The 69,284-nt window shown below is 41.4% G+C and overlaps 2 protein-coding genes across 2 annotated transcripts; one reads left to right on the top strand and one right to left on the bottom strand.

Moving 5' to 3' along the window:
• The first annotated feature begins 20,723 nt into the window (after positions 1-20,723).
• On the top strand, positions 20,724-38,328 carry LOC139455757 (matrix metalloproteinase-19-like). Its single transcript, XM_071237300.1, has 11 exons — positions 20,724-21,045; positions 22,529-22,611; positions 22,826-22,992; positions 23,178-23,253; positions 28,576-28,721; positions 29,451-29,708; positions 30,629-30,769; positions 32,645-32,815; positions 33,260-33,384; positions 36,456-36,607; positions 37,657-38,328. Exons 1-11 carry the CDS (start codon positions 20,926-20,928, stop codon positions 37,754-37,756), a joined length of 1,539 nt encoding a protein of 512 aa, XP_071093401.1. The 5' UTR covers positions 20,724-20,925; the 3' UTR covers positions 37,757-38,328.
• A 4,406-nt stretch (positions 38,329-42,734) lies between these two features.
• Positions 42,735-60,208, bottom strand: LOC139455758 (acyl-coenzyme A thioesterase 1-like). Its single transcript, XM_071237301.1, has 7 exons — positions 59,956-60,208; positions 56,855-57,024; positions 55,657-55,770; positions 53,791-53,879; positions 51,361-51,445; positions 45,200-45,401; positions 42,735-42,934 (listed from the first exon to the last, which is right to left on the bottom strand). Exons 1-7 carry the CDS (start codon positions 60,206-60,208, stop codon positions 42,807-42,809), a joined length of 1,041 nt encoding a protein of 346 aa, XP_071093402.1. The 3' UTR covers positions 42,735-42,806.
• Positions 60,209-69,284: the final 9,076 nt, after the last annotated feature.

Here is a 69,284-nt window from a genome sequence, read left to right on the forward strand (position 1 = left end):
CGCGCAATGGAGGCATTGAATATGGTTATTGTCCGCCTTGTCAGAAAATATGCTTATTAAAGTGTGTCGAGTATTTACGTATGCAGGACACCAGACAATCAAACACTTACCTGTCAAATCATTTATCTGGATATTGTCGGAGGAATGGTCCGGATCGCGTGGTCAAAGTAACTGTTATTTGAGTAACGTGAGCGTATGATGGTCAAAGATGTAGATGCAGGTATTGGTACGTGACAAATGATACCAGTGCATCGCATCACCTATGCAAATGTTTATTTAATTGTAAATGAGACTAAGAGCTGAGTATTAAACCATGTGCATCCTATAAACCTCGCCTCATCATTTCATTCATGTAGTCAATATGCCCCATTGTTTCGAACAAAAACTTCTCTAATGTTTTAACCCACAGAATTTCTTTTTTGCGGACATTCTACAAATAAACTAAAGAAACAAAGAAAAACAACTCCTGAGCAAACAATGTGACTTCGAACATCAGCGACCTCACAGCATTCTACGTCATGGGCCAGCAGTTCACAGAGTTCTAGTTAAGTCGGGGACATGCTCACAGAGGCACACCCTGCCTTCATGCTAATTACAGACACTCCTGTACCCGATCCTTCCTTCCACAATATGTCAAATTTCGTACATTTCCTGTGAAATGTGACACGCAAAAATTGTTGTCAAGGATCAAATACGCAATGTACTTATTCAAAGCACATTGGCATTTAATTGGAATACATGAGCAAGAATAAAACCTTTGAGTTCCAGTGTGTCTTGTATAATCTGGGAGGGTGATCTTGCGAATGTATTTAATATTGTTGCGTTCATGTATGTTTGCATTTTTAACTGACGGAGACACAAGGAGGATTAGCGTCATGTACCATCGTAGCTTTCTCAGCTTTTTGTCTCAACAATGATACATATTCTTCCGTAGGATTAGTTTTAGAATTATTGACGATCTCTAATTTCTGGGGATATATTCAGAAAAAGGAACACGTTTACAGCTTCATAAAATTTATTGTTTAAACTGGTGTACGGAGGCTGCTGAACAAAATACAGTAGTGTACGTGTCTCATGTGTATGTCTATTTCATCTTATATGACTGAGCAGGTTCAGTAAAATCCCTGTTGGCTGAATGTGGAGATATATACAGCCACAGGCACTATATACACCTATAGTCCATCACCATGGGGAATACTTGGCGTGATGGTTGTACATGTCTCCGTTATAGTGATATCCCGGTGCACATAATGCAAACAACAGCCCGTCAGTTCTACAGATTGTGTGACAATGTTAAGTAGGCATGTTTTAGTACATAAAACGGCGTTCGCGAGGTACTATATCTTTAAGTTGTATATCACGCTTGTTGTAATAATCAATTTACTGTTAAAACAGAAATCGGAACTGCATACATGTGACATATACTACCGCTTTGTAATAAATATTTCAGAAAAAATATCGTCTTGAAAAATTTAAAACTACACTACGGCGGCCTTTGGGACCTACTATATACAAGCTGGGTGGGAGAATGGGAGTAATATTTTTGACTATTTTTGAACTATATGTTCCGGTAAATACTCAAAATATAATTGTGCCTAAGGTGTTATCCACATTATTTGTTTTACGCTGGTGGTTGGATCTTTAAAAAAATGTTCCCGAAAAATGCTTTTGCCTCAGGTTTTACAAAAGACATTGTTGGTTTTACTTATATATTTAGGCAAAGTGTAAAGACATCTTGAAGTAGCGTAGCAGTAAATTATTATAACGGTTTAAACGGCGCTCCTCACATAGTGACTTTTCTGTCTAGTAAAAATACAACGTCGTAATAATACAATTTTGATAATCAAAAGAATCATATGTTAAATTCAATTCTTTTTAGCTGCATATACATCTAACAATTATTTAGATTAAATCAGACTTCTATTCATTTTAGATCAGTGGATTATAAGCACGTAATATGACTATTATCAGTCTTCAGAATAAGCATACATTATGAGACTTCAAAGCAAATTATTTATGTGGGTATTGTCTTACTGACTGATGTCTAACCAACCTTCAACACTGCCCCAGGAAGCACCCAAATATAAAAAACGCCAAAGCACGTATTTACATTATTTATGGTGACTCCTTGGACAGTTATTGACATGGAAAGTGTATTTCGTGCAATAAAAAGTTACATTTTTCCACAACTGGTGGGTTTTGGAATGACTCATGCTCTAATTCAATAGGACGAAACTAAAATATTTGCTAATGATAAAATAACGTAATAAATCACTGAGTGAATTTTCCCTAAATTCCTTCGCTCGATCGCTTGATTGATTCACGTGCATAATTCTACCAGGAGTATTTAACGCTTGGAAGCGTACACAAGTTATCCTAGCGATACAGGGTGTAGCCAACGATGGTATTTTATGATATTTCTCAATGTAGAATATTTTGATGTGAAAACTGCTTATGACAGAAGCGGATGGAACGTAAATTTAGTAACCCATTTGCCCGTTCCACTCTATTAGGGGCTTTTCATGAAGCAAATTAGATATCTAGATACGGAAATCGATAATTAAACCATAATTTCAGAGAAAGTCTTATAATTAATCATTTTGATATTTATTAATTCCGTACGCCGTGTGTAATCCTGGAATTCTATCTGTCCTCTTTGTTTGAGTTTGTGAATTTATAGCAATATTTTTTTATATATTTATTAATCATCTAAGTAACGCATCTCTGAAAAAATATCGCGTCAAAGTTAAATCCCATATAACAAATACGTGTCGAATGTATATTTGTATTGCCTTGGTAATCTGTATATTCTCGATATTATTCATTGCCTTCCAATCGCCTTCTCTGTATCTGTGTTCTGGTGTTCATCAACGTTTGTAAGCCACCATATCCCTTGACATTTATTGATGCAGTTTATCATTTAGCCTGGTGATAAATCCTTGGAGATTAATTTGCTGCAATTACAAAAGCCAAGGCAATGGTATTTTATATACGTGCATTAGTCATGGAGTTAAACTTAAATCAATACCTAAAAAGACTGATGCATGGAAGCTGCCAAGGCAAAGACAAGTGAATCTACCTTGAGGACGTTTCAGTGGACGTGTTAGTGAGTGAGTGGTTGTGTGAGTACTTTTATAAGCATCTGTTGACAATATTCCAGCCTTATTACGTCAGTGGGCACGTCAGTTGGGGGGGTCGGATAGCCTAGTGGTTAAAGTGTTCGCTCGTCACGTCGAAGACCCAGGTTCGAATCCTGACATGGGTACAATGTGTGAAGCCCATTTCTGGTGTCCCCCGCCGTGATATTGCTGGAATATTGCTAATAGCGGCGTAAAACCATACTCACTCACTACAAGTGTTGGGAAAAACACCGAGCATAATTGACATGTATGACGAGTGTCTATAGAAGTCTATAGCCGAAACTTGAAGACAATCATTTCTTGAACTTTACTAGGATGTCAAAATACAGGCAGTGTTCTGGTGTTATTTCGTACTCTAAAAAACATTTTCATCAGTTCATAAATATATGTCGTTAGCTTCACCTTTTACCTTATTTCATTCGGGTGATAGGGTTAAAGCGGCGGTTAAAGCGTTCGCTCATCACGCAGAAGACCCGGGTTCGATTCCTCACATGGGTTCAATGCGTGAAGCCCATTTCTGGTGTCCCCTGCCATGATATTGGAATATGGCTAACGCGGCGTAAAATCATACTCACTCAACATAATTTAATTACATATTTCACGAACAAGAAAATTAACGCAGCTTCATGATGGGGCGCTTGGTGCAACAGAAGATGTCAATGTGTAGATGCCAGTGCTGTATGCATGTACCTATTGTAGTCAAAGATATATCACCGCTTAGTTTTTCTAAAGGGTTAATATAATCACCTTGTCCTAGACACTCAATGGATAGTATGCCTTTGTCCTTCTCAAAAGTACACGGATATGTTCATTGCATGTATAAAATAAATTCAAAATATCTCTCGAGCGATGAACTCAAAATCATAAAGTTTGGATACAGGCACAGTTATGTTATACCTTCTGTCCTTTATGTTCAATGTACGAGCAAATAAGATCACGTCAGATAAAGCATATTTCTAAAATATCTGCCTTTTATTCAATCGAAATATACTTATATTATTGAAAGTCAGATAAATCATCCAACACTCGCCAGAGACTAAAGGAGTGGCGTCCGCCCGGAGAGCGGAAGGTCCGGGGTTCGATCCCCGGCCACGTCATACCAAAAGACGTTAAAAGATGGTACTTGTTGTTACCCTGTCTGGCGCTCGGCATTAAGGGGCTAAAACAAGGACTGGTCGGCTCGGAGTCAGTATACTGTGTCTGAGTGGTGTATTCATGTTAAACTGCGGCATGGTATCTGAGTGAGCTAGCACTATAAGTGACCAAGCCACACACACACACGTGCATGCTCGTCGCTATATAAGTGCAATAATCTTGGACGCGACGTTAAACCCAATTTCACCTCACCGTAATTCCATCCGGGTGCTATACGGGTAGCAGGGTTCCGTCAGCCATCCTAGTTTGGTTGATGGCGATCTATAGCCAGAGCTTTATATTGTGCTGGGTTTATGTATAGTTAAACATTTCAGTAATCTTCATAATAAATAGTCACACTGTCTGTCATAATGCCGATGTGACTTTAATTTTAACTCGCTCTCTTACAAACTTTATGTCCAAGGTTATGTTATAAACGGGAAAGGGTGGTTTGGGGGTATTTATAAGTAGAATAGACCGCTTCTGTGGTCAGTTGATCGAGCTTCTGCTCGGAGAGCGGACGGTTGGTGGTTCTATCACCTAGCCGCGTTGTACCAAAAGATGTTGAAAGATGGTACTTATTACCCTGCATGGCGCTCGCCATTTAGTGAAAAAACAAGGCCTGATAGACTCGAAGGCAGTATACTGTGTATAATTTATTCAACAAGATCAATCTCATTTTCCCTGGCTCGGCTAACAATTTGTACTGAACACTTCACACAGTTCAATCTGGTTAACTCCGCTTTTACCATCGCAGTGACAAACAACAATCTTGAATGAAAAAACAATATTATTCTCACTGGTGAAATAGCAGATCCAGGTAGCAAACCTTTTAATTATTCAGTGACATCAGCATAACGCTATGCGTCAATATCATGACGTTATTGAACAGACACGTGACACTGCCAAGATTCCAATTGGAGATTCTGCATAGACGTGTTATGAACGTAATATTATGGATAATAAATGTTCAGGCTAATCATGAAAAATAATGTGCTTATTTCATCTCGTGGCCATACAATAAATGCAACCGATTTGTGTCAAAGGCGATTTCTATATCGTGTTCATGACGGTGTGTTTCCATTGTTTAAAAGACAGCTTAATGATGTACGTGTCATTATGTCCTTAAGTCAAAATTTCTAATCTAACTAATACACACTGTATGTCAGAGAACACTGCCTGTATGTTAAAAACACAAAACTTTAAAATAATTATTGGATTTGACCGAAAAATTGCAAACGTTGACAAAACAATACCAGGTTGACAACAATCACAGAAACTCTGCCACCTCTGATACGAAAGGATGCACGGGAATCACGCATGCACGAATACGGTGTTAGCGTTGGGCGTCTCAACGTGCATGATTCCCGTGCACCCCTTCGAGTTGAGTTGATTGGTTCAAGTGTGTCATTTGGCCCTGTGACGCAGGTGTAGCAATATGCAGATGGCTGTTTCAATGAATGCTCGTTCCACCCGTGACGAACAGGTCTGGTTGTTGATGAAATATAATGATAGCTAAATAGACAGATTTGTTATTAATGCACCGATTGTCTTTAAATGTAACATCCAGTTATGTATGACTGTTTAATAATCTCATACCAACTTTGACTGGAGTAGGTCCGATAGTTTTTCAGATATTGTAGTAAACGTCGGTACCTTAAATTACCTTCCAGACTTAAAGATTCAACCAAAGTAATTAAGGCTTTCATACAAAAAGACTTATGTTCGATCCCAGTTTGCGACCTTGTTATGCCATTACCTCCTTAACTATACTTAGGATAGAAGGTTGCAGAAGAGACAATATCACTATATTTCGTCTGATTTCAAGACCAGTTAAGCATGGAAAGTGGCCACATGTTACTCACAGACACAGCTGATGACATTTAGTTATTTACGTCACTTTTTTCTGTTTCTTTGGCAAGGTAAATATGATAATGGCATAGGGGCAACTAATGCTTGTACGTTTATTAGATGAAGAATATGAATGAATTACAAGTCACAGAATAATAACGCACTCGGTGTTAGTCTGTGTTGAAAATAGAAAATAAAATAATGAAGGCAGAAACTCGTATATTCTTCAGACGATATATGGTTCCATCTAAGTTTGGCATGGTAATTCTACAACGAATGACAATGACGAATGACAATGACGAATCTGAACTCGTATCTATCAATTGACAATACTTTCTCACCATGCCAGTACAATCGTGTGTGAAAGCTAAAAGCATGTAAGTTCCCTGAAGAATATGTGCTTATAATGTACTTTACGAATCGGCGACGTTCCTCAAAAGTCTTTTCCTCCATCGAGTCCTTATACTTTAACAATGAAGAATCAGCCCTGTAGATGCCTATGTGACAAGGGAAGTGGCGCTTTGATTTGTCATACAATGAATTACACAAGAAGGACATTTTAACATTTCAAAATAACTTCCCTCCATCAGGGCTATTTTGAAAAAACAATTTCATTATCAGTTTCATTTTAATGTAATGTCGACAAAAACACCAAACGTTAGCATTGCCCAACGCAACTCAATATGAATCCCATACGGGAATAAACACAATGCAATATAATGTCAGTTAAAGAACAACGGTACCTGGTAAATAAATACGTATTGGTATATCACTCAACCTGCAATACTTCCTGAATTAGCATACAGACATTCAGTGCGTTCAAATACATACGAGTGGTCAAATCATACGTTGATGTGATATTTACATATTCGTTTGGCTTTTAGAGTGTATTCTTTGTTTTCTTTAAAAGTTGCTTTATGTTTCTACTTTTTGTCCATTTAAATGAACATTTTACTCGGAGTATTAAATACGATATACTTCTATCAGTGGACATATCAATAAGGTTGGGATCGCTCAACCATCAGACCTCATCGCTGTGATTCATATACCTCACATACCTTCATATGGACCTACACTACTGCCTAAAAGTTCATTCCCCTAACACGCGTTGAGAACGCGTGTAACACGCATGTGACACGGGTACTCAACGGGTTGCACACGGGGTGAGCACCCGTTGGACACGGGTGTGCAACGGGTGTGCGTCGCGTGTGCAACCCGTTGCACACGCGTGTGCCACGCGTGTAACACGGGACCGGGTTCCAGTTGAAGTTGACAAATTTATCAAATGAATAGTGAGATAAAACAAAACAGTGAGATGTGAAATTTGAGTTAATGAGCGGCCATTGAGCTGTGCTCACCAGACCGTAAATACAAGGTCGGCCCATCTTAATTAGTGTTCGGTTGCTAGACTTTTATGGCATGAACCATTCCACTAGGGTCCAGTCTAGCCATTGTGGCTAGCCGACAGTAGAACAGTAGTGAATTTAGATGCGAGTTTATTGCTAGGGGAACCCCCGTGTTGACACGATTGTCGCGGGTTGGTAAATGTTCGCCATTAATAAAATGATTGTTTGTGGATTGCGAACATATTCATTTGCCCACACGAGTCATTCCATTTGATTGCAAATATAACGTTTTTCGTTCGCCAAATTTATGCTTTAGACAGTACAATTATGATATAGCCGTCACCACTACTAATGTCTCATTATTTCACGTAGGAATATGTCCCATTTTCCCACACCCCACTTTCTGTGTTGTATTTTGAAAGAATAAATAAAAGAAGGTTTTGTGTGGGACACTTTTATACTAATTATAAGAGGATGTTGTAAATGAATATGAACAGCCATGCTGTCTGACAGTTGATAGAATTTGAGATCTTCACAATCACCGGGTGTGGCCATGTTGACAGAATCTCGTTAGGGTTTGTGATTTTTACATTTGCCCAATGACCATGGTGAGTATTGCTGGGGATACCAAACGTAACAGTTTATTATTAGAGGTTGTGAGTACCTATACCACATAGATAGGATATCTTTAGGATTTTAATCCTTCTTTGAGAGGCATTTAGAAGTTGGAGTACTACGTTAGGAGAAGATTTATGGGTGACTTTAATCCTTTCTTTCTCTGTGGGTAATCCTTTCATGTTGATTGGAGGAAGTCACTCCATGACAGGTCGTGAGTTTACTCACTAACTACTGTGAGCGTTTTTGGCATGACATCTTTTCTTGTATAAACATAGAAACGATGCTCACTCACTCACTGTTAATCTTCTGCAGTTTGCTGGCAAAGTGGGGATAAACCTCAGTGTCAAAGACAATCAAATTTAGTTCGAATCCTTGTTTATATGTGACATCTCCCAAATGGGGACATTTTCATAAACTTGGCAAGTGATGATGAATTTTAATATTAATATTATTATAGTTTATGAAATTGTTAATAAAACTTTAATACAATTGTGCTTCACGCTCACGAAAAATATATTGTCTGTGAGTAAATTTATATGTCACGTTACATCGGCATTTTTCAGTGATATTGGGACTACATGAAACATGGCTGGTTTTACATTTCTGATACAGGTGCTTGACTGACTGAGTAGTTCATGATCAATAAGATATGTTTAAATCAGTCAAGTTTGCAACAATAGATGAATAAGTTGATACATTTGGACCGCAGTTACCGATTAACAACTTAAGACATAGAGACAGGGAGGAGATATATAACCAAACCTATGGTCCTGTTGAGACAGTTGACAGTTAGAACGTTGGATTAAATGACAGTAACTAATTTGAACATTCCCCAGTTATATCATAAAATACATCATAACTCATAACAGTCCGAGAGACAGCTTCCAGACTTATACTAGTATTGAAGGGACAATAGCTTTTGACAGTTTAAAAGTAAACTCACCTCAAAACTTACCTCCCTGTATATGTTTTTTAGGTTTGACAGCAACTATGCTTGTAGATTTCATAGATAGACATGATTGGTTAGCTAGATGTTATTACAATAAGCGAAAATGTCTTAAAAGTCCACAGTTTGTTTAAAAGTACAAAAAATGTGTTATAGATCTATCAACGTTTTCTTTTATTGAACATAATATTTGCACTATATTGCTGTAAGCTGTAAATAATCTAGCCTCCCCATGTACGTAACTTACATATATTTATGTATGACCAGAACAGCAAATAAAGTTCTGGTAGATAGGTACCTCGGAGATTTAACGTGCGCTTTCCGACTTTAGCCTATCTCGCACACGGGGAAGCACTTATACTATTAGGGTAAAAAAGCGTAATGATTAAATAAAGAAGTGCAAACTACCCCCCCCCCCCCCCCCCCCCCCCCAAAAAAAAATATATAAAAAAATATAAAAAATTAAGTTTAGTCCTTGTAGTAGTCTCTTGGTCAGCTTCTCATCCTGGGGGTCGGGATTCTGGTAGAGACTCTTGGCAAGGAGGGCGGCGGTATTGGCGACGAAGTGGTTTGAGGTCGGTATGCCACTACTCTGGAAGAAGTGGTACAAGTCTGTGTAGTTTGTGATGTCGTACTCGATGTCCTGTCCCCCCTTCTTGTGCACCATGACGAAAGGGACTCCTTGTTTGGCGTAGAGATATTCCTTTGGGGTGTTGATCTGGTCAACCTTGAGATCCGGCCGGGGCTTGTAGTGGTTGATCGGAATGTCTGATTTTTTCACTAGTAAATAAAGTTCTTTGGTATGACCTCTTTTATCCCTGCTGACGTTATCCTAATGTTCAATTTCAGTCTGCCTCACCAAGCGTAAGAAAGCATTGTACATGATAAACCACACTGATGCAATTTTCTATATATATATTTGTAGATATGAAGCATTCTAGTTAATTGTGGATACACTGGGCAGACAGAATTGTGTTTATTTCCAGGCCATCCTGATCGTCGTTTACTACTATAAGATGTATGGTTGGAGGCAAGATCAAAGGCGCCGCACAGCATTTATTAGATAACAGACGGGGTCGTCCGTTTCGCTTTGAACAACCACCCCACCTGTCTGTAGGAGTTATATAATCAGTGCGCAAATAACTGTGTCAAGTCCACTGCCGGGCTGATGCGGTGTCAGTGTCAGCGATGAACATGAATGCCCAAATCATAGACCTGTAGCACTCACAAGTTGCTTAGCCAAAATATTTGAAAAGTGTATATTCAATTCTCTGATAACAGCAAATATAACCTTAGAAAAAGATTCAACATACAAACAATCAAATGTAAAACACAGACCTATGCTTACACATTTCTTCTGGATATGATCAAAATGCGGAACCCTCTATACGATGAAGTAACTAATGCTCGCTCATTAAAAGAAATCAAATCCTCAATTAATCGTTCTGATGCAATTATTAATAATTTTGACTTCAAATATTTTCATAGATCATGCCAAATTGTCCACTGTCGCCTTAGGCTCGGCTGCAGTGACTTAAACGCTGATAAGTTTAGACGACATGTATCAGACATACCAGACTGCACTTGTGGATATCACCTTGAAGATGCAATTCACTTTTTCTATAACTGTTAAAAAATACGATAATATCAGAAACACTGTGTATTTCTACACACATGGGTATGGTCTAAACATGATATTACATGGCAGTAGTTAAGCAGTTCTACAAACATGACTCTTCTTAAATCAGTTCATGACATCATTGTCAAAAGCAAAAGGTCTGAGTAGCTTAATTTTATGCATGTAGTAAAGGAAAACTGCATTACCTTATTTCACAGACACCACTTGCTTCAGTGTACTGGCTTCGTGTATTTCATTTGTGCATTTTGTATGTTTATGTTCATCACTCTCTTATATATATATATCCAGCTGTTGTTAAGTTGTTACCTGGAGAGGTATTACATAAGCAAGTTTTGCTTGTTTACCCATCCAGATTTCTTTTGAAATAAAAATACGTTTAAGCCAACACAGCTAACCCTAAAACACATGATTGTAAACTATTCAAAAAGGAGCACTAATCTCTGGCTTCTTCTCGGGTGTCGAACTCAAACTCAAACTCATTTATTCTTAGAATAACATGACATACAATTATCTACAATTTTTATTATGTACAATTTAACAAAAATAATAAAAATAGGATACGTGGATACTAATACAATTTACCAATTGTATTGTACACATTGTTAAGGAATTTAGATAGGCCTTTTAGATTTCTTACACTGTTAGTGGTCATAATTTTCTTAAATGTTTGGAAACTTAAGATATTGCTTATTTAAGAGTTCATACCGCCGTTGGTGTAAAGCTTCACATCGGAATGAATAATGCAATTCATCTCCCACAGCGATAGAATCACAGAGTGGACACTGGCTGTCTTCCCTGGGAATGTTCAGCCATCGACCAGTTTCAACTGGTAATCCTTGGTTAGAAAGTTCTGAATTTTAGTATTGGGAGAACTATTGATTTTAAGAGCAGTAGATATTTCGCAAATGAAGGTTGATTCTTCAGGTAATACGACATTTGGATTTCCGCTTGGGCTTACTAGCTGCCGTGAGTCAATTTGCTCGTTAACGCAACCGAGCGTGACAAGAGACTGGGCTACCAGTCTGCAAGGACAGCTAAATAAACTTACGCATTTTTGAAAACTGATTGGTTACCCGTGATCTATGAAGATTTCAACAAAGGGCGCATGGTAATTAATTTCTTCAGCCTAAACAAACAGACAAATAACGGCGAAAGCTCATCGGATGTCGTTATTTGGAAATACCCCTGATTGTTACAGTTTGATAATAAAAAAAGTATCGCTGAGTGAAAGCATTTGCGGATTTCGGATTGCGTGGATGATACAATTACTACTCCCTTGTTGTCATCCACATTTTCTGGTATAACCCTACACTTCTGTATTTGTCGTAATTCACATGCTGCTCAGTTAATGAATTTATATTATGTATACTCAGTTGTAGCACCACTCAGATTACCGGATAAAGGTTCAAATTTGGTCTTTCTTGTACCTGGGGTAATTATTTAATCTAAATCCAGGTTTGAAGTGAGGTGGAATGTGAATTATGCACGTGGCAGCCCAGCAAGAGATGTATGATCAGTTGATTTACTTTTTTTGTTAATCAACTGATCATTCCCAGACATCAAAGGATCAACAGGAAATACGTTGATTGATTAATTACTGTTATCTTGCACAGTGGATATGTCAAAAGTAAGTGTTTACATGTGAAGGTAGGGTTACTAAACCTAGGGAATACACTCATATCATGGCGTGAAGTACAGATGTAAAAACAACATACTTTGTTCAAAGGGTAACCGATAATACACTGACTGGTTGTTCATTGTTATCTAACTCAATGTATGTTTTTAGGAACCGTGGACATTATAAAAATAGTTGTCACGTGGGCTTTCTCAGCTAACTTGGCACCTATGTGAAACAATTGAAACAAACTAAGTGATCAGTTAAGAAACAGACACGGGTTATAATATTCGATACATTTAAATAACGTTTAAAAACGATATATTTCAATATTTTAATATATTTCATATATATTCCAAATATTGTTTCCAAATCATTATTATTAAAGTATTTGATTCTCACATAGGCATTTGACATCGAATAAGTATTTTTGTACAGCTGCAGACGCAATGGATATTGTTCCTTTATGTTGATATTCCCGGATACATTATAACTTTGGTAGGTTGTAATAATGATATTTGCATTTTGTTTTCATTCATTCGCTGCAGCTTTGAACAGAATCATTCTTGTTCCTTTCCGTTTGGTTGGGAAGTTTTTCGATGCGCGATAGACGTTGTTTTCACAAGTATTTTCTTTTGTAAGCGTGTATATGTTACAGTCAATGTGTAAAATATGATTCACTCAGGCAATTTATTAAATATCTAAATATTTCAGTCATTTTACAAATTGACTGAATAATCCATTCATTTATTTAACCGACTGACTAAAAATGATAAAGACGACCAAAAGAGCTTAAACACATCACAATATATTAATTATGCTAAGAAAAGAAGCCAAACATTACAGAACTGTACTTGGTGATGATATTAAACATAAACACATATTTGGAATTCGTTATCATATTAATAAAGATGGACATATTTTTCAGTTAATTTGTAAAATAAACTGAATAATTAGGCGTTTAATACATTTCCTTAGTGAAATCTGTTTACATTTTGAATGTAAACATATACACACGGTAAAATAAGCAATGTGCAGATGAAATATTTTCTTTGTGTTGCAAGTCCAAATAGTGTACACGAAGATCGCACAATTACCAATCAAGTGACTTATCAAAACTGCATCACCATTACCGATGCTCCCCACAAATATACCTACATTTCAAAAACTGTATTTCATTTTTGTTGATCAGTGTGACCATATGTCCTTCTACTTTCAATAAAAATGCGCTTACGAATGGCGAGCACAGGTCGCGAACAAGTCTAGATTTCTGCTATATCATCCGGGTACTCAATGAGAAAATACAGTAATGCACAGGTAACAACTACTCCCGCGGTATTGCTTTAGATCAGTGCTCTTTTGTACGTTGAAATACTATATATTGTGAATGCCAAAATGATGTATCAAGGATCAAGTAGAAGATACATTGACCGTTGCACTGGGAGTTTATTCAACAGACCGTGAAAATAACACTGCTGTATCTTATTATTTATTTTAGATGACGCAGTCAAAGCTCACTTCTCCTGGCGGCCATTATCGAACGGCCAGCTAAAACACAACCCCGCGCTTACGTCTACAGGTCTCTTCCTGTAGTACGGTAATTAGTATTCTCTCCCTCAAGTGTATCCTCAATGATATAACCCACCCTCATTAATTACATGCTGCTCTTTTCCAGCCTCACGGCTATGGAGCTGTGATAAAGAGTCCAAGTCATCACAAAGTAATTAGGGTCCAATAAAAACAATGCGCCGCCAAACCTCATACATATTATCACTGAAAGTCGTACTACAGACGGTTAATGTCAAATCACAATAAAAGCATTTCAATTGCAATAACATGTTCCAGGACCATGTATTCTCTTAACACCATCTGATTTAGAAGCAATGGTCATATAAAACAAAACACATCTATTTGATCACAACAGTATTCATGTTATTCCCACAAAATCACATAAAGAAAGGAGACATTAGGAAATGCATGTGCATTATCATTTTTCGTCAGGATAACAAAATTTTCTCTCCTTGTCACCACCTCCAGGTTCAGCTTAAGACGGGTCCTCCTTTGGTCAAAAGTTTGTTCCCCCTCTAATGAGTGTGTCACGCGTTGCACACGAGTGGCGGACGGGGTGCACACCCGTGTGCAACGCGTTGCACACGGGTATCACACGCGTGACCAACCCGATGCACACTGGTTGCGTAACGCGTTGCCCATGCGTGTAAGGGGAATGAACTTCTAGGCAGTAGTGTACATGTACGATAGTCCTACCATGAGATCACTTGGCCTCAATCATTTAGTTTAGAGGAGGCAATCATTTTGCTATTGATGTTATCCAAACTTTCAACTGAGCATTACACGAACCCTTTATTTTTATGGTGCAATTATCTAGACGTTATGATACAACATATATGCAAAACGATATGCTTAAAACCTACGGAAGCGTAATGGAGCCACTGTGAAAACTTTTTTTGTTTAAGTATTCCCTACGCGCCACATATACTTATGTACAAAAATAAGGGAACGATAAAGAGTTCCGTGTACCGGGTGCATGGGTGACCCAGTCGTCTCAGGCACCGCAATTCCACGTGCACGGTAGCGTTCCTACAACATGTCAGAAACCTATGATCGTGGGTGCGAATCCTGGTTTGCTCTGCTTATGTTTCTGGGTTTGTCAGCACCATACCCATGGAATTCGTAGGTTTCTCCAAACAGTAAACGCACAAGACCTCACTTCAGCCTTTCCTCACACATCAAGCTGACAAACCGTGGTGTACCTGGTATACTGTTAGCGGGGTTAGACTCACTCACTCACTCATAATGTACCCTGGACATGCATGGAGGTATGCCGGGATGGTTGAGAACACAGCAGATAATGTTAAGCATACTGTTATGGAACTCAGATGTAAACATTCTTCATCTATGCGTTTTCTCAGTGTGTGTGTGTGTGTGTGTGTGTGTGTCTATGTGTGTGTGTGTGTGTGTGTGTGTGTGTGTGTGTGTTGTTTTATGCGGTCTTATAAAGTTTTACAAATCTTTATCCACTCATGGTAAATCCATCACCCACAAAACAATTGAGAAACGCGTCTCGTTTTCTTTCATAATTTCAAGCTACCCTGGAAATATATGGTCGTTCCAAGCCTTATATATCGATTGTTAGGAATGGAGAATTTTGCATCACAGGGACTGTGTGCGCCAAACACCAAGTGACCATTTCATACGCTAGGTTCGGAGGAGTTGCCTCCCTTATCAATTCATACACTCGGCACCCAACCCAGATCATTAGCAAGATGTTTATTACACAAGACAATGTCAGATTGACACCTGACCCTAATTACAGTTTAGACTTAAACTGAAAATGGGTTCCGAACTAAAAATCATCTTAAAAAATAATTAAAAAACAAAATTAGTCCACAAATAAATAAAATCCTTCACTAGATCTATACTGTCATTGCGTTTTCACGGAACGGTACTTGTGTCCAAGGTATCACGAGTTACTTCCCTTCCATTACTGTCTGTGAGGAATGAACAACATTCCCTAAATGCGAGGGATTAATTTGAATTTAATGCCGCTTTGAACAATATTTTCTGTCATAGTGCTGAGGACAAGACCACATTGATGCAGGTCATTGTTTTTGGTTTGTTTGTTGTTTAATGCCGCACTCAGCAGTATCCCAGGTATATGATGGCGGTCTGTAAATAATCGAGTGTGGACCAGACAATCCAGTGAATGATAACATGAGCATTGATCCACGCAGTTGGGATACGACACGCATCATCCAAGTCAGCGAGTCGGATTAGACCCGATCCCGTTAGTCGCCTCTGACGACAAGCATAGTCGCATTTTACGGCATGGGTTGGCATGGGTTGCTGAAGACCTATTCTCGCCCGGATCTTCAATGGTCTTGTCGCACTTCTACAGGTACAGCCTGCCTGGAGATTGTCTCATCCGGAAACTTCTAGAACGATCAAGCCTGCCATGTTCTTGTATACAACAAAGACAGATAACTCTAATTCTAGTACAACCCCATTCTGGAAAGCTCTACCCGTTGCTATCGACTGCTGTTTAAATCCGGCCATGACAACAGTTGATATTTATTATTTGGTAGTGCAATCATTTCCTGCCACTGACAATTACCACAAATCTATTTACAACAGTTTCTACCGCCACTCACCCCACTTACACATAACAATATGTTCTTGTCTCGAGGAGAGACTACAGCTGGATGCAGACAAGACATGTACCTCGGCTACACGTGTCATCATTTCCCTAATCTCAATCATATCATCCCGAGGCAAGGGAGTTCACTGACTATAAAAGTCCAGGCTGGAATTAGGCTGGAATCATGGAGTTACATTTTGGCTGGACTAACGGGACTATGCATAGTCCAGTCAAAATCTCTGAACGAAATCGACATCCGGTTCGTACACTTCCGTGCACATTTCGGACTATTGCAGGATTGCAAAGCATGTGGTTCGCCAACTCAGCGTCAACAGATATTTTACAAATCCTTTCATGTTTTTAAACAAGGTGCTGACGTGCTTTGATGCAATTCGTGAAGTAAGTCCCGTTTTATCACAATATAGATCTTGATTATCGATCTGATCGTCTTAACGAGGGGCCGCCATTTTGTTTGAAGTAAATGCAAGCAATATGAGAGGTGGAATCCGATTGGTCAATAGGTAGGGGCATGGACGTGACAACGATCGTAATGGCCACTGGTGGCACTACGATCGAGCCCAGAAATTCCAGCCTTGTTCGCCAAGGTGGAAAATTGACGTTTACAGTCAGTTAACTCCCTGGCCTCGAGAAGATGGAATCAAGAGGCTACAAAAAGGTTATTTCACTGAAATGGCATATGCTATAAATGTGTTATTTCCATATAACCATATAACAAAAAGTTGCCGTTGGATGAAGGTAGATATCAAGGGTCAGGTGTTAGACAAACTTCTACCTGACCAGCAAGTCCACTGTTCAAAACTTGTGTCCTACTCTCTGTGTGTGCGTGCGTGAGTGCGTATGTGTGTGTGCGTGCGCGCACGCGTTTAGAGAGGAGCGGCCAACTGCACTACCCAGCGCCCAGTACCGTAATATCATACGCAGGGCCATCGCACACGAAGTGTTTACTATACGAACCACGTCCTTATAGGACCAATAACACAATTCCTGGGTCTGTGCAGGACAATTTAAACATTTGAATTGTAACGAAACAATTATGTCACAGCAAAAGCTCCAGCGCCTTTAAGAGTTGCATCCTACGGGACCTGCAGAGAAAGTTTGTCAACTCCCTTATCAAGCTGACATGACGTGATAGAACTCAATACTGTTCAACACGGCGCAGCAAAACTACCTCATCAACATGCAACTGACAGAAAAGCGGCTGCGAGCACACTGTCTGTGTTTTTTTCATGGACCTATGTCATAATTGCACTGTACAAAATTTAATATCATAGAAGGGACACCGAGTGATAGACTGGTGTTTTATGGCGCATTCAGTAATATATTTTGACTAACGCTTAGTCTCTTAAAATATATAATTTTGACAAAAACAAGCAACTATATTTAAATTTAAAAAAAAAGCCCCAGTGAGACGGCAGTTCCAGGACCTTACCCCGCGGAAAATCTAGACTTGCTTCATTTAGGGCTACATCAAATAAAGGGCTTGGCGGAAGGAAAAATAATATGGTTCAGGGACTGTGAGATAGACTACACCTATATTTATGTTGCTCTGTACGAGCATGGGTCTAAGCCGCGAGAGTACGTTAACGGGACACTATGTCCACGGTCAAGGTCTAGTCGTCGTTGGGGGCACGGGTAGCCAAGTCATCGAGCTAAGACCCTGCAATTCGCTGGAGACGCCAGTAACCTTTGATCGTGGGTTCGAATGCTGCTTCACCCGATTATGTTTGTACGTTCGTCGGCATTACACCCGTGTTCGTGGGTTTCACCAAGTTGGTGAGATCTGCATCACTTCAGGCTGACATGCCGTGATATAACTGGAATACTACTCAAAGCGGCGTAAAACCCAACTCATTCATTTATGGTTGAGAAAGAAGTACCTTCCTACGGCTTTCTTTTAATTTAAGCTTCAGTGGTTTTGCGGTCGTGAAATCAGCAATTGAGAGGTTGTTATTGTGATTTGAAACTTCTGACAAAATGAAATTTCACTGTTGACGCACTGTCTAACCATGTGATAAATCATCTACCGGACCTTACCAGAGCAAATATACAAGGTCAGACGGGTGTTGGAAGAGACGTACTTGAAGCTCTTATCTAACACGTCGTTGAATGATGTGGATAAATAATTTCCCACGATCAACGCCTTTGTTGATTAAGCTGTAAATATTCGTCAGCAGGGAGTGAATGTGTTTACGTGAAGGTCCGCATGTGTTGCAGAGTACATTCAGAGTAAGCGCCGACCTCCTTGGTTTTGACCTCCGCAGGGAAGTGAAGCCGAGGTCAGCGTTCACGATGATCGGGCGTGTGACGTCACGGCGTTCCAGATTGTTGGACAGTATTTCATTATCACGTACCCCTTACATCCGTCCTGTGACCGACCCCTCATACCGCGAGGTTCTATCTCCATGGTGTAGTCTTGATAATGGCTGAAACACGGATAAAGATAACAATGACATGGATTTTAATTCTGTTTTATGAGATTGTTTTCTCAATCATGACAATACTAAATATTGCTTTTGCAATTCAGGTTTAAGTCTACAAAAAACTGTCTGCCGTGTAAAAACAGTTAGACTGTATCTGTAGTATCCGCGACAAACGGCTGTGTGAGATTGTAATAAATACCCCTGAAGCTGTAGTAGTAGCGACAACAGTTGTGTAGGCTTGTAATGTTAACAGCTGAAGCTGTAGAAACCGCGAAAAGACATCTGTGTGGGATTGTAATGGTAATAGCTCAAGCTGTCTTGGCCGAGACAAACAGCTGTGTTGGGTTGTGATGTCAACAGCTATATCTGTACTATCCGCGACAAACAGCTGTGTTGGGTTGAAATGTTAACAGCTGAAGCAGTAGTGTCCGCGACAAACAGGTGTGTGGGGTTGAAATGTTTACGGATAAAACACTAGTGTTCGCGAAAAATAGCTGTGTTGGGTTGAAATGTTAACAGCTGTGTTGGGTTGAAATGTTAACAGCTGAAGCAGTAGTGTCCGCGACAAACAGCTGTGCTGGGTTGAAATGTTAACGGATGAAACAGTAGTGTTCGCAAAAAATAGCTGTGTAAGATTGAAATATTAACAGCTGTGTTGGGTTGAAATGTTAACAGCTGAAGCAGTAGTGTCCGCGACAAACAGCTGTATTGGGTTGAAATGTTAACGGATGAAACAGTAGTGTTCGCGAAAAATAGCTGTGTAGGATTGAAATATTTACAGCTGAAGCAGTAGTGTTCGCGACAAACAGCTGTGTTGGGTTGAAATGTTAACAGCTGAAGCAGTAGTGTCCGCGACAAACAGCTGTGTTGGGTTGAAATGTTAACAGTTGAAGCAGTTGTGTTCGCGACAAACAGCTGTGTTGGGTTGAAATGTTAACAGCTGAAGCAGTAGTGTCGGCGACAAACAGCTGTGTTGGGTTGAAATGTTAACAGCTGAAGCAGAAGTGTCCGCGACAAACAGCTGTGTAGGGTTGAAATGTTAACAGCTAAATCTGTACTATCTGCGACAACGTTGTTGTGTTGTAATGTTTAGAGCCTAATATGTAGTATCCGCGACAAATAACTTTGCAATGTTGTAATGATAACATCAAAATATGTCGTGGCCTCTATTTGACTGTGATAGAACCTGAATTGCTAGGGGCAAAGAAACAGGCGACGGATCAGCACGGGTGGCCGATTCGTCTAAGACGCCGCGATTCACTTGATTGTGGGTTCGAATCCCGTTTCGTCCCGATTATGTTTCTAGGTTTGGCATCACCATACTCGTGCTCGTGGGTTTCACCGAAGTGGTAAACGTCTGAGACCTGCATCAATTCGGGCTTTCGTCTCACATTAAGCTGACACGCGGCGATATAACTGGAATACTGTTAACAGTGGCGTTAAACCCAACTCACTCACTCACTCACAAACCCAACTCACTCACTCACTCACTCACTGATAACAGTAATACACAGTAGTAGCAGTATTAGTAACACTAGTAGTGATGGTAGTAGATGTAGTATTAGTACTTGTAGTGGAGGTAGTAGCGTGAGGAGTATAACCCCTGACTTCCTCGTTCAGCTTTTCTATACTCAGCAATTAAAGTTGAAGGGTCACAGCGTGAGACTTGACTCTGTTTGACGTACATTCAATATATCGGAAGATTGATGGGGGTGTAGACACTACCGTCTCCTACACAGAGACAGGGGGGGAATGTCGGCCGCATTTGCGCGTATCCGGGCACTTTCAGTTATGTATAAGACTGGGGACACGAGTGTCAAGAAGACGCAAAGAGCTTGATGTTAACAATAGTTACGCAGCAGTTATCTCCCTTGGTACACCCGCCAAGGTGTGATAACAGATAGCGAGCCACTCATACAGGTTAATCATTCATTTTGTCTTTGCTGGGATTCATGTAAACTCCACACCTATTTGGAGTTTATGTTTGCAAAGAAGATACAAAAGGAGCACAGTGGTAATTAGATTTCCCTGTTGACATTATGCTGGATTCATGCAGAAGAGCTATGTCTCTGTTCACCCTTGTTCTCTGCATCGTGGTGGCCTCGGCGCTCCCGACCGACCACAGCAGAGATGCCGCTAACAGAGACTTCGATTCAACCGTAAGTATCACATAGAATTATTGCTAGACAACTTTAATAAAAATGGAAGCCAGAGCACATGAGGTACAGGAGCTCACCAGCACAAAACAAATTGACTGTGTGTTTTGATTCCAATGGGGTACATCCGTCACAGAGCTTGAATATTGCTGAGTGCGGCGTTAAACAACAAACAAACAATAGGGTACGCAGACTTTCATTTACCATAAAATGGGTAGGTTTCTCGGCAGGATAAAGCCAACGGATAAAAACGATATCAGTTGGAGTCATATGCGGATTGAGATGCAAATATCAAAGGTCAAGTTGGAACTACTTTCAGTGTTTATAAACAAACATGGCGTCGCCCTTGTCATTCGGCGATCGAGTCAGAATTAACCATCGGGATTCTAGAGAAACTAATGCTATAAATGCTACTATTATCAAAGGAATAGTCCAACATACTCAAATCAGTGTCTACATGTGACAAAGCTAAGCCATTTTACAAGTTTGGCACTTTTGGCGATATCAATTGCGAAACAATTTTGCGAGAGCAATAGCCAAGAGTGATCGGTTTCCATATATCTGTGCTTGTAGACCTCTGCAGCTTGGAATCTTTTCAACAAACTAAAACTGTTGGATTTGGCCGAAATATGTGCGAATTGTTACCTTGATTTGTTTTGTCGTGTGTGTACGTACATCTGACTGCACCTCGTAACGTTATGACAGGACAGGCTGACTGTCAACAACGTCTGACTGTGGCCGTGACATAGACTAGGGTTAGAATAGCTTTCATGTGATAAAGGGCAGTTACTCTATCGTGCACACCGATGGATTGCCGCGAAAGGCCAGTAAAAATAATTTGTGTAGGCAATTGTTGTTTTGCATATATATAATTAAACCTCTGTATAAGAAAAAGGTTTCAGTTGAAACTATATTGGCTACTGTCACTGTCCGACAGACACGTCACTTACTCTCTGACGTAGTATATATTAATGCGCGCATTCCAGGAAAACTTGCAATGTTTGTGAGAGATGGAAAGATACTTTCGAGCACAGATTTGAAGAATGACATTATATGCTAAACAGGTTATCACACTTGTGTGTTTGGGGATGGTAAATATCCTATATAAGGAATAAACACTAATAGTATGTATTTAGCTCACCAAGACTCGCTGAAAACAATGTTTATTCCTAATACAGGATATTTATCATCTCCAAACAAAAACGTAATAAAATTGCATGTGCATCTGCGCCATTTGATTGGTTAACAAAGCATTTTTTTTGGCGTTTGTGTTACCATAAACGTATTAAAAAGACATGGGCAACGCCCACTAACGAACTACACCTTACTGATTGGTTGATAGAGTTTGCCTTATTGGACTAAACGATGTCACTGATTACGCTTTAGGCTATAAACTTGAGAACTATAAACGACAAACATATGAAAGTCAATTCTTAAGTACTCACCATTACGTAATCACTAATGTACATCTTGTTGCATTCTCCAGACATTCATGGAGAAGTTTGGTTACCTGGACAACCTTGCCGGACGTGGTCAACATGACCCACAGACGACTTCAATGGGAATCAGGTAAGTTGTTTGCGGGTCCCATTCCGCCGGGAACGGGGTGGTCGTTGTTAGAAAGATAATAACTGAATGCTACCTTTGTTTCTCTCTTCGACTCACTTTATGTCAGTCTTCAACGAAGATACACAGAAAAAAAGACATCCAAACCTTTACATAATACACACTATACCAAGTTTATGAGTCATCAGGCTACAGATGGACTGTTTATGCTTGTTAGGGAGTTCCAGAGGTTCAACGGTCTGCAAGAGACTGGGCGCCTGGATCCGGCCACTGTTCAAAAGATGCAATCCCCGAGATGCGGTCTACCCGATCTGGTCAGACCGTCAGAGAGAGCAGCGCAGCTCCGGAGTGACCCCGAAACACCACTGGCCTTCTATGCCCCAGGTTGAAATGATGACCTTAGTTATGATGAAAATATTTAACAATATTAATAATGTAAAGATTAATAAATATAAAAATAATGTCAAATTTCCCCAATTGTACAGTTAAATGGAATATGAATTCACAAAAAGCTGAATGGAAGACCTTCGTGTTTATTTCAGCTGGCAATATTTAAAACTGTGTTGCAGGATATAAATGGAGAAAGAACAATATCGATTACAAGATCGTTGGATATACCCGTCAACTGGGAGGTTCAGATCAGAGGTAGGTGTTGTAAAGTAACGTGTAACTGTCAACTGGGAGGTTCAGATCAGAAGTAGGTGTTGTAAAATAACGTGTAACCGTCAGTTGGGAGGTTCAGATCAGAGGTAGGTGTTGTAAAGTAACGTGTAACTGTCAGTTGGGAGGTTCAGATCAGAGGTAGGTGTTGTAAAGTAACGTGTAACCGTCAGTTGGGAGGTTCAGATCAGAAGTAGGTGTTGTAAAGTATCATGTAACCGTCAGTTGGGAGGTTCAGATCAGAGGAAGGTGTTGTAAAGTAACGTGTAACTGTCAACTGGGAGGTTCAGATCAGAGGTAGGTGTTGTAAAGTAACGTGTAACCGTCAGTTGGGAGGTTCAGATCAGAAGTAGGTGTTGTTAAGTAACGTGTAACCGTCAGTTGGGAGGTTCAGATCAGAAGTAGGTGTTGTTAAGTAACGTGTAACCGTCAGTTGGGAGGTTCAGATCAGAAGTAGGTGTTGTAAAGTAACGTGTAACTGTCAACTGGGAGGTTCAGATCAGAAGTAGGTGTTGTTAAGTAACGTGTAACCGTCAGTTGGGAGGTTCAGATCAGAGGTAGGTGTTGTAAAGTAACGTGTAACCGTCAGTTGGGAGGTTCAGATCAGAAGTAGGTGTTGTAAAGTGACGTGTAACTGTCAACTGGGAGGTTCAGATCAGAAGTAGGTGTTGTAAAATAACGTGTAACCGTCAGTTGGGAGGTTCAGATCAGAGGTAGGTGTTGTAAGGCAACGTGTAACCGTCAGTTGGGAGGTTCAGATCAGAGGTAGGTGTTGTAAAGTAACGTGTAACCGTCAGTTGGGAGGTTCAGATCAGAGGTAGGTGTTGTAAGGTAACGTGTAACCGTCAGTTGGGAGGTTCAGATCAGAGGTAGGTGTTGTAAAGTATCATGTAACCGTCAGTTGGGAGGTGCAGATCAGAGGTAGGTGTTGTAAAGTAACGTGTAACCGTCAGTTGGGAGGTTCAGATCAGAAGTAGGTGTTGTAAAGTATCATGTAACCGTCAGTTGGGAGGTTCAGATCAGAGGTAGGTGTTGTAAAGTAACGTGTAACCGTCAGTTGGGAGGTTCAAATCAGAAGTAGGTGTTGTAAAGTAACGTGTAACCGTCAGTTGGGAGGTTCAGATCAGAGGTAGGTGTTGTAAAGTAACGTGTAACCGTCAGTTGGGAGGTGCAGATCAGAAGTAGGTGTTGTAAAGTATCATGTAACCGTCAGTTGGGAGGTTCAGATCAGAGGTAGGTGTTGTAAAGTGACGTGTAACTGTCAACTGGGAGGTTCAGATCAGAGGTAGGTGTTGTAAAGTGACGTGTAACCGTCAGTTGGGAGGTTCAGATCAGAGGAAGGTGTTGTAAAGTAACGTGTAACCGTCAGTTGGGAGGTGCAGATCAGAAGTAGGTGTTGTAAAGTAACGTGTAACCGTCAGTTGGGAGGTTCAGATCAGAGGTAGGTGTTGTAAAGTGACGTGTAACTGTCAACTGGGAGGTTCAGATCAGAAGTAGGTGTTGTAAAGTATCATGTAACCGTCAACTGGGAGGTTCAGATCAGAAGTAGGTGTTGTTAAGTAACGTGTAACCGTCAGTTGGGAGGTTCAGATCAGAGGAAGGTGTTGTAAAGTGACGTGTAACTGTCAACTGGGAGGTTCAGATCAGAAGTAGGTGTTGTAAAATAACGTGTAACCGTCAGTTGGGAGGTTCAGATCAGAGGTAGGTGTTGTAAGGCAACGTGTAACCGTCAGTTGGGAGGTTCAGATCAGAGGAAGGTGTTGTAAAGTAACGTGTAACCGTCAGTTGGGAGGTGCAGATCAGAAGTAGGTGTTGTAAAGTAACGTGTAACTGTCAACTGGGAGGTTCAGATCAGAAGTAGGTGTTGTAAAGTAACGTGTAACCGTCAGTTGGGAGGTGCAGATCAGAGGTAGGTGTTGTAAAGTAACGTGTAACCGTCAGTTGGGAGGTGCAGATCAGAGGTAGGTGTTGTAAGGCAACGTGTAACTGTCAACTGGGAGGTTCAGATCAGAAGTAGGTGTTGTAAAGTGACGTGTAACCGTCAACTGGGAGGTTCAGATCAGAAGTAGGTGTTGTAAAATAACGTGTAACCGTCAGTTGGGAGGTTCAGATCAGAGGTAGGTGTTGTAAGGCAACGTGTAACCGTCAGTTGGGAGGTTCAGATCAGAGGAAGGTGTTGTAAAGTAACGTGTAACCGTCAGTTGGGAGGTGCAGATCAGAAGTAGGTGTTGTAAAGTAACGTGTAACTGTCAACTGGGAGGTTCAGATCAGAAGTAGGTGTTGTAAAGTAACGTGTAACTGTCAACTGGGAGGTTCAGATCAGAAGTAGGTGTTGTAAGGCAACGTGTAACTGTCAACTGGGAGGTTCAGATCAGAAGTAGGTGTTGTAAAGTGACGTGTAACCGTCAACTGGGAGGTGCAGATCAGAAGTAGGTGTTGTAAAGTAACGTGTAACCGTCAGTTGGGAGGTGCAGATCAGAAGTAGGTGTTGTAAAGTGACGTGTAACCGTCAGTTGGGAGGTGCAGATCAGAAGTAGGTGTTGTAAAGTAACGTGTAACCGTCAGTTGGGAGGTGCAGATCAGAAGTAGGTGTTGTAAAATAACGTGTAACCGTCAGTTGGGAGGTTCAGATCAGAGGTAGGTGTTGTAAAGTAACGTGTAACCGTCAGTTGGGAGGTGCAGATCAGAGGTAGGTGTTGTAAAGTATCATGTAACCGTCAGTTGGGAGGTGCAGATCAGAGGTAGGTGTTGTAAAGTAACGTGTAACCGTCAGTTGGGAGGTTCAGATCAGAGGTAGGTGTTGTAAAGTATCATGTAACCGTCAGTTGGGAGGTGCAGATCAGAGGTAGGTGTTGTAAAGTAACGTGTAACCGTCAACTGGGAGGTGCAGATCAGAGGTAGGTGTTGTAAGGCAACGTGTAACCGTCAGTTGGGAGGTTCAGATCAGAGGTAGGTGTTGTAAAGTATCATGTAACCGTCATTTGGGAGGTGCAGATCAGAGGTAGGTGTTGTAAAATAACGTGTAACCGTCAGTTGGGAGGTTCAGATCAGAGGTAGGTGTTGTAAAGTAACGTGTAACTGTCAGTTGGGAGGTTCAGATCAGAGGTAGGTGTTGTAAAGTAACGTGTAACCGTCAGTTGGGAGGTTCAGATCAGAAGTAGGTGTTGTAAAGTATCATGTAACCGTCAGTTGGGAGGTTCAGATCAGAGGTAGGTGTTGTAAAGTAACGTGTAACCGTCAGTTGGGAGGTTCAGATCAGAAGTAGGTGTTGTAAAGTAACGTGTAACCGTCAGTTGGGAGGTGCAGATCAGAAGTAGGTGTTGTAAAGTATCATGTAACCGTCAGTTGGGAGGTTCAGATCAGAGGTAGGTGTTGTAAAGTGACGTGTAACTGTCAACTGGGAGGTTCAGATCAGAGGTAGGTGTTGTAAAGTATCATGTTATCGTCAGTTGGGAGGTTCAGATCAGAAGTAGGTGTTGTAAAGTATCATGTAATCGTCAGTTGGGAAGTTCAGATCAGAGGTAGGTGTTGTAAAGTAACGTGTAACCGTCAGTTGGGAAGTTCAGATGAGATGCAGATGGGAAACAGTAGAATACAGCTGTTAGATCAGATGCAAGCGTGGTGCTGTAACATATACCCGTCATTAGCGAGGGTGTAAATTTACAATCAAAACCGTGAAGTGTGTTCCACTCTATAAAGTCAAGTCGAATCCATTTATTGTTTTTCTTTAAAAAATTATATATAATAAAATTATCTGAATTATAATTACAATACTCACGTAATGTTTATTGTAGCTGTCACGTTTTGTAATTGCTTCAAATATTCAGATGCTTATATGATGGACAATTACGCTCTTTAGAAAAATGAAAAATGAAAACTATATCATGAAAGCTGAACTGAAGAAGATCTAATCAATTCGATAATGTCGGACAGGGTTGTCCCCCACAATTGCTAAAAGCGGCATTAACCAATACTCACTCACTCCCTGATGTGTGAAGCCCATTTCTGTTGTTTCCCTCCGTGATATTACTGGAATATTGCTACAAGCGGCGTAAAACCATACTCACTCACTCCCAAATATGTGAAACCCGTTTCTGTTGTTTCCCTCCGTGATATTGCTGGAATATTGTTAAAAGTGGCGTAAAACCATACTCACTCACTCCCCAGTGTGTGAAATCCATTTCTATTGTTTCCCTCCGTGATATTGCTGGAATATTGTTAAAAGCGGCGTAAAACCATACTCACTCACTCCTCAATGTGTGAAACCCATGTTTGTTGTTTCCCTCCGTGATATTGCTGGAATATTGCTAAAAGTGGCTTAAAACCATACTCACTCACTCCCCAATGTGTGAAACCCATTTCTATTGTTTCCCTCCGTGATATTGCTGGAATATTGCCCAAAGCGGCGTAAAACCATACTCACTCACTCCTCAATGTGTGAAACCCATGTTTGTTGTTTCCCTCCGTGATATTGCTGGAATATTGTAAAAAGCGGCGTAAAACCAAACTCACTCACTCCTCAATGTGTGAAACCCATGTTTGTTGTTTCCCTCCGTGATATTGCTGGAATATTGTTAAAAGCGGCGTAAAACCAATCTCACTCACTCCTCAATGTGTGAAACCCATGTTTGTTGTTTCCCTCCGTGATATTGCTGGAATATTGTTAAAAGCGGCGTAAAACCATACTCACTCACTCCTCAATGTGTGAAACCCATGTTTGTTGTTTCCCTCCGTGATATTGCTGGAATATTGCTAAAAGCGCGGCATAAACCCATATTCACTCACTCCCCAAAGTGAGAAGTCCATTTCTGTTATTTCCCTATGTGATATGGTCAATCATGCTTGATTGAAAGGTTGAGTATTTCAAAAACATTCTCAGTTGCCACGCGCATGTCGCCTAAGTTAAGAACACGTTGTTATACAAACGCCAAACAGGGTTTTATTATCGTACTGGGGTACTTGGGCTTTGGCGGTTTTCTAACATAATCTGATTCAACCTCATTCTTAGTATGCTAAACAGAACTGAAACAAAAATACCCAATACTGCCAATGGAAGTCTATATTAGTTTGCAAATCTAGATTATTTCATCTTCAAAATAAATCAGAATAAGACTCTGTGATCCTTTTAATTATATTTTTTTCTGTTCTTCTGTGGAATATTTTCCTTTCAGAGACTAGATGTTAGTCTACTAATTCCGATAAAAACCAAAACATCCAGAGAGCTATGAACGGACGAAATACGTGGATGACACATTTAATGGGCGACTAGATACTTTTTTACAATGTACTGTTTTCCTTACGACCCAGACGAGCACTGAGACAGGCGTTCTCCAAGTGGTCTGGTGTGACGCCCCTCACGTTCAGGGAGGTGACGAGCGGCACGGCCGACATCGAGATCAACTTCGTCAGGGGACAGCACGGGGATGGTCCTGGCAATACATTCGATGGGAGGGGTGAGTGTCCCTGCACCAAACATATCACTTGACCACGAAAATGTCGCTTTTACAAAATGTACAAGGTTGTAAATAAAGACATGCGTTTATGTAAATGTATGTTTTTGTTTGCACATCTCACCATGACACTCATTTACGATTATTGATGTCATATTGACAACAATTGTTTTTATTGTAAAGACGTGATTTACAAGCATTTAAAAGTAACTACAGATAAACTTTTCTTGCAGTATATTGTACACCACAGATATTTAACACGAATCGTTGATATTTACCGCCAATGTTCAAATCAAGCATTTGATGATCGTTTTATATTTCTACCACCCTTCAGGGGCGGTCGGGTAGCCTTGTGGTTAAAGCGTTCGCTCGTCACGCCGAAGACCCGGGTTCGATTCCCGACATGGGTACAATGTGTGAAGCCCATTTCTGGTGTCCACCGCTAGATATTGCTGGAATATTGCTAAAAGCAGTCACTCACTCTACCGCCCTTCAAGCAGATTAAGCATACGGAGAGTGGAGCGCTATTAAAGATTACCTGCTGTTGTTGTTATTATTATTATCATTATTATTATTACAGCTACGATTCGATATATGCATTAGGTTCAAATAATAATGGTAGCTTTCAGGTTCCTGACTGATGTCCGTGATTTAACGAGCGCTTCACACTGGACCTGATTTCACGCTAGATAAAATGACATTCAAACCATGGCTGTGTTCTCATCTTCCCAGGTGGCACGCTTGCACACGCGTTCTTCCCTGGGACTCAACCAATCAGCGGCGACACCCACTTCGATGAGGACGAGCAGTGGACGATGCGAGGAGAAACGGGCTCGAACCTGGAAATAGTCGCCGCCCACGAGTTCGGCCACGCCCTTGGGCTGGGTCACTCCAACGTGCCTACGGCACTGATGGCCCCTTACTATCAGGGGTACGACCCTAACTACCAGCTCCACGTGGACGACAAGCGGGGGATACAGACACTGTATGGTGGGTACCACTGCCCATAAATTTCCAAAATAAAAACAAAATGTTTCAGACCTCCTTGAACATTGTGTCAGTTTGATGAGAGGGGGAGCCTGAAATGATATAGGTATTATGCGTTTATAAGATCGTTGAAACCACGAACACAGATGCTGCTAAGAAACATGGAGACATAACCAGAAGATCTGGGATTCGAACTCACGATTTGACTTGCCAATTGCGAGCGCCTTAGACGACTGGGGCACCCGTGCTCCAATATAAAGTGAACTCCAAAGGATTTAACAAATCAGTTTGCTCTCTCTGACAATTGGTTTATTGAATTCGGTAACATTTAATACCATCTAGGGAGTTAACGTTGGGCTCGTGATTATTCGTTATATCCTGTTTAGTTCTTAAGGGTAGAGGTAGTAGCCCTGTCGTCCAAGGCGTCGAAAATCTCAATGCAGAGTTGCGTCCCTTAGGCGTGTCAAGATCCAATTATCGTGCGTTCGAATCACAAATTGTACCTTATAATGATTATGGGTTTATCTGTGCTCACAGGTTTCTTTTCTTTGATATTGTCTACTTAGTGATTATCCTGTATTTGACTATTATCTTGCTCATAGCGATAATCCTGTACTTAGCTATTATCGTGTACTTAGTGATTATCGTGTACTTAATTATTATCGTGCACTTAGCGATAATCCTGTACTTAGATATTATTGTCTTCTTAGTGATTATCGTGCACTCAGCGATTATCTTCTACTGGACTATTATCGTGTACTTAGAAATTATCCCGTCCTTAACTATTATCGTGTACTTAGCGATTATCGAGTGCTTATCTATTATTCTCTTCTTTGAGATTTATCGTGTACTTAGCGATTATCGTCATCGCACTGCAAGACATTGCTGGTTGGAGTGTTTTCACATTTTACTCACACACACAGGTTCAGGTGGGGGACGTTCAGGCGGGAGAAGAACCCGGCCGACCCGACCGCCAGTGACTGCCAGACCACGACCACGACCACGTGCAACCCCAGCACCCAGGGGAAGACACTGTGACGTCAAGTTTGATGACATCATCGTTGGTGAGTCACCGTCTACAGCCAGACATCGTGTGTGTGTGTTTGGGGGGGGGGGGTATTCTGGGCCCACTTGCGCAAAGCGACCTCAGTGTTACAACAGTCGCAAGCCAGTTTTAATGTATATAAGTTGCGATCTTCTTTGTGCTTATATATCTTTGTGCAAGGGGACAAATAACAGCAATGTTGTACAAGTGTGAGGTACGTCATGTTGAAATACCTCGGAATTTTGCAACATGAATTCATTAATTTTCAGCCGAGTAACATCTCGAATATTTCCCATTTGCAATCAATTCCTTGTGAGAAATGTATGCATTGTTTATATGTGAATAGGGTAACGTTCAGTTGTTTTGTTCATATAAACAGCCGGGCAAAAGAAAGTATACACCCATGCTTGATAATGGCGAAAAATAAAACAAACAAGAAATGGTTATTCGATGGTGATGTATTTGATACAAGTATCATAGTTGTATTATGGACATTAAGTTTGCAGTGTTTCGGCGACTATTCAGCCTCGTAACGTTTCGATAACGTTTTGGGCTTTCTTTTTAAATCCACTTCTTAAGTGTATATGATTTTCCCCTCAAGTTATATAACAAAATGTGAGTACGAAGATATATAAAGTGGTGTTTTAAAAGTCTTGAATCAAACCTACTTGGACTGTCAATCTGCTAGATCTCAGTCTCCCAAAAGCTGGGCCACACTCTCCTTTGTAGGTGTGAGTGAGTATGGTTTTATGTCGCTTTTAGCAATCGTCCAGCAATATCACGTCTTGGGACACCAGAAATGGGCTTCACACATTGTTTCCATGTGGGGAATCGAACCCGGGTCTTTGGCGTGACGAGCAAACGCTTTAACCACACCCTCGTTATTTGATTTTTGTTTCACCTAATGTCTATACACAAGTTCGCAGGGACTTCCGTGACAATGCGGACTCATTCGACATACTTTTTGTCCAATAACTATGTTCAATAAGTGCTCCGAAATACTATTGTTTTTACCATCCCTATGCTGAGCATGTATACAAAAGGCAAAGACTACCCCACTGCCCCTCACTTCTTAGTAAGGTAGGGTGCACGGGGGGGCCAGCCGTCTAAAGCGCCGCCATTCGCTGCGCAGAATTCGCCCCGATTATGTTTCTAGGTTTGTCATCACCATACCGTGCTCGTGGGTTTCACCGAAGTGGTAAACATCCTGCATCACTTCGGGCTTTCCTCCCACATTAAGCTGACAGGCCGCGATATAACTGGAATACTGTTAAAAGAGGCGTAAACCCCAACTCACTCACTCACTCTTTGAGCTTAAGTTGCGTTTTTTAACTTGAATAGGGCATAATCGAATGTAAAGTTGAACTTGCGATTGAATGTAATATGAATGATAATGGTCTTAGTTGATTCTTGGATCATGGGCCAACTTAAGTAGAACGTGCTTGGATCATGTTTTTTTTTAGTAGAACCTACGGAGATCATGGGCTTACTTCATTTAGAACTTACTGTGATCATGGGTCTTACTTGATTAGAACTTATTTGGATCGTGGGCTTACTTCATTTAGAACATACTGGAGTCATGGGTCTTACTTGATAAGAATTTACTTGCATAATGGGCTTTCTTCATTTAGAACCTTATAAATTTTCGGATCATGGGATTACTTGCTTCAAACTTTCTTGGATCATGAAACACAAAGACACGATCTTCACAGGGGTGTCGTTTAACTGAATGGTGTTTATATTAACGATGTTTACAGAGCATAGTATGAGCATGTCTAACTCAGAAACTCTCCATGGTGGATATTCATCATAAAATGACTTGGCCCTAACGTGCTAAGACTGTAAATTGACCGGAGACAAGACCTCCTTTATGTGACTGAACCTCTTTCCCCAGCTCACGATGGGAAAACATATGCCTTCCGCGGCAGCAAGATCTACAGACTGACCAATCGTGGGGTGAGCAGAGGGTTCCCCAGGCCGCGCAACAGGGTGTTCCGGGGAGCTCCATCCTCCCCTGGGGCTGTGGTGTACGACAGGAGGCTCAGGAAGACATTCTTCTTTAAAGGTACAGAAGCTATCTACAATTTGATCAGTGGGTACGGGTTGCGTCCTTTTGTTGCCAGGGTACACATCCCTTGGGGTTCGAATCCCAGATAGGCAAGATTATGATCCTTCGTCCGTCCATCGACAGTAAAATGTTTACACTTGGAGACAGGAGAGGCCAAGTTGTGTGAGGGCGAGGGGAGTGAAATAGACCTTTACGTCTTTTTCAAGTTTAATGCACTTCTACTGCACTTATACTGACTCCGAGCCGATCAGTTTTATTCCCTTAATGCCAAGTACCAGGAAGCATAAGGCGTACCATCTTTTAACGTCTTTTAGAATGACGCGACCTGGCATCTTACAATCTTACGGTGTCGAGAAGACGCTACACCCACAAGACCACTGACATAGCATCCTAACTGATGGAGTAAATCCTAACATATTGTAGCTACTTTTTACTCTTCAGGAGGCAGATACTGGAGGTTCACCGCCTATCGCAAAGATCAGGGATTCCCAAAGAGATTACCGTCCGCATTCAGAAACCCTAAAGCTGCCCTCCAGTGGAGAGATGGTAGGATCTACCTATTTAAGGTAAGGCAGTACTGATCCGTACTTACTAACACCTGAATTTGGTTGGGATATTTTGTTCAGTCTTACATAAGCAGCAACCACATTAACATGATAATAATAAGCCATACATATGTCAATGTGAGTAGAAGTTTGAAAGCGATATTATACTTACATCCTTGATTATGCAAGGGATTATTCTTAATTTTATTATGACAAATACATTGGACATTTCGCCATCATGTCTTCGTTTCTGAAGTGACGCCAGAATATCTATTTCTTCCATCACTAACGCTCCACGTAATTGTTCTCGTTCGTGAGTAATTTGATTGGTCTATTAGTTTGAGCATCTTGTCATCTTTAGAATAGGCCTCAAAACGAAGCTATGGTAGCGAAAAGGTCAAGCGTACACTGTCAAACATGTGTTTAGAATTTAAACACAGACGAGACATGTTTAGGTCTAAACATGATGAGTAATGTGTTTAAACGGAATACACATTTGGTGTGTTCTATCTAAACGCATTTAGGTCTAAACACATGAAAGCTATCGTCTCACAGCCTAAACACCACCTAAACACAGAATTTAAACACGTTATGACATGGATTTTAAGCATGTTCCGAATTTATACACATTTAAACATGTATCGAATTTACACCTGTTTCAATAAAGTGCACACCACCAGGCAATAAGTCAAATATGGCAAAGATGTATCATACATATTGAAATTAGATGTGCAAATCAGATTCACAGGCACTTGCATAACACATATACCACTAGGACTTACAATGAACTTCGTACAATGTCAACATAAATGTGTACTACATAACCAAACTCGGTAAATGATGACCAGGAAAATTTATGACAACAGTCTTCGTAGCACAGGTGGTAGCTTGAAGGACTACGAATCAAGAGGTTGCAGTTTCGTATTAATAATCCGTGTCCAGAAATGCATTGTTGTATGACTAGTAGTATTCTCTCACACGGGAAGCCGACAATGAAGATACATCTGATTACTTCGATAGACCCTTAACTTTTGTTAGTTACCACCCCCACCCCTAAAATAATCCATTTTTCTCCTAAAATAGCCTTTATCCCCCAGTCCACCATCCCCCATATACACACTCACTTCTGTATTAAATGCTAATAAAAACATAGAAAGCGCCCCTTTTATAATTACCTACAATGAATTCCAATGGGGTAATGAAACCCAAAACACATTTCGCAGTCAAACACAATCCTATATATGTTAAGACCTAAACATGTAAAAATATGGGACATGGAACATGTTTAAGTTTGTGTTTAGGATTTAAACACATATTTTACAGTGTATTCATCTTAATGTAATAGAGCTTAAATACGATGGAAAATCAAGCTAGCGGTTAAAGCGTTCGATCGGCACGCCCAAATTTCAGGTTCGATTCCCCACAAGTACCATGTGTAATTACACAGTCTGTGAACTTGTGTTTGTTGTTTAACGCCGCACTCCAGCTATATGACGGCGGTCTGCAAATAATCGAGTCTGGACCAGACAATTCAGTGATCGACATCATGAGCATCGATCCACGCAATTGGGATACGATGACATGCATCAACCAAGTCAGCGAGCCTGACCACCCGATCCCGTTAGTCGCCTCTTACGACAAGCACAGTCGCCTTTTACGGCAAGCATGGGTTGCTGAAGACCTATTTTACCCAGGCTCCTGTCTGCGAACTTTTCATTGTTGTGGCGGTTGGGTGGCATTGTAGTAACAGTGTTAGTTCGTCACGCCTAAGTTCAGGGTTCGATTCCACACATGGGTACAATGTCTGGAGGTCATTTCTGATGTCCTCCGTCGTGATTTCGCTGGAATATTGCTAAAAGCGCGGTAAACCCATACACACCTACTATTATTGTTATGCTGAAATAACGTAAGACACCGGTGTGCACACTGCGTAAATTCGCGTCGTGGATGTACACAGTATGCTAAACGGGGTTTACAGATACCTCTATATTAACAGTAGCGGGTGACCTCGCCCAGATGGACACTATCATGCTAAATGTCGTTCATTTCCCAAGGAACGTCAGTATGCCGCGTGATTACATGTCGGTCGAGGGAGACATACTGTAGGGGAAGCCCTTAATGTCAAGAAATAACGTCAATTAGAGACGGTATCATCATGCGCTTCGGGCTATAAATTTACAGGCTTTGAGGTCAGGTGAAATTGGGTTTAACGTCGCGTCTAAGATTATTGCACTTACATAGCGACGTGCATGCACGTGTGTGTGTGTTGCTGCTTGTACTAGTCCGGACTAATGCCAATTTATAGTGCTAGCTCACTGATGCCATGCCGCAGTTTAACATGAATACCCCACTCAGACACAGTATACAGACTCCGAGCCGACCAGTCCTTGTTTTAGCCCCTTTATGCCGAGCGTCAGACAGGGTAACAACAAGTACCATCGTTAAACGTCTTTTGGTATGACGCGGCCGGGGATCGAACCCCGGAGCTTCCGCTCTACGGGCAGACACTCTACCACTAGACCACGGAGGCGGTCATACAGGCTTTGAAGCCAGACAGATCATTATATGTCGGGTCAGCGAAATAAAGCGTCCATTCGTAGTTACTTACCAAAAAGAAATCACACAGCTCCACAGTCGAGTAGGCCAATATGCATCGGGAATTCAAACCGAGCCACCTCAAGCTGTAATCCCCGTCATCAGCAGCTCATCTGGACTTAGTGTGACTCAAACGCACACCTAAAATTCATAGAACGTTTATGCTAATCGATTTTCATAATTGGATCTGTATTTCTTTCAAATTCTAGCTTTACTGGGTGCACCTTCTATTTGAAATGAATGCCATTGCCGTAGGCGCCATTTTATGATTTTTGCAAAACCAAGGGACGTAACTGCCAACTCTCCACGTTTGGTTTAATTCGCTTTACATAATTTAAGTTTCGTGTTAAAATGGATGTTTTTGTTATGATTTATATATCTGTCTATATAAGGGCAAATTTGCTCACGTGAGGCACTGTCTTCATCAGCTGATGGACGTCAACAAATACAATTTTAATCCTTTAATAAACGCCAACAAAATTGACTGACTGTTGCAGAGCTCGACGTACACGGCGTGGACGGAGACCCTGACAAGAGCGTCCTCTGGCTACCCCCGGGCTACCACACAGTTCTGGAGGGGACTCCGACCAGACATTGAAGCAGCCTTCCAGTACACTGACGGAGAGACATACTTCTTCAAGGGCAACGTGTAAGTATGGTCATAAAACACTCTTGCAACTCATGTGTGAGGATGTCTTGGTATATCCATGGCAATCCAGGTATCGCGATCCACAGATCCCTGTGATTATCGTAAGAACCGAAAAGTATGTGGATCGAGTTGCAAATAGGTGTTTTATTGTTTGTTTGTTGTTTAAAGCCGCACTCAGCAATATTCCAGCTATATTACGGCGGCCTGTAAAAAATCGAGTCTGGACCAGACAATCCAGTAACTGACATTATGAGCATCGATCCATGCAATTGGGATGCATGACATGCATCAGCCCAGTCAACGAGCCTGACCAGCCGATCCCTTTAGTCGCCTCTTAACTTGGTGTGAACAGCCGTAACCAACCGGACACAATTAAGCTATCTCTTAAGACAACTGGTAGATATGTTGACCTGTTTGCCCCCGAATCCCAAAGACAGGTGGGAGTTACGGTGGATATTCTTCTTTGTCATCACCATTGGTAATGGTATGGGAGGCATTGGGGAGATCTGTTATTCCTACCGATCTTGGAGAACGGGAGTCAAGAACGGGATACGTATCTGCCCTTTTGCTGGGGACCTATTCTGGCCTGGAATCATCACGGGTACAAGCATTGGGGTACTGGGGACCTATTTAGCCTTTCAGTCTGAAAGAGGGAGACATGTGGTACTGGGATCTATGCTGTCTCGAACACCCATGGGGTGACAAACATGGGGTATTGGAATCACGGCTGCCACGGAAACCAACGGGATGACAAACATGGGGTAATGGGATCTATGCTGCCCCGAAAACCCATGGGGTGACAATCATAGGGCAATGGGATCTATGCTGCCCCGAAAAACAACGGGGTGACAAACATGGGGTATTGGAATCAAGGCTGCCACGGAAACCCACGGGATGACAAACATGGGATACTGAGATCTAGGCTGCCCCGGAAAATCACAGGATGACAAACACAAGGAACATGGGTAGCCGAGTCATAAACTTGAATAAGGCACCCTCACTGTTTCTATGCTGGATGCGTAATCGAAGACTCCCATTCTCTGTTTTAGATACTGGAAGTTCGACAGCTACTACGGGCGAGTGGAGGCGGGTTACCCCAAGGCAACATCCCAGGCCTGGCTGGGCTGCACCCCGAGGATACCCAAGTAGCTGGGTCCTTCTTGTCGCCATACTGACGCGTAGATGTAGCTAGCCTTGTGATCTACAGTTTATCCTCCATCCTGGAAGCTGCTCTTCACCAAACATTTTGCAAAACATAGGCCACTATTCAAGTTGGGAACATACTGACCGACACCATGAATGTTTCATACATTGCAAACTACTATCTGGACCGTGACCTTCTTTTACCTATATGTTTACCAGTGGATGCTTAAAACAATAGATCGTCTCAAAGCGAACACTTCCGAAAACTGCAGGAGATAACCGAATAAAATATGACTTCACTTTTCTTCACTTAACACTTGTAATAATAATTGGGACTGGAAAGAGCACCGTGAGGTTATTCCCTGATATATGAAAGGTCAGTTCGGTTCAGAAATAGCAAAAAGAGAGAGGAAACCGAGTTAGAATCAAAAGAACCTTTATGTTGAAGTGAGACCATAGAAAATGCAGCTATAGTATGCTACTATCAAATGCATGACATATTCTCACGTAGCTGTACCACAACCCTCGCAAATTCGTGTGATCGCACGATCAACATTATTCGGGGGCCAAAATAAAGTTTCTTATGCCCAATACAAACAAAACATGCATCTGCGTGTTTCATCCCAAAACCTGCTAACCAGTGATCTACACCAGCCATGTCGCAACTGTTCCAATCTCATGAAAATCAGATGTGCTCGCTACCGCCACACAAACATCTGAGGACATTCCATTCCAGGTCACGTCAGAACTACCTTTCGCGAACTGTGACCGACCACTGAAATGACTGATCGGAAAGTAGCTTTTTCGAGCTTTGCGGTACTAGTTTCAAAATTAACACTTCCATTCCAGACTAAGTTTTTTGACAAAGTTCTCGATTCAAAATTTGAAAACTTAAAAGAAACTTCTGGAATGTCCAATAGATGGCGGAGATTGTATGGCAGTACTTCCCACGGGCTTGGATAGCTTCTTTCGTTTTAAATGTTTCTTCCATTGAAGAGATGATGCCTAACATTTGAAATCAGTCGTACATCTCGGGCTGAAACTGTCGTTGAGAATGCCGCGCATTAACATTGAGGCTGCGTGATTAGAAAACACATTAACTTTAGAAACGTACCGGCGGTGGGGATACCTAGCGTTCGCTCACCTCACCGAAGGCCCGGGTTCGATTCTTCACATGGGTGCAATGCGTGAAGCCCATTTCCGGATCATTTTGCTAAGTCTTTGAGAATATTTTCAAAAACAACCACATCATACAACAGGTTCGTTTTAGATTTCATAGTTTTGGGAGATACTGACGGCAATTTCGAGGCATGCCTTAGTTTTTCTTTGTGTATGAATAATTTCAAAGACAATCGGATGAATACACGTGTCTGTACATACTCAACGTGTCACAAGCTGTGTATGCTCTGTGAGTGACTATCGAGACAGATGATGGTGTATGACTGATTAATACATAATGATCTATACATGTAATAAAATAAGTTTAAATCAATCAGTTTAAACCGAGTGTGTCTTTTGTAAGACTAATTTTGTGAAGCTCATGTTGATTGATCAGATACTCAAGAGATTCAGGTCCAGTATTGGGTTCGTTCCAATGTCAAGATCCAGGTCCAGTTTACGGCTCCTCCCACTGTGGACAGTCGGGGCCAGTATTAAGCTCCTCCCATTGTGAAGATTCAGGTCCAGTATAAGGCTCCTCCCATTGTGAAGATTCAGGGCCAGTATAAGGCTCCTCCCATTGTGAAGATTCAAGGCCAGTATAAGGCTGCTCCCACTGTGGAGATTCAGGGCCAGTATAAGGCTGCTCCCACTGTGGAGATTCAGGGCCAGTATAAGGCTCCTCCCACTGTGGAGATTCAGGGCCAGTATAAGGCTCCTCCCACTGTGGAGATGCAAGGCCAGTATAAGGCTGCCCCTACTGTGGAGATTTAGGGCCAGTATAAGGCTCCTCCCACTGGAGATTCAGGGCCAGTGTAAGGCTGCTCCCACTGTGGAGAATGAGGGCCAGTGGAAGAGCGGCTCCTCCCACTGTGGAGATGCAGGGCCAGTATAAGGCTGCTCCCACTGTGGAGATGCAGGGCCAGTATAAGGCTCCAACCACTGTGGAGATTCAGGGCCAGTATAAGGCTGCTCCCACTGTGGAGATGCAGGGCCAGTATAAGGCTCCAACCACTGTGGAGATTCAGGGCCAGTATAAGGCTGCTCCCAATGTGGAGATGCAGGGCCAGTATTAAGCTCCTCCCACTGTGGGGATTCCCAGCCAGTATCAAGCTCCTCCAGCTGTGAAGATTCAAGGCCAGTATTGGGCAACTCCCACTGTGGACAGTCAGGTCCAGCGTTGGGCTGCTCCTACTGTGGGGATTCCAAGCAATCTTACGCTCATCCAACTGTGGAGATTAAGGGCCAGTATTGGGCTCCTCCCACTGTTGAGATTAAGGGCCAGTATTGGGCTGCTCCCACTGTGGAGATACAGGGCCAGTATTTGGCTCCTCACACTGTGGACCTTTAGATCCAGTGTTGGGCTTCTCCCATTGTGGGGATTCCCAGCCTGTCTAAAGCTCCCCCCACTGTGGATATTCAGGGTCAGTATTGGGCTCCTCCCACTGGAGATTCAGGGCCAGTATTTGACTGCTCCCACTGTGGAGATGCAGGGCCAGTATTTGACTGCTCCCACTGTGGAGATGCAGGGCCATTATTAAGCTCCTTCCACTGTTAAAATTCCGGCCAGTAGTGGGCTAACTTGTAAGATAGAAGGCCCTTGGGGGCATTTTTTAATCTCTCCTCGGAAAGTATTTTTCCAAAAGTATCACAAAAACACATTGATTCTTTCAACTTTTTAACTTCAAAATTAGTACATAGGTTAAAAAAATACAATATAATCACATGAACTTTGACTTTTAAAGTCGAATTGACCTGAGTAAATGGTAGTGACATAAATGGCAACTCTTCGGATGATTTGGAATAAATCCAGCCAGACGAGGAAGCGAGATCACAGCTGCATCAGCCACCTCGGGCGCTCTAGGTCAAGGTGACAGAGTCATACGTGAACGAGGACCCTGAGAAGCGCTGACACAAGACGCCTGTAGTGGTTGACGACTGTGGGGCCTCAAGTTGACGTAGGCTGCTTCTGAGGCGATGAAGTACAACGCCAACGTACAACGCCTCTGGTGGGCGTAACCATCGCAGATGGGAGTGTCAGAGGTGCAGGTGGTGACTGACGAGACAGATGTTAATGTCTGAAGAATACATATTTATTGCAGAGCAATTTCCTGTGTGTGTTCAACTCAGCTAAAAGACACAAAAATTAATTTTGGTGGCAAATGATCATTAACTATATGAACTAGAATGTGTTTTTACTTATAAATACATATGCCTCCCCCTTCCTTATTTTGATACATTTGTTCAACTTGTTACCATAAATGGGTTTGCAAATGCGAAAACAATTATAGAAAAAAAAATACCCGCACAAACTGCTTAATGCATATATATGCCAACATAATGAAAAATCCGACTGCAATATGTGTTGGCAAGTATGTGAGCATGGACAAAATTCTAAATATGGACAAATAATAAGTACAGTGATAGGGTAGTATTTGTCTTCTCACTCTTTTGGCACTGTGGAAATTATTTCATGTGTGAAATCATTCATTAGAAATTATTCATGGTGTGTCAATTTAAGCAAGAGAACTACAATAAACTGATAAACAGAAGGTCAGAGTAACAATATACATGGAAAACCAGTGCTGATTTGTATTCACATATTTCAGCTGACTAATTTGTCAGCTATACTCATTGGCAACTCAGTGCAAACTGTTTATCTGGAAACGTGTGAGTTGAGGTGAAAAGGGGTCATTCAAGGGGTCATGCACGGAAGCGGATTATGGAAACGTGAAAAATTAAAAATAGCAAAAGGCACCAATTCAGCTGATGATAAATGCATGCCATATATTTTAGCCTGAAAAGATAATGGTTTCATGCAGAAATATTGGCAGGAAACAAATGCTTCTGGTTTGATTCAAATTTAAAGTATTACAATATTAAAAGGCAATAGTTGAGTATGTGGTCATTGCACATGTATAGTTTCATGCAAAAATATTCTTTTGTTTGAGAGTTATGGCTTGGATACGAAGCCTAGAGTCCACATTGTTTCTATAGAAACGAAACAAAATAAGATTTAGAAAAATCCAACATAGCAAAAGGCACCAGTTTAGCTGATGAGCAAAGCATATGCCAAGTTTTGTTGAAAAATGTGGCTTGGTTTTCAAGTTATGGCTCAGACTACGATTGGGGTGCCAAAGGGAACGAGCCAAAAACAATACATCTCTCTTTGGGAGGAATGAGTGAGTGAGTTGGGTTTTATGCAGCTTTTAACAGTATTCCAGTTATATCATGGCATGTCAGTTTAATGTTGGAGGAAAGTCTGAAGAGTTGCAGGTCTCAGATGTTTACCACTTCGTTGAAACCCACGAGCACAGGTATGGCACTGACAAACTTAGAAACATAACTGGGGCGAACTGGCAATAAATTTGATAAAAACTGCCAGAAAGTCATCAATCAGCTTCACTGCTGAGGCTGAGACAACATTTTTACAAGCTCAGAGTTAGAAATTCCAAGTAGCTATCATCCAAGCACTTCCTATACACTGAAGTCATTGTGACCAACAAATCTCTTTTTAGGGGGGGACCCACCATTTTAATTTCATGGAGGGTGGGGAACAATATATTTTTAGGTGGACAGCTTCAAAACACACATATTTTCTGTGAAAGGAGGAGCTGATAAATACAATATGTTCACTTTTTTTCAGGACATCCAGCAGGTCTGGAGATAATTTTTTGTTGTTGGGGCGAATACCCGAGGACAAATTATTTATGTTCCTGCTCCCATAATATCAAATGGTCGGGGTCGGGGTCGGTCGCTTAACATCAACCATGTGACTTCGAACAGTATCAGTGATAATCGATCGACCTGAGAAGTGATGCTCCCATGATAGATGTTTCTGGAGGAAGTGGACAGACTAGAAACAAAATATCAAAGGGTACAGAAGAGTGCTTTTAAGCTATAATCGACTAGAGGTGAGACACTCTTGTGAAAGATGTTTGTGGAGGAAGTGGAGGAGTCTCTTCCAGGCGTCCTCCTGGGCTGCAGCATGAGCTTCAGGCTGTCCTCCCCACACAAGAGTTATGTCTGTCGGGAAACACAAATAGTCAGAAAAACCTCGATTAGACACAGCAAGGGTTACATTCTTAAAAAGTATTCATCAACTTTTCAGGTATATTTTATAAAGTAAAAAAAGTACATTTTTTAGTTACCTGACTAATAGAACATAGCAACATGCATCCCTCTAAAACACTGCAGAGGCAAGGAGGGAGATTTTGTGATGCTTCACTTGATTTGGTGAGGAGAAACTCTAAAAGGTTTGGTTATCTCCCATGAACAAATGTTCTTAAGAAAAGTAATCTACCTGTGAATTTTCAGCCAGATAGTGGTGTAGTGGTGAAGAGTGTCATTAAGCAGAGGAAATGGGACTCCTTGTGACTCCAGCAGTCAAATGAGCCCTATCTATGCATGAAGGTTATGCAAACCCTACATTACCTAACATTGAGGGTGAGGTGAAATTTGGTGTAACGTCGCGTTCAACATTATTGCAATTATATAGCGACGTGCATGCACACATGTGTGGTGTGGTGTGGTGTGGTGTGGTGTGGTGTGGTGTGTGTGTGTGTGTGTGGCTGCTTGTACTAGTCCGGACTGAGATACCATGCTACAGTTTTACATGAATAGGCCACTCAGACACAGTATACTGACTCCGAGCCGACTAGTCCTTGTTTTAGCCCCTTAATGCTGAGCGCCAGACAAGGTAACAAGTACCATCTTTTAACGTCCTTAGGTATGATGTGGATGGGGATCGAACCCCAGAGCTTCTGCTCTCCGGGCGGAGGCTCTACCACTAGACCACGGAGGCGGTCATACAGGCTTTGAAGCCAGACAGATCATTACCCACGAACCCCGAACCTTCCACTAGACCACGGAGGCGTTGACCTGACATTAAAGCAATGGGTAGATCACTCAGCCACGAGGCTATGATCCAATGTCAAATAAGATGTTAATTTTATGAATAATATAAAATATGAGCATTGCAAATAAAAAAGACTTCAAGGAACGTCATTAAGGATAACTAGAGGCAGTATAAGTATGGTAACTGTCAGGAATGAGATGGACAGATCAACATGTACGTGTCTCAGTAATGTTACCCATGTCACAGTTCAATGATCAAAAGTCAGTATCTGGTGTAGCCACTCCTTACATGTATCATGGAAGACATCTCATGGTCAAAATCAGACTCCTGATCCTCAACTGAAGGATGTGTTGCCATTCCTGATGCAATGCCTGGCTCAATTCTTGGAGATTCGGTACTGGAGGGTCCCTGGCTCTATCCCTACGTCCCAAATGACGTCATAAATTCTCAATTGGATTCAGGTCTGAGCTTTGATGTTCCCCCTTGCCTCCAGGCACAAGTCCTACCATCAGTGTGGTGGAATAAGAACTGACTCTCATCAGACTAATGAGTTCCAGTGTGCTTGAGCCTGACAACAGGCTAAATGATCTCCCATGTGTTGGTCTTCCTGCCCTTAATCGGGGGGCACAGGTGGCCCAGTCGTCTAAGGCGCCGCTGTGGAGAGTTGCATCCCTTGGGCACACCAGAAACCTATGATTGTGGGTTCGAATCCCGGTTCGCCCCGATTATGTTTCTAGGTTTGTCAGCACCATACCCGTGCTCGTGGGTTTCACTGAAGTGGTAAATGTCTGAGACCTGCTTTCCTCCCACATTAAGCTGACACGCCGCGATATAACTTGAATACTGTTAAAAGCGGCGTTAAACCCAACTCACTCACTCACTCACTTACTCACTCACTCACTCCTGCCCTTAATCCAGCTGCATTCAGTCGACACCTGATGATGCTACGGGACACTCTGTAGTGGGTATGCCAGTGATGACAAAGGACAGTGCAAGTTGAACCTGGCAGACGTTTTGCCTGGCGTACAAAGAACCTGTCCTCTCTGGCACTGGTCTTCCGTGGACGTCCTGATCTCAGCAAGTCACTCACATGTCCAGTCAATGTGTTTTCTCATAAGTTGACTGATTAAAGTATGATTAATGTTTCACACGGTGGCAATAGCCTAACATGACATGCCAGTTTGATACATGCCAATGATTAGCCATCTTTGATTTTCTGTGATAGTACGCTAAGGCATTTTACTCACAATTGTTCCAAAGACAGACTTTCAAATTGGTAGGACTTTCATTCAAAATTAATAGCTGTAAAGCTTTCTGTCATCCCACTCCAATAATATCAAATGTCGGTCACTAAATCACCTCCAACATCAACCATGTGACATTGAAAATGAGCAAAACCCGCAGGGTACTGTCAATGTGGTGATGACACTCACCTAGCATTCTGTGATAAGATGATCTACATAGGGGCATGTATGGTGGTTCTATGAGGTGCCCCGTCCTTGGGTAGATGACAACTTCAATGTTATCCCTCTTCTCTGCTGGGAAACTGTCCTTGAACTTATTAGCATGGGCAGTTGTCCATGTACCGTCTTCTTCTCCACACAAGTATAACAATGATGCATTTTTCTCCCACACCTGCAAACATGCATAATTTCTATAAAGTCATTCACAACATGTGCTTGAAAAGAAAACAATATGACAAAGTCATCAATATTCCCCATAATAGTAAAGACTTGTCTTGATTATGTCAACTAGTTATACATAATAAAATTTCAAAAATTCCAAACTGTCAAAAGGCACCAGTTCCCCACTAGACCAATCTATGTGTGCAGAAATATTGTACGGTTTTCAAGATCTGCTCCGGAAACGACATCTTGCACAGATGGACAGAGAGACAAACGGCAGACAGTGTCCATTTCAATACCCCCGGCAAAACATGTTGCAGGGGATAAAAATAATGCTGTTTGTGTTTGGTATCCTCAAAGGGTGCAACTCAGAAGAGTAGGGGGCAGAGCTCCAGATAGCGGTAACTTTTGCAGCAATTGAGTTTTTACTTTAGGGTTTCTATTTTAATTGGGTTATTACATTTTTCATTGGGTAACCACTATCTTTTCACTCATCTATTCATCACTCTATTAGGTTTTTCCCCAATTTCTATTAATGAGTGAACATTTAAAGATTAAAAATAATAATAATAATAATGTTTCAGATGTATATAACTGTTCTAAATATATAGACTTGCCTCAGAAAGTAAATTAGCTCATAATTGTGTTTCGGAAATTAGCTCCTTTGTACGCATGCTGAAAAAGCTTCAGTGGGTATTTACGCGTGCACTTTTTATAATTTGATTTTGTCATTTAATGCATGAGTTTCTGTATGCAAGTTATTTGAAAGTATTTGGATTTTGAATATTTTGGGGGAGTATTTTATGCAAATACGCTGCTTATCTGGTAAGGGGCACGGGTAAGTGAAAAAAGTCACTGCCACTGATGTGTGCATTGTCCTAAAGCAGTATAGCACATGGATGGAGCTTCACTGGAGATTTCTCCTTCTCTCAACTGACACAGTCCTGTGGCATAGTACTGTCTCTTTATCATGCTAGTTTACCCTTGCAAATCCTGACAGAATATCAAGCCTTCAATGTCATGTCCAGTAACTGTGTAGAAGAACATTAACCCATGACATTAATGCATGTAGCTACAGCTTCCTTGGCCTTAGGGTTTCAGAGGACGCGCATAGCTCACATGAACCTCAGACAACAAGACATACATATCAATATCATGTTTTCTCGCCAAGAGTATCTGTACATCTGTGAAGCCTTAACAAGCCCTGTATGTCATCAGAAACAACAATATACAGAAAAGGGAACTACACAATACACAATACTGTGTCCTCTGTGCATAGATCCTCAGAATGGATGCCAGTGGGATTGAAAATTACATCTATTTAAATCATCAGAATTTGTTCAATTGTAGCATCATGGTGTCACAGTGGTCAGTCAGTTTCATGGCTGTGAACCTCCAGAACTATTCCAGAGAGTCCCCAGGAGTCCCGGTGGTCAGTCAGTTTCATGGCTGTGAACCTCCAGAACTATTCCAGAGAGTCCCCGAGAGTCCCGGTGGTCAGTCAGTTTCATGGCTGTGAACCTCCAGAACTATTCCAGAGAGTCCCCAGGAGTCACAGTAGTCAGTCAGTTTCATGGCTGTGAACCTCCAGAACTATTCCAGAGAGTCCCCGAGAGTCCCGGTGGTCAGTCAGTTTCATGGCTGTGAACCTCCAGAACTATTCCAGAGAGTCCCCGAGAGTCCCGGTGGTCAGTCAGTTTCATGGCTGTGAACCTCCAGAACTATTCCAGAGAGTCCCCGAGAGTCCCGGTGGTCAGTCAGTTTCATGGCTGTGAACCTCCAGAACTATTCCAGAGAGTCCCCGAGAGTCCCGGTGGTCAGTCAGTTTCATGGCTGTGAACCTCCAGAACTATTCCAGAGAGTCCCCGAGAGTCACAGTAGTCAGTCAGTTTCATGGCTGTGAACCTCCAGAACTATTCCAGAGAGTCCCCGAGAGTCCCGGTGGTCAGTCAGTTTCATGGCTGTGAACCTCCAGAACTATTCCAGAGAGTCCCCAGGAGTCACAGTAGTCAGTCCGTTTCATGGCTGTGAACCTCCAGAACTATTCCAGAGAGTCCCCGAGAGTCACAGTGGTCAGTCAGTTTCATGACTGTGAACCTCCAAAACTATTCCAGAGAGTCCCGAGAGTCCCGGTGGTCAGTCAGTTTCATGGCTGTGAACCTCCAGAACTATTCCAGAGAGTCCCCGAGAGTCACAGTAGTCAGTCAGTTTCATGGCTGTGAACCTCCAAAACTATTCCAGAGAGTCCCCGAGAGTCCCGGTGGTCAGTCAGTTTCATGGCTGTGAACCTCCAGAACTATTCCAGAGAGTCCCCAGGAGTCACAGTGGTCAGTCAGTTTCATGGCTGTGAACCTCCAGAACTATTCCAGAGAGTCCCCGAGAGTCACAGTGGTCAGTCAGTTTCATGGCTGTGAACCTCCAGAACTATTCCAGAGAGTCCCGAGAGTCCCGGTGGTCAGTCAGTTTCATGGCTGTGAACCTCCAGAACTATTCCAGAGAGTCCCCGAGAGTCCCGGTGGTCAGTCAGTTTCATGGCTGTGAACCTCCAGAACTATTCCAGAGAGTCCCCGAGAGTCCCGGTGGTCAGTCAGTTTCATGGCTGTGAACCTCCAGAACTATTCCAGAGAGTCCCCAGGAGTCACAGTAGTCAGTCAGTTTCATGGCTGTGAACCTCCAGAACTATTCCAGAGAGTCCCCGAGAGTCCCGGTGGTCAGTCAGTTTCATGGCTGTGAACCTCCAGAACTATTCCAGAGAGTCCCCGAGAGTCCCGGTGGTCAGTCAGTTTCATGGCTGTGAACCTCCAGAACTATTCCAGAGAGTCCCCGAGAGTCCCGGTGGTCAGTCAGTTTCATGGCTGTGAACCTCCAGAACTATTCCAGAGAGTCCCCGAGAGTCCCGGTGGTCAGTCAGTTTCATGGCTGTGAACCTCCAGAACTATTCCAGAGAGTCCCCGAGAGTCACAGTAGTCAGTCAGTTTCATGGCTGTGAACCTCCAGAACTATTCCAGAGAGTCCCCGAGAGTCCGGTGGTCAGTCAGTTTCATGGCTGTGAACCTCCAGAACTATTCCAGAGAGTCCCCAGGAGTCACAGTAGTCAGTCCGTTTCATGGCTGTGAACCTCCAGAACTATTCCAGAGAGTCCCCGAGAGTCACAGTGGTCAGTCAGTTTCATGGCTGTGAACCTCCAGAACTATTCCAGAGAGTCCCGAGAGTCCCGGTGGTCAGTCAGTTTCATGGCTGTGAACCTCCAGAACTATTCCAGAGAGTCCCCAAGAGTCCCGGTGGTCAGTCAGTTTCATGGCTGTGAACCTCCAGAACTATTCCAGAGAGTCCCCGAGAGTCACAGTGGTCAGTCAGTTTCATGGCTGTGAACCTCCAGAACTATTCCAGAGAGTCCCCGAGAGTCCCGGTGGTCAGTCAGTTTCATGGCTGTGAACCTCCAGAACTATTCCAGAGAGTCCCCAGGAGTCACAGTAGTCAGTCAGTTTCATGGCTGTGAACCTCCAGAACTATTCCAGAGAGTCCCCGAGAGTCCCGGTGGTCAGTCAGTTTCATGGCTGTGAACCTCCAGAACTATTCCAGAGAGTCCCCGAGAGTCCCGGTGGTCAGTCAGTTTCATGGCTGTGAACCTCCAGAACTATTCCAGAGAGTCCCCGAGAGTCCCGGTGGTCAGTCAGTTTCATGGCTGTGAACCTCCAGAACTATTCCAGAGAGTCCCCGAGAGTCCCGGTGGTCAGTCAGTTTCATGGCTGTGAACCTCCAGAACTATTCCAGAGAGTCCCCGAGAGTCACAGTAGTCAGTCAGTTTCATGGCTGTGAACCTCCAGAACTATTCCAGAGAGTCCCCGAGAGTCCGGTGGTCAGTCAGTTTCATGGCTGTGAACCTCCAGAACTATTCCAGAGAGTCCCCAGGAGTCACAGTAGTCAGTCCGTTTCATGGCTGTGAACCTCCAGAACTATTCCAGAGAGTCCCCGAGAGTCACAGTGGTCAGTCAGTTTCATGGCTGTGAACCTCCAGAACTATTCCAGAGAGTCCCGAGAGTCCCGGTGGTCAGTCAGTTTCATGGCTGTGAACCTCCAGAACTATTCCAGAGAGTCCCCAAGAGTCCCGGTGGTCAGTCAGTTTCATGGCTGTGAACCTCCAGAACTATTCCAGAGAGTCCCCGAGAGTCACAGTGGTCAGTCAATTTCATGGCTGTGAACCTCCAGAACTATTCCAGAGAGTCCCCGAGAGTCCGGTGGTCAGTCAGTTTCATGGCTGTGAACCTCCAGAACTATTCCAGAGAGTCCCCAGGAGTCACAGTAGTCAGTCCGTTTCATGGCTGTGAACCTCCAGAACTATTCCAGAGAGTCCCCGAGAGTCACAGTGGTCAGTCAGTTTCATGGCTGTGAACCTCCAGAACTATTCCAGAGAGTCCCGAGAGTCCCGGTGGTCAGTCAGTTTCATGGCTGTGAACCTCCAGAACTATTCCAGAGAGTCCCGAAGAGTCCCGGTGGTCAGTCAGTTTCATGGCTGTGAACCTCCAGAACTATTCCAGAGAGTCCCCGAGAGTCACAGTGGTCAGTCAGTTTCATGGCTGTGAACCTCCAAAACTATTCCAGAGAGTCCCCGAGAGTCACAGTGGTTAGTCAGTTTCATGGCTGTGAACCTCCAAAACTATTCCAGAGAGTCCCCGAGAGTCCCGGTGGTCAGTCAGTTTCATGGCTGTGAACCTCCAGAACTATTCCAGAGAGTCCCGAGAGTCCCGGTGGTCAGTCAGTTTCATGGCTGTGAACCTCCAGAACTATTCCAGAGAGTCCCCGAGAGTCCCGGTGGTCAGTCAGTTTCATGGCTGTGAACCTCCAGAACTATTCCAGAGAGCCCCCGAGAGTCCCGGTGGTCAGTCAGTTTCATGGCTGTGAACCTCCAGAACTATTCCAGAGAGTCCCCGAGAGTTCCGGTGGTCAGTCAGTTTCATGGCTGTGAACCTCCAGAACTATTCCAGAGAGTCCCCGAGAGTCCCGGTGGTCAGTCAGTTTCATGACTGTGAACCTCCAGAACTATTCCAGAGAGTCCCCGAGAGTCCCGGTGGTCAGTCAGTTTCATGACTGTGAACCTCCAGAACTATTCCAGAGAGTCCCCGAGAGTCACAGTAGTCAGTCAGTTTCATGGCTGTGAACCTCCAGAACTATTCCAGAGAGTCCCCGAGAGTCCCGGTGGTCAGTCAGTTTCATGGCTGTGAACCTCCAGAACTATTCCAGAGAGTCCCCGAGGGTCACAGTGGTCAGTCAGTTTCATGGCTGTGAACCTCCAAAACTATTCCAGAGAGTCCCCGAGAGTCACAGTGGTTAGTCAGTTTCATGGCTGTGAACCTCCAAAACTATTCCAGAGAGTCCCCGAGAGTCACAGTGGTTAGTCAGTTTCATGGCTGTGAACCTCCAAAACTATTCCTGAGAGTCCCCGAGAGTCCCGGTGGTCAGTCAGTTTCATGGCTGTGAACCTCACAAGCTGAGAGACCCAAGACATCCCTGTCAATCCAACAGTTCATGAATGCTCCGATTGCACAGATACATTGTCTCAACTCAACAAAATGCAAACTCTTCCATATCTTGGACAAGATTGAAATGAAACATACGAGAATGGAGCATACCGTATTCGACGAAAAAAGCGCCCCGCTAAGCTAGTGCCCACGTGGATTTTTGCTAATATATTGGCAAGTGAACAATCCCAATTAGCACCCTTCCGATTGATCAATGTACAAAAGACTTAATTATTTGTGTATGATACACACTCCTGTGTTATATGCACCCTTAATTATGGGCAATTAAATTCAGGAAAAATATATCTGTCGTATGTAAACATTTCAGGCTGTCAACATAAACCATGAAATTTATCTTTCAACTTGTTTTTTTCACTAAAATAATATTCTAATAAGAGCCGCCTATTTCGAATTATCTCAACTTCAACTCTGACAGGTAATTTTACCAACCGGAATAAACGTTGCAGGGTCATACGGGAAGCAGCGGGTTGTAGTAATGCCCTCATCAGTTCGATCAACTTTAGTTCTGTCAAAACTGAAAATAAACATATAATATAAACATTAGAGGGATAATGATACCATAGGGTCGAAATACGATACATTTCCCAATACTAAGGGTGCAACACAGTTCGTATCCCAATACAGCACTTAAATTAAATTCTTTCTTTTTGCAGGTGAATCAACCCTGAATCTTTTGTTTTAAATTTCAGAGATCAAAATGGGATATTGTAGGGAAGAAACATATAGGCTAGAGGGCACTGTCATGTTATGCCATTTAAAGCCAAGCGGGAGATACATGAGAATCCGTGGAAGCTGGTTGAATACTTTCTGTTGTTATTCATATGCTTTTTTTCAAATATAACTTGCAATGTAATGTACCGTAAGTATCACGATACAGGGTTTGTAAATCAATGTATTGTATCGTGGGCCTCATATTGCGATACAATACTTCAATGCCGTATCGTCACAGCACTAGTAAACACTAGATACAACACACACCAGTATACATACAGTGATTGAAGGGCACATCACAGTCACCAGTATTACATTTGTGTGGACCAGCCAAACCAGTGATCAATCGCATGAGCAAATATCATGTATGTTGAGTTGATCTATCACTGTTACTATCATTTAATGACAATAACTACGTGCATATTTTAATGCAGTAACCCATGCCCTAAAGCATGCTCAAAGCGTTACATTATTACTCCGGTCGATGGATTGGTGTGCACCCAGTGTGCATTCTCAGCTCCCTGGGGAGTATACAACCCAAGCTGCCTGTGAGGCACTAGAAGGATTACAGTCACATTACCATGTGAAACTTCACAGGTCTCTACTACATTCCTCCATCACCTGAAGACATACAGATGCTTGATGGTGTACCGGGGTAGTTGTTATTTTTTACCAAAGAAAGAAGCCTCAGGTTGGTTCCAGCAAGAGGGAAACCAGGAAGTGCTCAGACCAATCACTCCCATGAGGACCTGGGTTAGAATAGGTCTTTATCAACACATTCCTGCTATAAAAGGCGACTATGCTTGTCGTAAGAGGCGCCTTATGGGATGGGGGGGGGGGGGGTCATGCTCGCTGACTTTGTTAATGATGTCATCGTTTCCCAAAATGCTCATGATGTCAATCACTGGGTTATCTGCTCCTGACTTGATTATTTACAGACCTCCGTCACATAGCTGGAATATTGCTGGGCGCAGGGTTAAACAACAACAACAACAACACAAAAACAGCAGTCAGACCAGTGATCACTCATATCACATCAGCAATATTTCTCATGCCCCCACTCTACATACTGGTTCATTGTCCCTCAATGGTACGATTTGCACATACTTCATGCAAGAGTAGTTCACACTTCCGTGAGCCATTAACAACCTTCTGTTATTAGCTGACCAAAGATCAACGCATGTCACCACTACACAGCAAAGTGGTCGCATGTGTTCACGACCTGATTCCTAATTGTCATTCTTAATCAGTTTTTCTTAATTGTTTTGTGGGGTTTTAACTACCAAGACCAAATCAAACAAAGCATCATAAATACTAGGTCCTCCCCTCTGCTGTTTTCTGTGAGGGATGCATGTTGGGAGATTCTGCGAGTCAGCTAGATGCGAGATGGCAGAGGTTATCCGGAAAACAGACAAACAAGTGATTGAAACCATGAGCAGGGTCCATCCCATCAGGATACGATGACATGCAATCAACCAAGTCACTGAGTCTGACCACCTGATCCATTAAGTCAGCTCATAGTACAAGTATTGGCTGCTGGTGACCAATTCTAACCCTGAGGTTAGAGTTTGTTCGTTAATTGTTTAACACGGCACTCAGCTATTTTATACCGTTATGACTGTCTATAAATGATGGAGTATGGACCAGACAAGCTAGTGATTGACATTATGAGCATTGATCGATGACATTTGGAATAAGATGACTTCCATCAACCCAGTCAGCGAGTATGACCATCCTATCCCATAGGTTTGGAGAGGAGTGAGTGAGTGAGTGAGTTGGATTTAACACTTCTTTTAACAGTATTCCAGTTACATCATGGCGTGTCAGCTTCATGTGGGAGGAAAGCCCAAAGTGATGCAGGTCTTAGACGTTTACCACTTTGCTGAAACCAATGAGCACGGGTATGGTGCTGACAAACCTAGAAACATCATGGGGGCGAACCAGGATTCGAACCCACAATCATAGGTTTCTGGCATACCCAAGGGACGCAACACTGCACAGCGAATCGCGGCACCTTAGACGACTGGGCGACCCGTGCCTCCCTAGGGAAGATCAATCTTCACTGGTAGTAGTAAGAGTGCATGATTGGATACAATTGACCAAATAACACAATTTCGCAGGTTTATCCCTAAAAATATTTTTACTTACTGCAATCCTTTCACAAAGACCTGTCCTGCTTTCTTGAGATCGTCAAATGAAAATATTGGAGACCCACTTAGGTTCACCACAGCTTTAACCTGTTGACAAAATTAACAAGTATAAGATGGAGAAAGTGAAAACTATGTCTTCTCCTTACACACAGTTGCACATAGATGTTTTAGGAGAGCCATAATAGACCGGCAGCCCAGAGCACTTTGGTCAAACGAACAAGGTACCAATATCCGAACACAGGAACATTTACTGTGTAACCCAACATATTCATATATGGATGTCTGCCGGGGAGCCCCTGCTGCGTGTGGCCCCTGGCCCCCCTAAAGAAGGGGCCATTCAAGGGCTGGATCAAACATTGGAGGTACCACATGAAAGTAAGTGTAAATGAACTGGTACATCTCACAGAGTACAGAATGGGTCACGCCAGACAAATCTTCCTCTGCAAAAGGCCTGCCAGACGCCCCCAAAGAGGGTCCCAAAATTTGGGCTGGGTTAAACATTGGAGGTACCACATGAAATCAACATAAAATGAACTATTTCACTCTACTAAGAATAAAAACCCCATTGCCAGACAAATCGTCTGCTGCATAAGGCCCGCCAGACACCCCCCAAATGTTGACCCTTCATGCACTCAGTGAACACTCTGACTAGAGATTACATTCAAAGTACCAGATGAAAGTAAGTTTAGATGAACAGGTACATGTTACTGAGTACAACACGGCCCATACCTGACAAATTGTCCTCTGCATAAGGTCCGCCAGACCCCCCAGAGAGGGTCCCAAAATTTGGGCTGGGTTAAACATTGGAGGTACCACATGAAACCAACATAAAATGAACAATTGCACTCTACTTATTATGCAACTGACCCACCGACCGTGCACTTGACCCATCAACCGTGCACTTGACCCACTGACCTCGCAACTGACCCACGACCTTGCATTTGACCCACCGACCTCGCAACTGACCCACCGACCATGCACTTGACCCATCAACCGTGCACTTGACCCACTGACCTCGCAACTGACCCACGACCTTGCATTTGACCCACTGACCTCGGAATCTCTAGTCAGACTCTCTATTCACTTGATCATGAAGGCAGTCTCCAAGACATATCAGTTACTATTGATGTTATAGATACTGAACTCAAAAAGACAGCGTTAATCATCACCTTTTCCATTTACACTAAAATCCCAGTTCACTTCACAAAGGAATGACAATGACTGGTGTTTGATATTTGTAATATTCATATTTCTTTATGATATTGTGTGTGAAGAGGCATGGGCACTCATACAAAAGCTATATTCTGAAGTGGTGACCCCCACAGACCTTGTAAACAATAATGGTAAACAGATAGGAAAAGCCAGTTAACAAACTGACAAAATTCTTTTTACAAAAGTACTGCCAAAGACCAATCATTATATCATGAATTTAACAAAAACAACGACATCATATGTTGAGCTAACCGAGGCAATTTCAATTCCAAATGCAGCTTGGTTTCCGTCCAATTAACATCCTTGCCTCAGGAGTTCGAAGATGGGCATAGGTGGCCAAGCTTAAAATGCTGCAATTCGTTGTGCAGAGTTGCTTCCCTTGGGCATGACTGAAACCTATGATCGTGGATTTGAATCCCGGTTTACCCCAATTATGTTTCTAGGTTGGATCTGATTTTCAGCTAAAAGTGATAACTAGTTTGTTATCTACTCTAGCATGTATCCTCAAATGTGTGACGGCACATTTTACGGTGGACTAATGACATTCATGTCATTTCCAATCTCCAATGTCATTTCATGTACAAGATTTCAATAAAATGTGGTATGTAGTTCCATTATCCTGTGACTGCAACAACATCTGCAGAAAGCTCACCTTATCACAGGACATGCCAAGCAGGAAGGCCAGTTCACCTCCCTTTGAGGTACCGACCACACCGATACCTCCAGGCTGGACATTGGGAAGAGAGGCCAGCCAGTCCACAGCATCCTGAACAAAACAAAAAAAACCCATCAAATTAATTTCAACCTTAATGGCATTCACCATATCTTGTGCACTTCTAGATAATCTGCGGGGGGTTGGGAAGCCCAGTGGTTAAAGCGTTCGCTCGTCACGCCGAAGACTCGGGTTCGATTCCCCACATGGGTACATGTGTGAAGCCCATTTCTTGTGTCCCTCACCCCCCCCATGATATTGCTGGAATATTGCAAAAAGCAGCGTAAAACTATACTCACTCACTCTAGATATTCTGCAGTCAGTGTTTGAAATAATTTAAAAACCCAACAAGACAGTCATGCAGGTGAACCAGAAGTGTTGCTAGCCCACATCAAAGTTACCTGGCCCACATTCAGACATTATAAATACTGAAAAATCGCAAAAACTAAGAGACAAATCTAGTCTTGATTCAGTGGAAATAATGTTAACAATTACTTGAGAATGTACAAGGAGTTAGTTCAGGGATTATTTGTAAAGCCACGTTTGCTCAGGGAATGTGCATAAACGCTGAAATATTCAGTTGAAAACTTATTTTGTGATACATCTGGAAATATGTAAATTTGTTACATGAGATCGGAATGATGCCAAATTAGAAACGATGTCATAGCTGAAGATTGTTGCTGTCATTCGACAATTGTGGTTTTCTTAGACAGCAGTCGTGATCATTGCATTTTTCTGAAGGGAAGCTCAAAACAATCAAGAAATAAGATGCAGAAAGAAATTATTACACTCATATGTGCTTCACACTGAATTTACAAAAATCATGTAAAAATTCATGAATTACCCTTGTTCTCACTCCGGAAACACAGGATTTCTGACACTCGTTTCGTAATATCAGTGTGGCACAAATGCTTGTATATGAATCACTATCATCCAACAAATAATCAACTCATGTGAAAGATCTCTTGGCAATTTTACAGGTTATATTACATTCAAACATGACAAGCCTTTGGAACCAAAAAACCAATTTGTTTACAAATGTTTTAACTAATATTTATTGAGCAATTTTTCTGAAACAGAACAATGCCATTTTGTAATAAGCTCTGCTAATCTGCAACCAGTAGATCTAAAAACTTACAAGAAAGTAGTCCATGTCAAGGTCAGCCAATGATTTGGGAAGGTCATCATAACCAAAGTAGCCGAGTGCGAAGGCAGCGAAACCCCTAGAAGCCAACAATGCAGCTCGGAACTCCACCAGCCCTCCCGTAGAACCAAACATGTCGAGCACTCCAGGAAAGGGGCCAACGCCTAAATAAGCAAATGATTTGGAGTGTAGAAAGCCCAAAGTGCATCAGATCTTAGATATTTACCACTTTGGTGAAACCCTACAGCATGTGTATGGTGCTAGCAAGACATACGAACATTGTCGTGTAATCTTTTGTTGTATTTTATATATTTACAAATTTATCTTACAAATCTTTATACTGCGTAATGTCTTATGCATGCATCATCTGGTCCAAATCGGTAAGTATCGGTAATTGTGGGATAGACATTTGAACGGAGGAGACGCACTGCCATACAATCTCAACCATATGTTAGACATTCCAGAGTGTTCGTTTGTTCAGTTTTCAAAATTTTAAACGAGAACTGTGTCAACATATTTTTCAAGCGTAGTCTAAAATGAAATCACCAGATTGAAATGAGTGCAGTAAAGCTTGAGAAAGTTGCTTTCTAATTGGCTGATGTCGACTTCTTGTTAGTCATTTCAGTGGTCGGTTTAAGCGAAAGGTCGTTCTGACGTGACCCGTAATGGGATGTCCTCAGGTCTTTGTTTAGTGGCAGGGAGAACCTAGATCTGATTGTCATGAGATTGAGTGGGGAACACGAGAAATGAACTTTCCATGTTAGTGGGGCGCATTGAAAATAATAGAATGTGTCTCAGCAGGGTTTTACACAAAGGACAAGTGGGGATCTATTAAAAGGAAACAACACTCCAACTTTGAAAGTATTTAAATTAGGATCGGCTTTTTTTTCTCGGATTCCAAAATACTTATTATGGACTACAATCTGGTACGACGTGTGATCGGCACTATTCTCGCTGCGCTGTGTGAAGCTACATCAATCGGAGGATGGAAAAAATAAAAGATTAAGGAGATGCTATTACAACAAGCTATTTTGTATGAATCACATTACCAAACACTTGGATACCATGAATTTTCACTGATATTTGTCTTGTCTTCTGAAACTTTTGTGATCCCTTAACTGTCTATTTTATTGTCTACACTGATGATAAAGGATGTCCTATTTTCCTGATATCCCTGACTAATTAAATCTTATATCAACATCAATAACGGTTAGCCAACTGAAGGCAGTCAAAATCAAGTGTACAAAATAGTAGAAACATATCAACAGTAACGGTGCAAAAAGCGTCCTCTGGAATGTCAGTTAAAAATATAAACTCACAACAAACCAGTTTAATGGTAGACAATATAAGTTTGGAAAAGTTTGGAAACTACGTTAATATATGCATGTAACAACTATCTGTTACCAAGGTTACGACGTTATTTCTTTATTGACTGTCATGCCATACTGACAGAAAACATATTATATACAGGACACAGATTTATTTTCTTAAGGGGACATGGGTGGTCTGCTCGTCCAAGGTGCTGCAATTTGTTGTACAGAGTTGCATCCCTTGGGTACCCATAAACCTATGATTGTGGGTTCGAATCCCAGTTCGCCCCGATTATGTTGGTAGGTTTGTCAGCACCAGACCTGTGCTCCTTGGTTTCACCAAAGTGGTAATTAGGATGGGTACTGGAGGATTAAAGTGTATCGCAATACTTGACGATGCACAAAGCTGTATAGTCTGTCTTACAGACCCTGATACAAATATATCAAATATAGCCAATGCAAGTGTATAATATTTGGCAAGTCTAGATTACTGCAGTATCTGAAAATGAAGAGAGTCTCTGGGCTCCTTTTTATTTATTTTTATTAAGGTAATTTAACAACTGTTTTTTTTCTGTACGATATGTTCATTTCAGAGACCAGATGTTAGTCTAAAAGCTGTATTGTGATACGTATCACAATCTATTGTATAATTCTTAATTTAAAACACCAGTGAATGAATTAAAATTCATAAATGGAACAAAGCAAGATGCTGGTAGAACATATTTTCACTCATTCAATAAATATTCTCTAGATGCCTGTTCCAGGTATTTGGCAAGAATAAAATGTTAAACACATGATAAATATTGCCATATCACCAGATATACAGAGCATTAAAAAATTATATTGTGATAAAAGAGACCATGTGCCGACATATGGTTTCTGGTGATAAGTATATTGTGGAAAGAATGAACCTCAATTTATGTATATACCAATAATAATGAGGACCCGCAGTGGTAAACATCTAAGACCTGCATCACTCTGGGCTTTCCTCCCACATTGAGATGACATGTTGTGATATAACTGGAATTCTCTTCAAAGCGGTGTTAATTCCTTCTTACTCACTCACTCACTCACTCACTTTGCTTCAAATTGACTGCCGCATCAGTCATTCACAGAATGTACAACTTGTTTGATTGTAACTGATTAAAAGTAATTTGATTCATATTCTTTTCCTACATTGAATTCTTGACAAAACTCTGGAAACCAACAACAAAAAAAGGTTTTAGTTTTCCTATTGTTACAAGTTGATTCTAAAGTTGCAACGGGAAGGTTAACCCAGAATTCAATATGTACAGAACTAATTTGTGAAATCAGTAAATAACAACAAAAGGTCAATGAATAATTAGTAGTGATCAACAATTAACAAATTATATTGAAACACACACCAATAACAATCATAACAGAGACTACAGTGGTCCAATATGTGGAAGCAGCAAAAAATCATAGTCCCCATATTAATTGTCAATGCATGTATGAATGTCAAGAATGAGACACGTGATCTGTGCTCTTGAACAGGGAAAATAACCTTCTAGAAACTCTAACCACACAAAACATACCAAAAGAGGTAGACTGCAAATGAACTCCTCACAGTGGTTAAGCAATATGGCGGAGCTTGGACTGTAAACAACTAAGGGAGGTCACTCCAATGTACAATTTGCTATAGGAGGATCACCATAAGCTACCAGAACACTCCACATTTTATGAGCATTTCATTAAATTTGCTGTCACGAACAATCAGCAGAAATCAACTAACAATATTTACTGCCACATACCACTATTCCTCACCTGCAGGCAAGAAGAGAGTTCCTCTCAGGGAGCCTTCCCGCACGACAATCCTCCTCACAGAACCGTGTTTGTACCAGCGTTGTAACTCGTCTGTAACCAGCACCATTGTCGTGGGCAGCTGGAGATCATCAAAGGGGATGTAGTCATCTATGACTGATAGTCTGAAGACCAGAGGTGTCGTCACATCTGCCTTCATAATACGAGTCCTCGTGGACACCCCTGGAACAGGCTTCAGGCTCCAGAACAGACCCATGCTGTCGACACCTGTGTGAAAACACATGGGCTCATTCGCAGAAGTCCATAAACAGTCAACTCTACCAAAATTAAGGCTTTGTTCTGTGGAGTCATGAAGGGAAGGAAATTAGTATTTGTCTGCTAACCCGGACCAGTTTTGTTTATGTTAAGGTATCCGCATGGCTGGTAGAATTTCAAACATTATTGGGGAGAATTGCTATATGTTACCCAATTTGGGTAACTTCTACTTGCACAATAGGATGCTAAAGAATCGACTGTGGTTCATATGCATGTGGGTGATCCTGACAATTCTGTTATCAAGTGCCATACCAGTGTACCAGTCAAAAACTTCTGGCCAGATATTCTGAACTTAAGAGGGGGGATGGTTTAGTCTAAGCCACATCCTCCCCCCTCTGGATGTCAGGTATACTGAACATAAGGGGGGGATGGTTCAGTCTAAGCTACATCCTCCCCCCTCTGGATGTCAGGTATACTGAACATAAAGGGTGGGGGGTGGGGTGGGGTGTGGTTCAGTCTAAGCCAAATCCTCCCCCCTCTGGATGTCAGGTATACTGAACATAAGGGGGCATGGTTCAGTCTAGGCCACATCCTCCCCCTCTGGATGTCAGGTATATTGTACATAAGAGGGCATGGTTCAGTCTAAGCCACATCATCCCCCCTCTGGATGTCAGGTATACTGTACATAAGAGGGCATGGTTCAGTCTAAGCCACATCCTCCCCCTCTGGATGTCAGGTATATTGTACATAAGAGGGCATGGTTCAGTCTAGGCCAGATGCTCCTCCCTGGATGTCAGGTATACTGAACATAAAGCATGAATTTGATTTTAAATTTTGGGGGTCCAAAAAGGGAGTGAAATATCAAGTGAATGACCAAACAAAATTACCTAATATATTTCAAAATGAATATAAAGTATCCAAAAATATATATAAACATGATAAAATATGGTTTTCCTGAAGACATCCTAAAGTGGAGATAAAAAGCCTAAACAGCAGGGAAAAGATCTGGCCTTAAGCCGCCTTTGTTGAACCTTCCCCACCTGAATACATCAGAGATGAGGAGGTAGGCCATGGTGGGGAAAATCTACCTTAAAAAGAAGGGACAACATCTGGACTATGCTGAACCTCAATTCACAGGGGGAAGGTCCAACCAGGGATGAGGAAGAAGAACTGGCCTAGGCTATAACTTCCCCGGGGAAGAACTGGCCAGGGGATGTTTCAGCCTGTTACACCAGTACTTTCTTGAGTATAGTGCACACATTTTTCTAAAAAAACACAGCTGTGTAGAAGGGGGTGCATTATACATGCCATAATGAGTTTTGATGTACTTTTACCCTAACGCAAAGACATTACCGTGAGCACGTAACACCGAAATACCAAGTCAACAAATCCGCATGGGAGTACACAATGTAATCTTGTAATTACGCTGTCTGGTTATAAAAAGTGTTCATTGTATATCTGTACTTATGTTTCTAACTTATTTGATTAACTTTATTCAAAATTTCTTTTTTATATTGCTTTAATAAATTTCAGCGAAACCGTGTCTGAAGCGATCGAAAGATCGCACAACTCACCGTTATTAACTGCAACCACGGTCAGACTACCGCTATTGGCGCCTTGAAACGAACTTAAGTTGACAGAAAATGGTTACATAGATCATAAATGCCATATTTTGACTCGTTAAGAGTCATATTTGTTGTAGTTTGATGATTCTATGTCAACTATGTCTATGTAGTGCACAGGAGCCTCGAAGGTGAACCATTGATTTGAACAGAACAATGTTTTGTCTGGAATTCAAGGCAAACATAACAACCCATTGAATATTGTACTTTTAATAACAAAACATGTAGTATACAGATGATGTAGGAAAAGATTAATGTCACATTTTGAACACATACAGCATGTGATAATTAGTTATTACAATGCTACAAAGGTAATGTCATTTACAAATTGTAACTATGCAAAGTTTCTGGTCTTCCTTCCACACTTTGTTTAAAAACCAATCTGTAATACGTACTGATGCAGTACGTTGACTTTATAGGCAAGAACTTATATGTATGAATAGCTGTACACTTCTTGAATACCATGTACCCCAATTGTGTTGACAGGACACGTATATATAATATGGTGCACCTGCTGAGATGAATAAAGAGGTGAAGAAAAAAAGAGATCTATGTATATTTTTTCAAGATTTACACCTGTATGTCCCACCTACCTTTGTATGTTCCCCCGAGGGAAGCATGTTGACTGACATCGACCTGTCCTTGTTGGTCTGCCAGGAAATGGCCACATGAGCTGAACACTGCCTTTCCTTCTTCCACCCATGCCTGTACCGTCACTCGCTGTAATGGACGAAGACTGTTGGCTGTGATGGAGATCCTCTCATCTACCAGCGCCACACGGGGGCTGATATTGAGACAAGGTCTGCAGTGACATGTCTGGCCTCCGCTCGTAAAGTGTCTCGCCATCAGTCTGGTGTGGGATCTATGCAACACTGCTAGCATCAGACCTGTTACGAACCTACAATTGTACATATCAGTACTTCAAAAATCATATTTTGCAATAAATATTAGCTCACACTGCAATGCGACCCATAGATCACAGGTAGCTGTCACTTCAGTGGTGGTTATTGTTATTTGAAACCTCTGATCCAGTCAGTTTTGAGCTTTAAATGCTGTCATACGCTTCAGCAAATAACATAATAAACTGCTGCACATTTCATTACTGTTGCCATGGGAGAAGTCTGTGGTCTCCAACATGTGCAATGCACAATGGAATTGTATCTGATGTAGTAATATTACTAATTCATACTGAACTAAAATTATTACAAAATCAGAGCTCTTTTTTGCAAGTATGCCATTTGGAGTGAGTGAGTGTGAGTGAGTATGGTTTTACGCCGCTTTTAGCAATATTCCAGCAATATCACGGCGGGGGACACCAGAAATGGGCTTCACACATTGTACCCATGTCGGGAATCGAACCTGGGTCTTCGGCGTGACGAGCGAACGCTTTAACCACTTGGCTACCCGACCGCCCCTATGCCATTTGGAATGTAAGTGTGTCATAATCAAGGTCTGAAGTGGGGTGAAATGTATTTTGTGTAATAGGCACATGACAGCAAGAGATGAATCATTAGTTGAGTGACAAAAAAACATACAACAAAGGATTAACCAAAAATATGTTGATTGAATTATCCCTGTTATCTTGCTGAACTGAACTTTAATTTACACTCAGGCCACTATTGGCGGCATCAGAGGTACACAATTATTTCAACACCATAATACATATACATATAAATATAGAATATATACAAAAACATCTTGGCAGGGCATGCATGCATATTTATACAGATTCACTAGGGTAGCAATATATTTGCAATTCAAAAAGAGGGCAAGTTACTTGAAATTAAACAATGACATGATGATTTTACAGAATTTAGACAGTTTTCTCAATGTTCCTAATCGTGAATTATTGAAAAGTAAATTCAATTTAAACATATTGGGTTTGATGTTGTAGAAACTGTGTAAAAATTGTTTTCTTTCGTTTTCTAAAGATGGACAAATAAACACATAATGGAATTCATCACCTTTGTCATATAATTTACAAAGTGGACATTTCCTTTCAGTTAAGGCTTTTTTTCTCCATCCCCCAGTGTCAATAGGGAGATTATGGTTACAAGTTCTAAACTTTAGTAAGACTCAACAAACGTTTTCCATTATTTTTTATGATACTATACATTGTGCCTTTTGAAGACTTATCTCTTGCACTTGTCCAACACTGTAGGTTAATGTTATTCAATTTTGTATGGACTAAATATTTTAGATAAGAAAGATTTTTGAAACTTTGTGAAAACCAGATGTAGCTAAGTCCAAGTTCATCAAAAGTTTGTTTGATATAAGTAATCCATTTATGTTTACATTTTCCAAATAGGTCGTCATTAAAGAACAACTTGTATACAAGAAAGGATAATTTAGATGATTTCCCGGAAAGTAATTTTGCCCAAAAGCTTATCATTCTCATTTTGACGATGTTTGATAGATGGAGTCTTCCAAGTTCCCCATGTACCATGAAATTTGGAGTACATTTTCTTAAGGATAATAGATATTTTAGAAAAAGCAAATGGACACCTTCTTGAGCTGCAATGTTTTCAAATCCCCATACTTCGCATCCGTAGAGAAGAACTGGTATAAACATACTGTCAAAAAGCCGCAGTTGACATTTAAGTGACAAATTTAACTTCCGTCCTTGGCATAAAATACAGAACATAGCTTTCGTTGCTTGTTCTATTAGCTTTTTCTTTGTTAAAATGAATTTTTAATTTTTTTGAAAGATAACACCAACGTAGTTATAGGAATCAACTTTTTCCAAAACATCATGACCAATTTTGAATTAATGTTTATAATCATTAGCCACTGATTGCAAACTAATAGCACTGCACCATCTGAGTACAGTAATACACATATTGTCATACCATTTTCAATTCGATCATAGAATTCATCTGGTTTCAATTGGATACCTTTATATAAATCCTGTACAAGAGGTCATTTAAAAATATTGCAAACAAGACAGGCGACAGGTTTTCTCCTTGTCTTACACCAGATTTACATGAAAACAAACTTGTTAAATTACCATTACAGGAAACACATAACTTAATATTCTGGTACATATTATGAATAACTTAAAAACAGTTTCGCATATATGTTATTTTGTAATAGTTTTTGCAAAAGTCCGGATCGAGAAACTGTATCGAATGCTTTTTGAAAATCTACAAACGCACAAAATAATTTCTTTTCCCTAGCTTTTTATAATTTGATGAGGTGACATAGAGCAAAATGTGATCACAGGTGGAATAACCCTTTCTGAAACCTGCCTGAGCTTCCGACAGTATGGAGTTTGTTTCGATGAATGTTTGCAAATGGTTATTTAAAACTGCTGTAAAAAGTTTACCAAAACAGCTGAGCAGGGTGATAGGTCTGTAATTTTCAGGGATTTGTGGGTCACCTTTACCCTTAAATATGAGTTTGATAGCACCTACTTACCATTTTGCTGGGAATGTACCAGTATCAAGAACCATGTTAAAAGGTTTGATTATATTATCAAGACCAGAAGCTTTGCTATTTTTTAAATTCTGCACAGTTTATGATTTCACCTCTTGTTATAGCTGCAGTAAGTATTCTGCTTTCTTCCATGTTTACTTTACGTAGATTATCAATATCAAAGTCTTCATCTGCTGAAACTTCATTTCAACATTTAAAAATGCTGAATAATGATTCACTATCTGGTAGGTTTTCATCGCCAGACTGCCTTTGCTTAAGAAGTTTCCAAAATGAACAGGGCTAATTTCTTTCAACATAATATAATTTGTCTTGAAGTTTTTTTAAATGCATAGTTGAAAATTTATGAATGCAGTTTTTATAACTTTTACTTGCATTAACTAGTCATTTAATTTGGACTACTTTTTAAATATCTCTTGGCCTCACAGTATTTTCCACGGGCGATTTTACATTTTTTACCAAAGCAAATTTTACAGCGCTTATGGGATGTTAATTTTCTCTGACTCTTTTTACCAAATGTAAACACTTTGCCAGCAGTATGAGGGAAACACATCACTTATTTTGTCATTGTTATAACATCAATTGCAGATTACAAGAATCAGCACAAAGTAGCCTAGATTCAATAGAGTCGACATATTCAGTAGCAAGCGTCCTATTCCATTTTCTAAGGCCTGGGCTTGAGTTGATATGTCAAAAGTGTTTTCATGTGTTGGTTTACTAAAGCAAACGGAATACACCCATTTCTGGTCAAGAAGTGCTGATGTAAGAACATACTTTGTTCAAAGGATTAACAGATATTACGATGATTGATTGCACATTGTTATCTGCCTCAAAGGATTTTTTTAAAGAATCATGAACATTATCATTATTATGAAAACAGTTGTCATTTGTGTTCTCTCAGCTGACCAATGAGACTTGACACCTATGTGAAACACCTGAAACAAACTTGCATGATCAGTTGAGAAACGAACACGAGTTATGATATCCCGAAATACTACATATACTTTATAAAATTACATAGTTACAAAGAAATTTTTGTTGGGAAGTTCTTCGATGTGAGACAGAAAACACTAATTCATTATTAATTTCAAAAGCCTTTTGGTTTGCGGGCATGTATATGTTGGAGTCAATATGTAAAATGTGATTCACTCAGGCAAATTATGGAATGTCTAAATATTTCTGTTATTTTACAAATTAACTAAAACAATTATATATTTATTTAACACAGTGACCAAATATAATTATGAAAGGGCTTAAAAACTTCACAATAGACTATTTATGCTAGGATTGGAAGCAAAACATTTAGAAATAGACTGTGACTTTTATATTTGTTTTTTTAATCCTATCATTTTCAGTCACTGGGTGATGAAATTAAACATAAAAAAGTTTGGAATTCATAATAATAATAAAATATATGGACAGATTTTTCAATTTGTATAATAACTGAATATTTAGGTGTTTAATGATTTGCCTAAGTGAAAATTTTAGTCATTTTATAAATACATTGACAATGACATAAACACTATACAATAAGCAATTCTCAGGTAGTTTGTGTTCCCAGTCAAAACTGTGTATGTGAGAATCATACAATACCAAGATAGTGACTTCGCCACCATTGCCATTATCGATGCTACTCCCAAAGATACCTACATTTCCTTATTACATGATGTGGTATGTTGATCAATGTGACGATATGCCCTTATGCTATCAATAAAAGTGACAAATGGCTGAAATTAAGGATTGTTCTGGACTCCATTTGGATATTAATATTTTTTATGTTGTAGATATATATATTTTTAAATGTACATACTGGTCACCGACCAGTTATGGCAATTTTTTAATGCTATTTCTGACATATTCCGTGAACAAAGTTGATTAATTAATTAATTTTAATGAAACTATTTCAGAGACACGAAAGCGCTAGTCTCGTAGACTAAAGTCCACTTGTGGCAAGTTGTGACCCCGCGACTCCATCAGTGTTATGACTGTGGGTTGGTGGCCATGGTGTTCTCCAGCTTGTGCGCATGTTATAGGACATGCCCGGGGCTGCTTACTTACGTCAATATATTCCTGTAGAAAACAGACACACAGCCACATCATATAATCGTCCTGTTTACCTCACTTACTGCGGGTTGGCAGGCCTTCACGCCAATGTTGTCAAAGGGAGTCAACTCCCAATCCGTTGATATCCAGCCATTAAAAATGGGTCAATGTTATCACGGCATCGTCCCCAGGTGTGATATCAACCCAGGCCCACACACCTGGTAGGTTTACATGTCGTTTACATGTTGTAGTTTACATGTCGTTTACATGTCATTATCTAGTGTATGCATTTGATCATATATCAAAACAGAATACGTTTCTAATTACCATGTACATAGATATATTCTACCCAGTGCATTAACAACAATACTATGTACTGTATCTCATCATACTAGTATGCATATGAATTGTATTTATATATCTGTGTTTATGATATGTGTTTTGTTTTATATGTGCTATATTGTATACCTGATTGTTTCAGGGTGGTTTTCTTTTAAAATCACATTCACAATTTCTGCTAATAAATATTGGCCATTGACGAACACCGTCGTGTCTGTGGTCTGTGGGCATCGGACCCAGTCCTGCTACAATAATACAAAACAAAAAATGACCGTATAGCAACTTAGATATCCCTGCCAATAATAATACTGCCAATTAATAAACAACTTTCTGTGTAAATCAAAATCCATTAATCATAAATACATTTCGCTTAAAAAAATTAAATAAATAATTTTGATATTACGAAAAAGATTCTCTATGGATGAAACCTTGAAATAGTTATCCCTTGTGATGGAAATATAAACACAGTGAACTAAACCTTTTCATGGTCTTACAAATACAGCTAAACAAGCGGGCAAAAGAAACGACACCAAATAATGGTGGTCAGTTTTCAACAAATTTGGGAAACAGTTGGGGACACATAGCTGTAATGGAACTTACCTATTCCCGGTGAACATGTGCATGTGCTTCACGTGATTAGAGAGAAAAGGGAATTTAATCACTAAAAAATGCAAAATACCCGTATGAAACTCTGGAATAAAACATGAGCAGGATTGTACTCTCGCGTCACATGCAATCGTTTAAAACAACGAACATGCCTCGACTAACCGCAGAGCAGAGGCCGGGAGAGTGCCATCGGTATGTTGCAAATGGGAGCGACGCAGGAGCACGTTGTCAGTATCATGGGCTGCTTCAAGTGCACCATCGCCAGACTTGTCACACGTCACAGACAAACTGGCAGTACTGCAGACAGGAAGACCGTTATTTACGGGTGCTTCACCTAATGTCCAGATTCCTGTGACGTCATCATCCGCAAACAGACTTGGACATACAGTTAGCAGAAGGACCGTTGCTAGACGACTCCGCCTGTATGGTACCCGTGCCTATCGATCTTTCAAGGGCATGACGTTAACGTTTCTACACCGACGTCACAGACTGAGATGGGCAGTGGCAGCAGAGAAATTGGCGAAGAGTTCTCTTCAGCGACCAGAGTAGGTTCCAGCTCTTCAAGTCTGATGGCCGGGTTCGAATCTACCGACGACGTGGTAAACGGACGGCACGTTGTTGCGTCCAAGACGTGGAGCCATATGGAGGTGGTAGTGTCATGATCTGGTTAGGCATCTGCGGGGACCAGAAGAGAGATCTGGTCATCATCGACGGAAGTCTCACTGTACGTCGTTACATTGATGAGGTTTTGCGGCCTGTGGTACTGCCTTCCCTGCAACGACACCCAGGGACGCTGTTTCAGCACGCATTTGTACATGTACACATCATTTTTCGTATTGTGGGATACAAATTTGCCAAGTTCTTTGGCTCTGCCGTTGATGACCAACCCACAGTATGCGAACGATCTTCGTCATTCAGATACCATAGAAAGTTCACGAGTTTCGTAAAAATGGTATATAACGAGAATGAGTGCGGTATGTTATTTATTACCTACGTTAGATATATATTTAAGTGTAAATACATAACAACTTTCGT

This window comes from Haliotis cracherodii, unplaced genomic scaffold (genome assembly GCF_022045235.1).
Source record: "Haliotis cracherodii isolate W230 unplaced genomic scaffold, xgHalCrac1.p SCAF_11, whole genome shotgun sequence".
Classification (NCBI taxonomy): domain Eukaryota; kingdom Metazoa; phylum Mollusca; class Gastropoda; order Lepetellida; family Haliotidae; genus Haliotis; species Haliotis cracherodii.

Coding starts and splice junctions, on each gene's coding strand:
- LOC139455757 (XM_071237300.1), top strand. CDS start 20,926: ATGCTGGATTCATGCAGAAGAGCTATGTCTCTGTTCACCCTTGTTCTC. Junction 29,709..30,628: donor GGGGATACAGACACTGTATG/GTGGGTACCACT, acceptor TCACACACACAG/GTTCAGGTGGGGGACGTTCA. Junction 30,770..32,644: donor GTTTGATGACATCATCGTTG/GTGAGTCACCGT, acceptor CTCTTTCCCCAG/CTCACGATGGGAAAACATAT.
- LOC139455758 (XM_071237301.1), bottom strand. CDS start 60,208: ATGGGTCTGTTCTGGAGCCTGAAGCCTGTTCCAGGGGTGTCCACGAGG. Junction 57,025..59,955: donor AACTCTCTTCTTGCCTGCAG/GTGAGGAATAGT, acceptor TTGCTTATTTAG/GCGTTGGCCCCTTTCCTGGA. Junction 42,935..45,199: donor ATCTTATCACAGAATGCTAG/GTGAGTGTCATC, acceptor GTTTCCCGACAG/ACATAACTCTTGTGTGGGGA.